Here is a 71,637-nt window from a genome sequence, read left to right on the forward strand (position 1 = left end):
ATCCATTCTGTGTTTTTTTCTTCTAGTTTTGACCTTCAGTTCCCTTGTTTCATTACTCTCTCCCATTCCTGTATTTCTTCCCTGTTTTCCTGACCATGAGAAAGTAATGGAATGCAAACTCAATGTAGCGATGACATTTTGGGCTTCAGCCTTTCCCCTTCAGGCTTTGTCTCATACACAGTTGTCCTCTGCTAGCATGGATGTATGATGTGTGGTATGACTCTTCTAATAAGGACATGGATGAGAGAATGAAGGAAGCTGGGGGCTGTAATTAAAGACCGAGGGGTCTTGCTGAATAAGTAGGGAAAGGAGGGGGCAAAATGGTGGCTATCTGCTGCAGGAACAATAAATCAACCTGCCCCGTTAGCCGCCCTTAACACTATGACTACACAGCATTCAGCCCCCCTCTTTGCAAAAGCAATTCCGTCATGTCTTGTTAGCTCATTCGTCTTCATCAGCACCAGTGGGAGGTTCAAACCCCTTCCTCATTCCCACCGCACCTTCCAGCACCCCACCCCTCCTCCCTCCCAATGCCAGGCACCATCGGTCAAAGAAAAACCAGCCCGCATCAGCACGGCCACGGGTGTCATACCATTCTCAGACACACAAACACACACACACAGCAACAGCTGAAGAGACAACAGTTAAACTTAGCTTGGCCGTGCAGATCCGTGTCCCGCAGTAATGTTATTAATGAACGCATGGTTAACACACACAGCACACTAATGGCATTCAGGGCCAATTAAGGGATGACTAATTAATGAGACATTTCCTATAAGGCTTATTGATATGTTAATTTGCAGTTATATAAATCACAGTCTTAATTGTACTGCCCTCAGCTAATAAGATTTTCATTACGTGTAATAATGAATTGTTAAGCCAGCTGAATTTGTTGATTTACCAAGGAACATTGTTTTTGAGAACACATAACAACATTACACAATGATAACAAAGTATTATTTAACTAAATGCTTTTACTTTTTGAAAAAATCTTAAGATACCAGTTCACTTTGCATATATTCATGCCTGGGTGGTTCCCACTTAAGAACATTGTTTTAGGTCATCTCACTTCTGAGCACTGTGAGACATGACACGTCCATGCAGCAAACCTAAATGAACTGAAACATTTTTGCTGCACTATGTCACAATGACTTGCACCTCAGTAGCTTTACTGTGTCAACTGAAGTTAGATTTGATGCAATTTTCTACTACTTGAAGGTTTTTGGGTTTATGGGGTTAATTGGTGTTTCTTTTTGATATTAGGTACCTAAATTGCTGGGAAAAAGTTTTTTTTAAATTGTTTTTTGTGTACTTCAGATCATCAAACAAATGGTAATAGTAGACAAAGATGACCTGAGTAAATACAGTGCAGTTTTTAAATTTCATTCTGTCTGAAAAATGTTACCACTGGGTCTGGGGACCCGGATTGCTTGCTGTGATTAATGGAATAATGAGTTCTGCTCTCTACCACAAAATCCTGAAGGAGAATGTCTGATCATCAGTTTATACGCTGAAGCTCATGAACACTTTTGCAGTAGGACAATGATACCAAACCCTGGCAAGTCCACCGCTGAATGGCTAATTTTCCACCTATTCATGTCTTGCAAATGAAAAATGTGATATAGTTTAAACTGCCAAATATTAGCCATAGCTTGATACCATTGAAATGCTACATACATAATGGGCCTAAAATTATGATTCGCTGTATATCTATATGCATGTGATTTTCAGAACACTAAAAAGCTGAGTTTCACTATTTCACAAATGCCTTATTTTTTATGAGCATTTTTAAAATTGTACTCAAGTAAAAGATCTCAGTGCTTCTTCATTTTACCTTCAGTCAGCGGTATCTGATAATTTATTTATATATATTGTGTAAAGTAAAAACTTTAAATCCAAACTAGATACTTTTAATATCTGAAGGTACAGATGATTTCTTGCCCTTGACCCACACTGTCTGATACAGTTCAGTCTACAGTCTTCACTTTGTTTGCTCTGATTATGACTAGAGATCCGACCTGGTTGCCATAAACAGAGCCGTTTGATCTGAACGCTGTGCCATTAGTGGTTTAGGTGCCAGTGGAGAATAATAATGCAGATAAACAATGGAAATGTCTGTTGCTCCCACACAAACAAAAAGAGGCGAGATGAGAAATCTTCAGAGCTCCAACAACAGCTTCAAAACCTTTAACCGTCTGGAAATTTCTGCCTTACTCAATAACACAACACAGGAGGCGCTTTTAAAATGAACAAAGCTACTGAGCTTAATTCCACCTCTCTGCCTGTTTAGTCATTAGTATATTGATTAAATACAACCAGTCCAGTAAAGCACTTCTTTGTCTTTTATCGCTGTACATTGGAGAGCAATGAAAAGAAAGGACAAAACTTTTATTTCGACAAAATTTTTCAAAATGTTAAATCTATAAAAGCTCCATGAATGAACCTCACATCAGCTTTTTAATCAATGAATTTGGACAACTTTGATATTAAGGACACACATTGCTGATGAGTATAAACACAAATACACACTAACAAACATAGCCGCTGTCTATCAATGCCTCTGCATGTCACAACGCAGCCCAGACATTTGATTGACAGCTGTCAGTCTGGCTGAAGAGAGTTGACTGAAGGGGTCAGCCATGGTACCAGGAGGCCGCCTGTGTCGTCAGGAAGCAACCGGGAAAGGGGGATGGAAATAGACAAGGTCTGCTGTGTTGTTCTGGGCTCTCCTCTGCCTCACCCCAGGGGGACAGGCTGGTGAGATGGTAAGAAAGAACGAGAATAACAAACCTCCAAAATGTGTGAAGCTGTTCAGAAAGGCAACACCAAACTATGTAGTCACATCATGCACATACCCTACATTAGAGAGCATGGCAAAAGCAAATTCACACTTAAATATGTCTAAAGTATTTGCCTATAGAGTTTGAGCTACAGAAGATGGGTGAAGAAGATGATAGGAAGAGACAAATAAATTAACTCAATGCACCTCACGTCCTCCTCCAGCCTGTTTGATACAAACGAGTAAAAGAAAGAAATGAAAGGAGACACGAGACGAGAGAAAAGCTAAATGGCTGGAGGGAAGCAAGAACCATGCAAGTTAAATAAGACTGTATATTTTTGGTCACTGTCTCAGTGGTGCTGAGAGGAAGAGAGAAAGGGCTTCTAAAGCAACAGAAGAGAGTGTCAAAAACAGACAGCCATATAGACAAAAGCAGGATGCTGAAAACATTCACCTTTTAGAGGTAAGGGGGAAAAAAGCAGGCAGATAGTCAGAGAAAAGACTGCTAGTGTTGACAGAGGCTATTAACAGTCAGATGGTACACTGAAAGACTAAAAGGAGAAATGGAAGGATCAGGCTGTATTCACAATGAAGATGGAAAACGACAAAAGAGAGCAAAGTGCAGAGAAAGGCAAGGAAATGTAACAGAGGAGAAGCTGTCAGCGGTCTGTGGTCCATGCTAACCTAAACCTTCTAACACAGCTGCTGGTCACATGCACGCAAACACACACACACACTCACACGTATTGATACCCACACACAGAAACACGCAGAGATTCATTCCTCTTGCAGACTGTCTGATCCTCTCTCCTCGGGGAGGTGTTAGTTTGGAAGAATCCAAGGGGCTTCGTTTGGACACCAAAGTGAGGGGAGCAATAATTCTCTCTCTCACTCCTTGTACTTGGCAAAGACACACCCATCGAGGCGAAGTACACACACATGCTCACACAAACCCACACACGCTGAGCAAAGGTAAGCATGGAACAGTCTGCACTTTTACTGTGGTGGTCGCCTCTCATATAAGATCAGATTTTTGTGCTCATCACTGTAACCTGAGTAAACCACCAACATGAAGAGGAAAGCTATAGACAGCTGACAAAATAACACAATTCCAGACTGATTTTTCTTTCAAACACTCACCTTTCTGATCTAAAATTGGATTCATTTGTTAAATGTATACAGCATAAATAAAGTTAGGCTTTGGCTCACAACACAGAACTGTGAACTAAACATATTTTGGAACTTTTATAATGTGTAAAATTTAACTAAAGATGGCAAATATATACATCCCATGTAACGTGTGAAGGCCCATTTGATAGTTATGTCTGCTTGTCCCTTCTTACCTTCTAGGTTCTGGCGCTTTTAATTTAAACTAACAAGTACAGCTTCAAGAGGAGTGAAAACAATGAGTGTGGAATGCTGCACGGCTCTCTCATGCTGAAAGGTCACCATACTGATGGGATGAGCAAGACCAACAAACAACTTTAGTAGTCACAACTAAACAATATTGTAAAACACTGTAAAATTAACAGTACAATGCCTGATGGATGAAGGCATGGAGAGAACCAGTAGTGATGTAACCTGCTGGTTTTACTGACACACTGATTGCACTTTGATTAGTTTTATTTTGTAGGAAAAAAAGTTGCAGCTCTACAAATCAACCCAGTAATGAAATCTATCACCAGCTCTAACATTAATTTATTGTTAAATAATTTCACATAATATGTCATCAGTAGGACAGAGGGCTACACATGAGCCTGAAATTTGAGCCCAGTGTTTTCTACTCTTATTTTATTTCTTATTTTATTCCCGGTACTGCCATTATGTGAGTTGAAATTGACTTTTTATGAGGAAAAAAACTTTTTTGTGTTGCAAGGAGACAAGTTACTAATATGAAGCCATTTACAGTGTGACACTCACAACTTGCTGTGTTTGATTTCAGACAAAATTATCCTAAAGAAATTCACACATGTCAACATGTATTGAGAACTTTTGGGCAATTATTAAACAAAGTAGAGAAAGTACAGAAATCTCAAAAAAGATGGTTAAAAATATTTATATTCCAGTTAATGTTAGAGACATACTAGATTATTAGACAATGCGTATTCTATATTTCTCACTAATTTCCCCCTATCTCAGTTATTGTGCTGAAGTTTGCGGGAATACATATGCGAGTAATATAAAACCTCTATACTTGTTACAGAAGAAAGTGGTATGAATGGTTCATAATGTTAAATATAGAGAACATACAAATAATCTGTTTATAAAATTGTTGAAATTAGAAGATTTAGTGACATTACAAACATAATTAATCATGTTCAAGGCAAAAAATAATACATTACCTCCAAAGTTCGAAGTTTATTTGTATTGTGTTCAGGTAGTGGGGACTGTAAAAGGAAAGTTTATTTTAAGCATCAGTTTGCCAGGATCACACAAAGGCAGCCATCTATTGGTATTGTATACTGTTGATTATGTTGTTTTGTTGTTACATTTTGCATTGATAAGTGTAGATAAATGTTAGAGTGCTTTTGGGGTTGTAGGTGCCCACTTGTAAATTTATTTGGAATTCAGATAGGGGTCAGGTGCTAATAAGAATTTATTCTTCGTCCTGCTCCTTTTCACTCATGGGTGCAGTGTTATATTAATGGGAACGAGGGTTTGTCAGTAAGAAATGAAATACTGTTGAACCATGTGTGAAACAAATAAATGAAATGAAATGAAAGTATGTATTACAGTAGTTTATTCTTTTTAAAATTCAAATATTGGAAAAGTACGGCAAACAAATTTGTTTTTGATAGAAGTAAACCAGTTAGAATGTGTGTGTGTGTGTGTGTGTGTGTGTGTGTGTGTGTGTGTGTGTGTGTGTCTGCGTGTGAGAGAGTGAGACCAGATCAATATCAAACAGTGCTGTGACACCATATTCATCCTAGGGGCCTATCAGAGAGAATGTCAACACCCTCTGGTGAGATGACCTCACCAAACACACACACACACACACACACACACACACACACACACACACACACACACACACACACACACACACACACACACACACACACACACACACTCTGTGTCACCTTTTTCCCCCAATTCATTATTAACAAGCTTGCTGGGCCTCATTAGCAGAAGGCCACACAATGCTGCTTCCACAAACAAAACAAAACGCTCCCCAACAATAATTGCCTTCTTCCTCAATGTCTCCGCCTCCAAGTCTCCTTCTTCAGCTGACACCTGCTGTGGAGAAGTTTAACAGGAAACAAATCGACAGACCCAAACTGGCTAGAGCTGCCTCTCTACGACCACCCATTCCTTCTTCTCAATTTTAGTGATTTCTATTTTATTTAATCTGGAATTTCAAAGAATCTAGAGTTCATCGTATAACTCTTGTTCTCTGTTACACCTCCTCCAGTTTGGCTCTCTTTTAATCTCAGTGTGCATAACACTGTAAGCTTGAGAGTTTATGTTTTTGTCTGTAACACCTCTGCTGAAAAACATGTTTAAAAGCAGCAAAATGTAAAAACAAAAGAAAACATAAAGGAGGAAAGTGGAAAAGAGGAGCGCGAGAAAGACAGCAGGAGAAACAACAAAAATAGGTAAAATAGACAGAAGGAATGCTCCACTGCTTGGCTGACACATATGGGGTCTCTGCAGACTGAAAGGATGCTAGGAGAGGAAGGGAGATGGAGAAAGAGAGTTGTGTGGTGTGGTGAGCAGCATCCATCCCTCCTCCCTCACTCCGCCTCCCTCTACCCCCACAGCAAAACTGTATGCTTGGCTTCTCCTGGTTTCTTTAGCATTCCTCCCCATCCTCTCCCAAAGCCTGGGAGAGGACCGAAGCAGACAGCAGGGCTTGTCATAGTCGCAGGCCTAGGTCCAAGCAGTGTGTGTGTGTGTGTGTGTGTGTGTGTTTTAACATGTGTATGTGCACTTCATTTATAACGTTTGGCCGCTTTTTTCTCTGCATGTCGACATGCTGGCACAACTAAACCATAACTGATCAACCTAAATGAATAAATCTTAACTTGGAAAAAAACCCCCACAAATAAAGAAAAGAAAACGTACATAAATCAGTCCCAGTCGACAAATATGTAATTATGTGCATTTTCTTTAAAATGTGATAATGTTCAGATGTGTCTGTGTTGACATATAGATTAAATTGGATAAATATATATGCATAAAGTCAGTTTATGAGGAAATATTTAAATGAACTTATCTGTCAATTTTAGAAACCAATTTCCCTTTAACCATATCAAGCTGACACAGCTGAACATCACCACTAGCAAACTTGGAAACTATTCAACTCAAAATGCGGAAAGAGTAACAACACCATTGTCTTCAAGAGAGTAATGTGTTCCTCTTTATCAGAAATATAATCATCCATCACTCTCTGACACACACTTAACACATGCAATTTTTTTTAACATGTTTTTATACATTGAACATATATTGTAGTTTTTGATAACTTCACATTATTTCTTGCTCTTACTAGGCAATTTTGTAACCATCCTCTGTATGAACTATTCCTTTGCTTGTTTGCAACAATTACTGATTTAATGCAAATTTGTTATTTCTTTAAATTATTTAACCATTTTAAGACCAAAAGTTTAATAAAATTAAATTAAATTAAATTAGATGAAATGTATTATTTTTTTCATGATATCAGCAGTATATTTCCTAAAAGATGACAAGAAACAACATAAAGAACATGATAACAAATGTTACTTGCAACTGAAAAACAAAACAAAAGAAAATGTCTGGTTTTCGAAAACTGTATTCCATGGTAACCACATGTGAATAAAGTAGGTGGAGAAGGAAGAGATTAAGAAAACAGAAAGTATCACTAGTGGGAAAGATTATTAGAGGATGCAACAGGCCTGGATTTTTTTAAAAATAAAACATGGCATGTTGTGTATGTCGGTGAATCTTAAGCCAACAGCAGACTTCTTTCGTCATGGATGTGGTTCCCAGTTGGTGCAGCTGTGGGAGAGCGACGGCAGGTAAGCAGCAAACTGCAGGGTGGAAAACTAAAGAAAACTTAGAAGTGCCAAACATTGAACCGAGGCTCTCTTTAGAAGCATGTTAATCTCTGTAGACACACATGTTTAGATAGAAGTAGAAATACAATATTGTACAACCTGCTACAGTGTGGTTTGGTTTCCAGAGTTTTCTTGTTCATAGTAAGTAGGGTTTTTATTACCCTAAAATTATTAGAATCACTTTGAATGAAAGGTGGTACCCTTTTTTGTATTGTTCAGCATTTTCTAAAACTAGCATTGCATTTAATTCGTTCAGAGTGAACTACATCTTGCTAGCTAGTTTGCCTGAACTAGCATTAGCTGGCGGCTGTAGCCACCTAGCTGCACACTGTTAAGTAAGTAAGTAAGTAAGTAAGTAAGTAAAATGTATTTATATAGCGCTTTTCACAGATAAAAATCACAAAGTGCTTCACAATACAGAGAATGAAAATGAAAAAGAATGAAAATACAACAAATAACAATGTAAAACAATAAAATACAACATAAAAACAACAAATTAGTTAAAAGCTTGTATACTGAAAATGTCTTCAGCTGCTGTTTAAAAGAATCAATGGAGTCAGTAACAGGATAAAAACAGTGGAAGACAATTCCACAACCGTGGTGCCACTGCTTGAAAGGCCCGATCACCATGAGTTTTAAATCGAGTGCGTGCGGCCACCAGCAGACTCTGGCTTGATGACCTTAGAGCTCGGGACGATTAACGCGGTTTCAGCAGGTCAGGTATAAACTGGGGAGCTTGACCATTTAGGGCCCTAAAGGTTAAAACTAAAATTTTAAAATGAAACCTAAACCGTGCAGGCAACCAGTGAAGGGAGGCCAAAACTGGAGTGATATGTGATCTTCTGTTGGTGCCTAATAGACGAATGGAAAATGATTCGTCTATTATAAGCTTTAGCTATTTCTACTTCTCTCATTAGCTTTTGCAAATATTGGCCCAGTCTCCCCTTGTCCTTTGTTGAGTCATCCCACATAGCTGTGTCCCTGGAGCCCTGCAGTCCAAGTTTTTTTTTCTTTCATTTTTTGGATTGCGTTTTTGCAGTTTGTTTCTTGGACATTCGCCTTTGTTCATGCCCTGCTTTATCAGCATCAGACTGTCCTGCGTTTGGGGCCTCACGTAAATCCACCACTATGTTTATTGCTCAGTGTGTGTGCTCACCTCTACACTGCATGTGGATATGTGGTCTGTATGAATGAATTGGAGATCTGAGCTTGTGGAAACATGGACAACCTCCCCCCCCCCGAAGTCTCATGGAAGCTTAAAAACTGAAATCACTGCCTTTGGCTGCACACATGCACATATTCCCCCCTGTAAACTCTTTTCTGCAACGTCTATAAATTATTCACCAAGCCTCGATTGACAGGACAGAGATCCTAATGAGAAAAATGTTGCAGGGAGACACTCAGCCGTGTCATTGCGTCCACATGAGCATGTGTAAAGCGTAAATAGGCACCATGTCTTTGCATATGTAGAGGGTGTGTGTTAAAATGTGCACAGAGAAATTAATTAGCACTGGACCTGCTGGACAGGAGAAATGATTAAAACTCTGTGTAATCAAGGCAGGGCGGGAACGAAGAAATTCACCCATTTCTTCCACACTTCCTCAGATTTACTGATACATAGCAGTGAGCAAACACATATTCTACCTTCTTCTTTTACCTTATATGTGTGCTAAGTTACATTTTTCCCCGTGTCAAGAATGCGTCGGGGTGCAGTATCTTTCATAGGAGAGTCACAGGAAAAAAGGTATACATTTATCTATATCTAGCAGATATTTGATGTGTATAGTGGCGCTGTCGTAAAAATACACCTGTTTTCTAAAGCGTTAAACTTTTTTCGTTTGTATTCCAACCTCTTGGCTGCTAGCAGTCTTTCAATGGGACATAGGAAAGCAAACAGACAGAAGAGCAGATGACACAGATACCTTGAAGTTTCTATCTCCCCTACCTGTCGAATTTCTCCTTCTCCTCCCAACAACCCCCACAACACCTCTCCCTGTCTCTCTCCCTCTCTGTTACCTTGGAGTCTGGCCGTCATGCTCCTGTGGCTCCACTCTAAAGGTTACGCTGTGTACCCACCGTCACTGCCTGTCACTCCCCCACCACCAGCAGCTACACACACACATACACAAACACACTCCATCAGTCCCAAGTCCTGTCAAAGAAATACTGTCCGTAGAATCACCAACATATCTACAGTTTGCCTTTGCAGAGAGAACATGGTGGCAAATAGCAATCTCCTCCAAACAGCTCCTAACAGCACTGCTGATGAAGTAAGTGTGTTTGTTAACATGTGTGACAGTCACACACACACAGAAAGGCAGAAGAAATGTACATGTAAAAAAGCGATTGTCGGTGTTTGTGTGGAGTCGCTTCACCGTGGCATGTGGAATTGAAATGCTGCTCACTCAGAATTCAACAGGGTCCTCTGTCTCTCACAAAGATGAATCCTCTGCAAAATGAGAGCATGTAAGATGAGCGCAGAATACTCTGCATAGTTGCAACACTGGTGACACGATATAGTTTTAACAAAATGCCTGGAAGTTCACTGTAAAATTTAAGAAATGCATGACTTTGTTAAAGCCTCTCTGTAATCTTACATGTAGAGTCGTAATCACGGTGTCAAGTGTAGACGACCTGCATTTCTCTCTTATATTCCTAGATGTTCAGAAATTCCTCCACAGTTGGTGACGTAGTTGCTGCAGGAAAGGAATTTAACTACAAAATGACACTGGCACTTGGTAACTTTACTTTTATGCAAGAATATAATATATAGTGGCAACCATTTGAGTGGAGTCCACTATTGCAAATCACGCTTCACGCAGACTAAGAGCGCCAACATGGTTTCTTCAGGCGAGCAGTGCACAGCCTACAAGCAGCTTTGTCAAAAGTCATCTACATCAGTGGTCCCCAACCCCGGAGCCACGGACCAGTACCAGTCCGTGAGTCGTTTAGTACTGGAAAATTTATGGTTTTCATGGTTTTTATTGTTGTGTTTTTAAATATTTTTATTGTTAACTCAGTTTCCCTGGGTCTTTTCCCGTGTGTTATGAATAAATCCGCTTTTTTTTTTATACCAGTCGATTTTTATTTTGTTGTATTTATCCGCGAAACCTTAAAGGCCTCGCCGTGAAAATATTGTCGGACATAAACTGGTCCGTGGCGCAAAAAAGGTTGGGAACCGCTGATCTACACATTTTTATTCGTTTACTGCCACCAGGGGGCAGCATCATGAACAAGCAGTCTGTGAGCTGTGCTTGCTTGAGCTGTTATAGCATAGGAAGGTCTACATTGAAACAAAGTGTTAAAAACAATAAAAAGTAACTAAATAAACCAGGTAAAAGAGTCCAGTAAAGCCACTAACTATGCTTCTCTTGCTTTACTTTTTGATATTTGATGTGTTTTCACATTTCTCCTGTTTTCCAACCAATCCCCATTCAGCCTGTGCATAGTGTCATCTACGTTGAGCTATGTGCAGTTGTATTGTTGAAGGGCTGCAAAGAAGCATGATTTCATAGGTTGAAAATCCTTCTCTGTAGTCTCCGCGAAGGAACTTTATGGTACGCAAATGGACCCAACCGCTGTGCAACAAATGAAGCATGACTTCAAACCATTGCAAGAACTTGCATTGGTTTGAATTGCATTTTTGATTTACTGCTGCAGAAAGAAACGCATTGACAATTCTGACTCAAATATTAACATCTTGTCTGTTAACTGCTTCAAAGAATAGTAGCTACATGTATATCACTTCTACATCTGAATGCATATGATATAAATGCACACAAAGAACATATGTACACTAGAATGGAGCTGTTTTAATTTGCTATTAGCCATTTAATGACACTTTGAACTTTCAGTGTAATTATGCTGACCTCACACACCTGGCACACACACACTTTGAAGAGCTAAAATAGAAATCGCACATGCAGCTGCTTGGTGTGGTGTCTCAGTGAAGTTCTCTGTTGTTTAAAGAATACACATTGTTTATTCATATATATCTGTCTCTCCTAACTTTTCCTCTCATCATTCTACCCCCCTTCTGTCTCTCCTTCATTCCTCCTCTCTGTGGGCCATCCGTGGAGCGTTCAACCGCTCTGGCGACATGCATCGCTGAGTTCTCAACATCTTGTCTCGTCACGGCAATTACACACACACACACACTCGCACACTTACACACATTTAACATACTCAGTACACTCGAAACACATTTCAAAGAGTCTTTTATTTTGAGCGCTGCAATATATTCTTGAAAGTCATAAGATAAAAAAATAACATGTTTCGGGTGACTTATAATGAGAAAAACTGCTTGTATCTCAATTGGATCCGCCGTTTTGATTCAAGAAAAGACAACTGCACACTGCCTCACACGCTAACGGGACGTATAGTGAAATTCAGGAGTGAAAGATGGAGGGAGTGAGCAGGTGGTCTGAGAGGTCAGGGCAGGGATCAGTCACTGACCCTCTCCACACTACTGCAAAAGGATAAGGGTTAATTAACAGCAGACTTTAATCGCCTCTGATGAATGATTCATAGCTTTCTAGTCTATAACCAGTATTTAAAACACATGGACAGAGGCAGAGCCAGCATGAATTATTCAGGTCCAATGGTAGCCCACCCAACCCCACATTTCACTCACACTGAGCGCAGACAGAGCTGAATTTCAGTCTGTGGGCATCTAGCTAGCCTGATAAAGAGTTTACAATCAATGCACCACAGATTTGCACTAAATAATCTGACAAAATCTGAGAAAAGGGTTAAAGTGATAATTATAAGGCAATCTCCTAAAATGAAGTTATTTTTCAAAAAAAGAGGCAGCATAAGAAACAAAGAGAAATTTTGGAAGATGGCTGCAGAACAAAGATAGATGAACAAAAGTGGGGGAGGCTGAGATTTACTGTCTCGGCTGTGAATGCAGCAAATAAGTCGTCACCAGCTAAGCAGCTTTGATATATTCTTAAAATCCATGGCTGTCTTGTCTTTGCTCTTTCAATATGCCATTCAACCCCTACCCCTTCATCTACTCCTGCAATAAACTGGTACACAGGAAGCTATAGGTATAGTTATAACCAAAGAAGAGTTTGAGAGTTTCATTTCAGTAAAATTATTAACCTGCATTCCCAACCTGTCACACATTTTGTGGTAAGGAGCATTTTACAGCCTAAAACTTTACATTATGCCATTTTTTTTAAACAAACAATAGGCCAAATATATATGTGTGAAAACGAAATACACTTTCACTATTTCCACTGGAATTAAGATGGTAAGTAGCACCAATTGCACTTGATTAACTGATCAACATCAAGCATGTCTATGGAAGCTTTGTGAGTTTGCTGGTTTTGTGCATTATGTGTAGGTACAGTATTTGTTAACACAATGCCATGAAGGGACGATATAAGCAGTTATCTTAGAAAAGCAACTGTTGCTGCTTCTCTAAGGTCTGTGGAGGGTTAAACAATTTTGGCAGCGAGAAAGATTACTCACAAGTGCAAAACGTTCAAGACAGATGCCGATCTTTCCCCGAGTGAACGTTCCAGCAAATTCACCCCAAAGTCAGACTGTGCAGTGTTCAGAGAAACTACAAAAATCCAAGAGCTACATCTCAGAGGCTACATTCCTCAGTTAGCATGTTAAATGTTAAAGTTCATAACTATACAAACAGAAAAAGACTGGAAAGTATGGCTTGTTTGGAAGGTAGAAAGTAGTGATGTGCGATACCACTGATTTCCTTTCCGATCTGACACCAAATTCAAATTCAAATTCAAATTCAAATTTTATTTGTCACGTACACAGTCATACACAGTACGATATGTAGTGAAATGCTTGGACAACTGCTCGTGACCTAAAGAAAACAAAAAAGGAAAAGGCTATGAATAAGATAGGAAATAAATATGAAAAATTAAAAAGGGTAAATTTAACTAGGAAGGAATAAAATATAAATTAAGGTTAAAAATGAAATAACTGTACAACACAAATTAGAATGAAGGGTAAAATTCAGGGTGGTATCGACGATACTGATCCGATACAATACTTTGTACAAAAACGTATTTTATTTATTGTATCTCAAATTATAACGTCATAATGATTACAGGACATCAGATTACTTGTTCTTATCACTTAACAATGCAGAGTTCATCAAATAGATATAAAAAACCTGAAGTTGTGCGCTATTTGAACACCTTGCCCGCCTGCAGCACTAAAGGACTCCGTGAGAGACGTCTGTCTCGCCCTAGCAGAACATGTCCCTGTCCTCCTCTTCAGTTCGCCTCAACATACGCTCGTCATATTCTGTGATATGATTTACTCTGAGGTGTTTGACGAGGTTAGTGGTGTTGCCACAACACCTCACTTTCTTGCCACATGTATCGCAAACCACGTTTGTGGATGTAAAATATGGCCGCGCATAACTCCAGTTACGCTCAGCCATTGTTGTGAGTGCGCACGCCAAGGAGCTGACACATTTATACAGCTGTATTTCGCACATGACTATGAAAGGCGGAAGAGGAAGTAGTTCCTTCCAATGTAGACAATCGGAATGAAATAGGTTCTTCCCACTGTGTTCCTGTTAATGATAAACTACACATTTACGCTAAATTACTAAAATATCGATATTTTAATGTGAGAATCGATTCTAGAACATAAATGACTGGTATCGGAGGAATCGATATTTCAGTATTGATCTGCACATCACTAGTAGAAAGCTGTATCTCTTTAAAAAATAATATTGGCAGCACGGCTTGGACTTGCAAAATTGCATCAGAACTAACCATAAGACTTCTGGAGCAATGTCCCTTGGAGTGACAAGACCAGAGTGGGGATGTTTTTCAAAAACCAAGCATTATATTGGAATAAATGCCTCATACCAACTGTCAAACACAGTGATGGACGTGTGATGATTTGGGCACCTCGTGCTCATTGATTGAACTCCTCTTTAAACCCAAGTATTGAAGAGTCAAATGTGAGCCCATCTGTCTGACAGCTAAAGGTTGACCAAAACTGGGTCATGCAACAGGACAATGGACCTAAACACAGCGGCAAATCTACAACAGAATGGCTGAAAAAGAAAACAAACAAATGTACTGTTTATAAGGTTGGGGAAACCTGCAGTCAGCTGAGACTGAAGAAGTCATTTGGATGAGTCACAAAATGTTTCTCCCACTGAAAACGCTACGTCCAGATGAACAGAATCAGCCTTTGGGGATTTATTTACCTGGATGATTGAGCATGCATCAAGACAAAAGAAACAAGGGGTTGCAGTGGTCCACTCAAAGTCCACACCTCGACATGTGTGAAATGTTGTGACCTTAAGAGAGCTGTGCATTATGATGAACTGAAACAAAAAGTGGATGAACTGAAGTGGATGATGTGAGAAAAATAAGAAAACAAACAATAATCCTAATAAATAACATGTTCGAAGAGGAGTAGGAAGAGGCATTAGCTGTTTTTAATCCTACCCCTAATAATAATCACTTTTACTTCCTCTTTATACCCTTTTTGCCACATATATTAATTAATGACTGTGAACAACAACTGTGAAATATCCTAAAGTATTATTTATTGTGGCCACAGTTTTTTTAATGGTCAATTAGGGGTTTCTTTTTGTGAGAATATTTTAAAATTAAGAAATATACTTCAACTAAATCTTTCTTTATTCTTCTCTGTGTGATTTAAAGTTGAACCTCGACTCAGTGGACTAAGTAGACTATGTGGTTCTTTAATCATCTTTAATAATCTGTAAAAGAACTGCAACTCTAAACCTTTTTACTCTGCATATGTTAGTCCTGTTCTTTGTGAGTTCAACTCAAATGGAAATGTTTACTTTGAAATCTGAACACTACTTTTCTTTCTGCGCATAGCTTTACGGCTGTCTTGTTAGTTCAGTTTTATTATTCAAGTTCAAGCCAAGCTCAATCAAACATATCTTTAAACAATCCAAGGCCTCATGACCACATGCTGCATTTTTATTACTTAATATGGGAAGGAAAAGAACGTAAAACACAATATTTTGCTTAACAAGCTGCTGCCGTATGCCCTGGAGGTACTTACTAACAAAGAGTCTGTAAAGTGAAAAAGCTGTGCATATGAAACAGAAGAACCGATGCTGCGTCTGAACCACACATATGCTAAAGTTGATGACTTAGAGGGGGCAGGTATACAAGCAGCTTCTTAATCAGGTGTCCAGAATGAGCAGAAAACACATAGACACTGATTAAGAAAGAGGAGAGGCATAATAGAATAAAAACACTTTTAAACTGTGAAGATAGGGGTTAATGCTGCAGAGGGAGGAAGGCTTCTCTGGACTTTGTACATTAATTTAGAGCTAAGATTAGACTAGAGAGGCTAGTTGCCCTTCTAGACACGATATGTGCTAATGGGGACACAAATGTACTCGTGTCTTTTTCTTTTCTTTTCTCACAATGATTTCTTTTTATGTCACATCTCATTTCTCCTTTTTGGCTTTTGGCTTTATTCTCCTGTGCCCCCACATCCTTGTTTGTCAGGATTACAGTGTCTTCGTGGGGTTTTTTTCTTTCTCAAAAGCCAAGTGTGTATTCAGAAATGAAGCAGTGACATCTGTTTGTCCGGGTTCTTAATTCAGTGTGTCAATCAGTCCATTAAAAATGCCTCACTAAAGCCTTGTCTACAGTAAAATGCACCATTAGACAGCTAATAAAAATATGTGAAGACTCATTAGCATCAACTGAAAAGATCAATAACCCATTGTGAACTCTAGGAGGCATTCACTCCCAAAGTTTCGACATGAAAAAAGTACAATTAGGCTCCTCTTCTTTTTAAGAAAATCTGAATCCCCAAAGCCGCAGCAGTGCCCATTTGCTGCACAAGTTTTTCTCTCCATCTGACAGAGAAAAATGAAGAGTTTTGGTTTACCTACCCAGCCAAGCAGAGCCTAAATGAAATGTCATTATAACCACAAGATAAAAACAAATGAGGCCAGCGGTACTGTGGTGTGAGGAGAGATCAAGAACAAGAGAGTGCTGGAGGTAAAGCTTGAAATGAGGGAGAACGGGTGAGACTGTGTAGGAGGAAAATAGAAATAGTGTGGGGTGGAGGGTAATGGTGGTGGTGGTGAGGGGGGATTTGTTACAGTAATTGTGTCCAGAGCACTTGTTTACCCAGGAGCGAAGACAGGTAGAGGCATTAGATGAAGGACACAGATGGATACATCACTGTGAGAGAGACAGATTATGGGATGGATGGCTTTTCAGTTAGACTGCACATTTACACCAAAAGAGGAAAGACGGATGACCATTTAGTCTTAGTGTACGGTGCTGATTCTTATTTAGACTTTTAATAGTCTACATAAAATAATGTCCAGCCTAATGAAATGTACAGATTCAGATATTGTTGGAATAAAGGCATGCAGTGTCCCAAACATAAAATCCACAATTGAGCAAAGCAGCAAGAATCCAGGAAAGACCATGTGTGGAAACAAAGAGAGGGGGAATGGTACAATACCAAAAACAAAAAAACAAAAACTGACACAAGAGGCTATAAATACACAGAAGGTAACGAGGGTGCTGAAAATAGGAAAGAAACTAAACACAGCTGAAAACAATCAAGATAATGAGGCATATAACTAGAAATAAAACTAGACAACTAACTAACAAAGTACATCAGGAAGCGAAACATAACTAAAACTAACTCACTGAAAAAAGAGGGGGAGCAACAAAAGAGTCTGTGCAGGGGCATGAAGGTGGGAAGAGAAACAACGTATAAAGTATAACAGGAAGTGATTCAAGACGAAAAGTGATGCACTGAGCACAGGTGAGCTTTAAAGAAGGAAAAACATAAGATGATAAATGAAGGAAACCAGTAAATTTAATGAATGCAAATCCAAACATCAAACAAATTAAACAAATGTAAACTAAAGAGTTAAAGAAAGGAGATAAAGAACTAAATTAGGATTTTAAAAAAAAACTACAGACATAAACATAGAGGAATATTAAATCAAATACAAGAAACCTGAAAGTAACTAGTACTCAAAAAGAAGCAATACTCTTGTTGAAGTATAAATGATACCAAATGTAAAGAATGAAACTCTGCAATAGTCAAAACCCTTGTGACAATATTTAGTTTGATTTTGTCTGCGTTTAGATCTGGTAGCAGTGAATTAACCAATCAGTTCACTTCAGTTTTAAATTCATATTTTATGTGAAATTAATTCTTAATTCCATAATTAATCTTTTGAAATTCTACCTCCAGGATCAATTTTAATGTTCCCAGACAGTTTTAAAATGTAAACCATGTAAAAAGAGCCCACATTTGCAGTTAATGTGGGTGATGACCCCTTCCAGTTTCCCTGTTTACCTCTTACTTTCCCCTGTTTTTGTGTTGGAGTTGTTACCTAAAAGGATGTGCTATAACCCTCTCTTCTCTCCAGCAGGCACATGCTTCCTCTTGGTTTTGTTTGCTTTTTGTTTAACCTCACTTCTTGCAGACATCTCCGCTTTACTTGCGATATCACAATATGATATAGCCATTCAACTTTTTAGTAAGTCTAATTTAATTCAGCTTTAGGTTATTTAACCTCCATTATCTGTGTGGTCTCCTTGTTTTTGGGGAATTTTTGACAATGTCTCAAACCTATAGAGGGCAAAAATAAAAGCTCAACAATATCCCATAAAAGAATCATTACACTGTAGCATTAAATAAATCCAAATGTAAAAAGTTACCTTGGTTTTAATAATTGGTGCCCATGCTCTTATTCTTAAGCGGTGATTGTAATGTAAACCATAACAACCCCCCTGGGCAACCGTGCCTCAGGCGGTTGGGAAGCGCACCTGTAACCGGAAGGTAGCCGGTTCGATCCCTGGGCTCTCTGTCCTGGTCGTTGTGTCCTGCAAGACACTTCACCTACTGGTGAAGCCAGAGGGCGATGGTGCGATATGGCAGCCTCGCTTCTGTCAGTCTGCCCCAGGGCAGCGGTGGCTACAACTGTAGCTTGCCTCCACCAGTGTGTGAGAGTGAATGACTAGTGGAATTGTAAAAGCGCTTTGGGTTCCTTGAAAAGTGCAATATAAATGCAATCCATTATTATTATAACACCCAAAATCCATCCATCCATGCATCCATCTTCTTTATAAATAACACAGACAAATATATGTAACATCATTTAAACATCATTTAAAAAAAAAAAAAGTGAAATGTTCTGAATGTTGTGAAATATCTGTGAGTAGAAGTGAGCAGATCGATGCAAATACCGAACCAACACTGGTATACTAGCCTGATGGGATCAAAAACCTCTAAATTCGGTATGCAGCCCCCTGAATTATGTTAAATAAATGAAAAATTAAATAACATGAAATAAAATAAAATGTTATATTCCAGGTCTCCAAATAACAACAAAAAGAAAAGTCTCAAAATACATGAAAAGCTGAAAAGTGTGTTTTATTGTGTCAACTCGTTATTTTGGAAAGTAAAAATCACAGTGATTTAATGGTCAATAAAACGTGTTTAAAATTTACAAATCGATGATGATTGATGTCATAAATCACGACACACGCTCTCTCCTACATAAGCTGAAAGTATCGGCAATATAAAATTTGCACTTTTGCATAAAACTATCAGTAAGTGAAATGATACAAACCTGTGCCACAGGGGTACGACTCTCAGTGCTCTGAAAATCAAAGAATGATCCTGGAAACATGTCGGATTTATTTATGCACCAATTCAGGATCATGTGACACACACACACAAAAACCCCATTAAAACACATAAAAACACAATGAAGCAATAGGTTTAATCCTCTTTTTCTCCCTAATTTAATGTAATTTTATATAAATTTCACTTGGATATATTGGATTAAAACAAATCCAGCTGATCCTGTGAGGTCGTCTTTATAATCTATGTTTCAGCGTAGATGAAAATGTTCTTTTGTGGCAATTCAATTTAGAAACACAACATGAAAATGAACCAACATGAAAATCTGATGTTTTACTGTACATGTAATCACAGAAAGCCTCTGGAGCGAAATTATGTGTGCATTGAGCGTGTGAGTGTGTGTGTGTGTGTGGCTGTGTCTATTAGAGAGCATTGTCCAGTATATCAGACAGCCCTGTCATGTTCATGTCGCGGCAGCAGGGTATAGGAGGTGTTCTTGTCTCTGAGTGATGCGATGGCATGAACAGCATGGTTTAAGAGCTAAAAGAAGGTCATCGATGTCTCGCTTCACTATCTCTCCCTCCTTTTCTCTCCTCTCTCTGTTGCCCCTGTCATCCCTACTGGATGATCCCTCGTGCTCTCTTCCAACCCGGCTGTCTTTCTGTCCTTCGTCACGGGTTGCTGTGTTCCATTTTTTTCGTTCTTTTTTTACAGTATTGCATCCTGCTCCTTGTTTAACTCCACTGCTCTGAACTGATTTTATTTTTGCTACATTCACGGTCCATGGAGGGAAGTATTTGCAAACTGAAAAAGTAAGAATTGTGAGGTACCTTGAGTGCAGCGCAAGACAAGGGCCCCAGACCGGACCAGGTTTGTCACCATATCCCTGAGAAGAATAAGACGTGCATGGAACCGCCAGATCCATGTCACTAAGAGAGGCTGTGACCTGCTTACACAGTTGCTAAATCATTTCAGCATTTCAGAGTGTGGTTTACATGGCAGTTTGGTTGGTTTAAATGAATGTCTGACTGTTTTCAGCACTACTATCTAAGGTGACTGAAAGCTGCATCAGCTTTCACAGCTCTCACAGATAAATTCCACTATATCACCTCTGGTCATCTTAGTACACAGATCTCCATCTTTATACCGTGACTGCAACTATGCAGCAGAGGATTGGGTGTGCATTTGGCTTATCTGAAATAACATGGGAAGCCAATGTACTGAAATGAATGTGACCTTACAAATGTTTGTAAACTCGGGCACAGCAAACCACTCTCACTTTCACAGCACCTCTGTTTTACTTAATACTTTACCTAATATTTCAAAGTTGCTGAGCGGGACACACCAGTGTGTTTTTATGTATTTAGTGATGTGAAGTAATTGGCTTTTGTGGACTTCTCATCCGCTTTCAATACAATTATCCCGCAGACACTAGTTGACAAATTACTGACCCTGGGACTGAGCTCCTCTCTTTGTAACTGGGTCCTGGACTTCCTGACCAACAGACTGCAGTCTGTGAGGATCCACAACTTCTCCTCATCTTCCATAGTCCTCAGCACGGGCTCCCCTCAGGGCTGTGTGCTAAGTCCCCTCCTGTTCACGCTGCTTACATATGACTGCTCACCCAACCTCCCGGGCTGTCATATTGTAAAGTTTGCGGACGACACAGCTGTGGTTGGTTGCATCACAAACAATGATGAGAGCGGCTACAGGAAGGAGGTGGAACACTTGGAGGACTGATGCAGGCAAAACAATGAGAAGAAGACTAAGGAGATGATTGTGGACTTCAGGAGGGGAAGACACACACACACCCCTGCACGTTGGAGGATCTGCAGTCGTACCCGGATAGCAGCCTCACCTGGAAAAACAACACTTCCAGCCTGATCAGGAAGGCTCACCAGAGGCTCTACTTCCTGAGGAGGTTGAAGCGTGCAGGAATGGAGAGCTCAGTCCTCATCTCCTTTTACAGATGTGTGGTGGAGAGTGTTCTGTGCTCTGGCATCAACGTGTGGCACGGAAACTGCACTGCGGCAGAGAGGAAAGCGCTACAGAGGGTGGTGAAGGCTGCACAGAGAGTTGTCGGAGGCAGCCTCCCAACCGTCACAGACATATACACCTCCAGATGCAGGAAGACTTCTCAGTGCATAAATGGATAAGAACTGTTATTGTAGCACCTTAACCACTACTTGACATTTACTGACACTGTCACTTTATCAATGCTGGTCATCATGCCCTTTGCTGCTAAAGTATTTATTTACACCTATATATATTTATACCCATACTCCATACTGGTACTCAGGTTATTGCACGCTAGTTATAGTATTATTTATTGTATTGTCTTATTACTTGTCATTTCTGTTTGTTAAAAAAAACAAACAAACAAACTTAACTATTTAACTTAAAAAAAAAACAAAAAAAAAATTCTGTTTCTTCATTATTTTTGTTTCTTTTCATATTTCGGGACCGTGTGTACATAATTTCGTTCCACCTCATGTTAACATGTGATGCGAATGACAAATAAAGCTCCTTGAATCCTTGAATCTTTGAATCCTTTTTAGCTCCCAATAACAACACTTGTGTCACCCCTGGTTTGCCCAATGTCTATATACATTCCTTGGCCACTTTGTTAGATACACCTGATTTTGCAAGTGTCCCACGTCAGAGGAGAATAGCCAGGCTTCTTCCTGCTGATCAGGCAACAGTAACTCAAGTAACCACTCATAATAACCAAGCAGAAGCTGCTCCTCTGAAAGCACAACATGCTAAACGTTGAAGCAGATGGGCTGTAGCACTAGAAGACCACACAGGATGCCAACTAAAAGCAGGAAACCGGGGCTATATTTCACAAAGGGCTCACTAAAATGAGACAATAGAACATTTGGAAAGTGTCGCTCATCTGCTGACTGTTGATTTCTGCTGCAAGCTTCAAATTATATTTCATAAACAACATAAAAACATCGATTTACCCTGCCCTTAATAATTCAGTGGTAGCACACTTTGGACCCACTAATATGAGCTGAGCATTGTTTAACTCCCACAGCCTAGCTGAGAATTGTTGCCGATTACGTCCATCCCTTTATGATCACAATGTACAATCTTCTGATGGTTGTTTCCAGCAGTATAATGCACCATGAAAAGCTCAGATCATCTCAGGTTTTCTTACACACCAATGAGTTCTCTGCATTTAAATGGCCTCCACAGGCACCAGATCTTATATATAACCTGTAGGGTGCACTCAGAAAAATTATGGTTCTTAAATGGTTCTTCAGATGGCTTCATGGTTCTTTAAAGAACCATCATACGTCAAAGAACCTTTTTATTTTGTGGATGGTTCTTCAGCTATTACAAATGGTTCTTTAAAGAACAAAAGGTTCTTCATCCTTAGCTATCTAAGTTTGATGGTGTAAATGGCATAAATATTTATTCACTATAATGAGGCTGTGAATTATACTGTGTGTTTTCTTTGTGTGCATGTGTGTGCGAAGGGAGAGGGCGGGTTACCTGGCAATTACCCTTTAAGAGAAGATGGTAGGAAACTGAATATTCAAATAAAAGTCAGAAATATTTCCTTAAAAATATACTGGTGGCAGGGGTGGGGGCCAAAGCCTAAAGACCCTAACCCCCCCCCCCCCCACACACACACACACACACACACAGACACACACCCCTAACCCCGCAAACACATTATGAATATGGTGAGTTAACAAGCAGTAGACACAATACACACATTCAAGTACTGTACTTTAGTTTTAAATTTTAATAAAGCATTACTATTTTCTACTCCAAGGCATTACTTTTGAGATTATTATATATTTTTGAAAATATAGCATAATGATAATACTAGTTATTGTAAACTTTACAAACCACCCAGCAGTATGTAAAGTCAAATTATAAAATACAAGTAAATAACAATTGCAGAACAGAATGTCAGTGTAATGAACATACACTTCGTTTTGACAAAGCGCACTGCTTAGGTAAATGATCTGAGTAGTTGTTCATCACTGAGCAATTTGTTAATATGTGTTTCGAGCCAAATAAATGACAGGGAGAGAGAGAGTGACGTCAGAACACGTCATACTATAATCTCCCGGGAGCGGACGGAGGGGGTCAGTCGTTGGGATGCGCATGCGCAGACAGAGTGCGCGAGCGGCGGGCCTTGACCTTTCGGGGGGGAAAAAAACACTTTCTCACGGACGGTGACAGCGAAACGGATAACAGTCTTCAGTACCTTCTGGACTTTGAAGCTGTGGATTCTGGGACTGTTGGAAGAGGTAAAACATTTTCATTAAAACCTTATTACTGTTTTGTTTTTGTTACTCGTCATTATAGCTTGCTGTTAATGTTGTGCTAACAGTAGCGATTAGCTAGATACGTTAGCCGTTGACGTCAGCGCAATTTAGTATCCAACTGTTTTCTTAACAAAACCACTGTTATAATGAAGTGAAGGTGCTCCCAGCTAATTTGAACCTTTGGCTTCTAAAATATGTGGTTCAATTGCGTGCTGCGTACATAACCTAATGTCAGCTAGACCGAAATTAAAATTAATATGTTGTTAAAGTCACTAAAATGGCGCCTGAAGCCTGTTGTGGCGTGAGCTCTGTGTCTGCTCTAGAAACTCTGAAATTCTGTAGATCTGAGCCGTACATTAAATACTCACATGAACCTGTACTTTGAATTCTGTATGAGCTGTATAAAATACAGCTATGCATAAGAGTTTTGAATGAATAATTAGATTAGATATTGTCTAATTGTCTAATCTAATTATATAGAAATGAATAGAAATGTGACATGAGAAGGTGTGTCTTTGACTGTTCCTGTATAACTTATTTTCGGACTAGTTGACAAGTTATGCTCCGGTCATTTGATGTTTCCAAGATAGATGTTCTTTTGTAATATAGTTAATTTTTTTGTATATTCCATTTACCCACCATCATACATCATACATACAAGCTAAGAAGAGGTCGTTATACTAACAAGAGGTATTAACGGTATTAACAGAAAAGCTCTACAACGCATTGTGAGAACAGCTGAGAGGATAGTTGGTGTACCACTCCCCTCCCTGCAAGACATTTACACCACTCGCCTCACCCGCAAAGCCATCACAATTGTCAACGATGCAACCCACCCCGCGCACTGTCTGTTCAGCCTCCTGCCCTCTGGAAAGAGATACAGAAGTCTCCACTCCCGCACTACCAGGCTCACCCCCCGACTCCCAGCCAGCAGAATCACCAGATTGGCAGAAGTATAGGAAGACAGATTGGACTCTACTCCCCCTCACCCACGCACACTCTCCAACAAAGAAACACTCTCTGAACCAAGAACTGAAAACATTCCTGACTTGCATTGCAATTGCACACACCTGCAACTATATATATATTTTTAGTATTTCTTTTAGCACTATTTATATTATTATATTACTATTTATTACTTTATTGTTAGGGCTGTTTTTGTTGTGCATCTGCACCTTATTGTTGTCAATGTCTACGCATGGGACAGTGTGAAACGTAATTTCAATTCCTTTGTATGGCAAGTACATTTGAAGAAATTGACAAATAAAAAGTATTCTATTCTATTCTAACGGGCAGGGATAGCTCAGTAGGTAGAGTGGTGGCCCCATGATCGGAAGGTCGGGGGTTCAACTCCACTGAACGGCTACCCTGAGGTACCCCTGAGCAAGGTACCGTCCCTACACACTGCTCCCCGGGCGCTGCATTGATGGCTGCCCACTGCTTCACTGGGTGAATGGGTTAAATGCAGAGGAACTATTTCCCTATGGGGACTAACACATACACATTATACACATTATACATTATTATAACGCTGGGCCAAAGTTCAGCACATGGTTAAAGTTTGTAATCCAGCCAGGGTGTAAATATCACTCAGCTGAAGCAGGCAGCATCAACACATAAATCTACTCTACCCGGCTTAAATCACAAGAGCACCTCTGACCAAAAAGCTGTAGATTTTTCTTGTTTGCACAAATTAATCCAGATTCACATTAATTGTGTTCACAGCTCCAACAAAATGAGGAAGAGAAGGGGGAGAAACACAATTAGGTTGAATTACAATTGGATGGAAGGCGAGGACAAGGAGAAGGAAGCTTTGGATGAGGAGGAAGAGAAGCAGCAGGAGCATCTTTAGGGCTCCCTATGATGTCATTGAGGTTTGTTTCATTAATATGGTCCTCTCACAAAGAAAGATGACTTGTTTTAGTTCACCTACTTCCTGTATTAAATAGTGATGTGCAAAATGTTGTGAAAAACCACAGAGCAGGTACGTATAGTGCATCTGCAGGTAAATGAACATCAAATCTCTAAGACAGACGGAAATCTGTATATTTATCACCCTTATGATAAAACCCATGTCAGCCATTGGTTTATGGACTTTGTATTTTGAAGCCTCAACATTTGCTTTATTGCTGTTGCTATGTTGGGACCATATTAGGATGAGGGATCAGAATCTGGAGTCATGCACACTATTGTTTCATTTAGTGTGTATCCATAAGATTCGTACAGCAGATCCAAGTTGTGCCTTGAAAACAGGAAAGTCGTCTGCATAGAGGAGAACTGTAATAGCAGGCTTGTACAAAGTGAGGCTTTGTGCACTCGTTTTACTTCTGTCACCCTGTTTTGATGCAGATTTCACTTGAAATCAGGCAAGAACTGGACTTAGTTTTTACAATGTGTTCTTGTGAATTGATTGTGTATCGCATATGTTTGATTGATTTGACTTTCTGCAAGACAACAGTCGTCCACTGGCCAAAAAAGTTTTCCAAATACCTCCACGTGATCTAGCCTGGATTTAGAAAAGAATAGCAAAAAAAATCTGCACCTCCTGCTTCAGATGCAATTTGTGTTTCTGTGTTCAGAGGCAGCGGTGAGAGGGGAGACCTCAGCTCATCCAGCTGGAGAGCCTGACCAGGAGGAGTCGAACATTAACTCAGCTCTTCCAGGGCACCCTGCAGACTCGGCTACTGGCAACAGCAAGGGATGACGTGAACGCCAAACTGGAGTCCATCACAGGTCAACTGCAGGTATGCGAGTCAGACCTTCTGAGGAGGGTTTCACTTTTCTCTCTTCTTTATAATTGACTCTTTTCTCTCTCTTTCAGCTCCTTGTCTCAGAGTGGGAGGGATTTGAAGCACAAAGGGAGGAGCTTGTCGTTTGGTTGGCTGATATGGATGTCCGCCTGAGTGACTGGAAACACCAGGAAACACCAGTGAAAAACTGAAACAACTGCAGGTGTGGGCTTGTTTTGATATGACATATATTTGATATGATACATACGTCAGAGACATTATCCTAAACTGGACTAACAAAGGACCATGAGTACAACATGAAAAGTACATTACATAGCGTAAGGCTGAAGTTCATTGATCATTTTAATCATAAACTTGTTGTTGAAATGTTTTTACTGAACATGCAAACATCTGCTGATGAAAATGTGTTGATTTATTGGTCTGTTATGAAGCTATTGCTATTTCTAATGTGTTTTATCACTTTCTGATGTTTTATTAATTAAACAATACATGTATTATTTGTTGTGTTATCTGTAGCTATAGTATTTATATATATTTATTTATAGTATAGCAAATATATTTAATTATTACTGTTTAAAACACTAATATGTGACATGTATTAGTAGTGATGTTGTGCTGAGGGCTAAAATGCCTTTTTGTCTTTTGGTAACTACAAAATGACAATAAACCATTAATATATGTCTATGCTGTGCTCGTATTTATTTTACCCTACTCAAATTCAATTTATGATGCATTTTATTTTGAAAGATTTAAAATGGTTTTTTAAAGAACCACTGAAAAAAGGTTCTTTAAAATGGTTCTTTTAAAGAACCATTTGAAGGACCTTTTTAAAAATGGTTCTTTAAAGAACCATTTTTTAAAAGGTTCTTTGAAAAACCATTAAAGGTGCCCCAAAGAACCATTTCTTGATGGTTCTTTGGGGAACCTTTAATGGTTCTTTAATGAACCACTGAAAGAAATGGTTCTTCAAAGAACCATTGTTTGAAAGGTTCTTTGTGGCACCAAAAAAGGTTCTTCTATGGCATCAGTCTAAAGAACCACTTTTGGTTCCAGTTGGCACCTTTATTTTTCTGAGTGTGGGTGTAAATATTGTATGTGTACTAAAACAAACTAACAAATAAATGCAATTAAACTTTTAATCAAATTCTTAAGTTACCACATCATATTTTAAATGACACTGAAATGTGTTGCTGTGCAGCACTTCACACACTGTCAGCTTATTTTGCTGAATGTTGCCACTCTTCACGAGGCTAGCACCAGCAGTTTTCTTTCCTTAAACGTCCTTTGCAGAATGTGTTTATGAATGGCTTTGTTTCAGTACTATTTATTTATTTTTGATCAAAATAGTACAAAACTATGCTGCCTTCGTCTGTCATAGTTTCCACTTATTGCTTCCCATCTTGGAGAGAGAGAGGTCACACCCTTATCTAGTAGCAGGGGACTGCGATGCATCTCCAATCCAACAAATTACTGGTGTTGTATTCAGAAATAAAACATAAATATTTAGTTGAACCAACTAGCAGTTCTAGTGCTGACAAGAGCAACATGGCAGTATCTGATGCTGTTTGATGAAAACAGGTTGGAACAACAAGCTTTGGGCTACATGCTAATACTTCTTGGAAACATTTCCCCAGTAGCAATGTTTTTATGTGGAGTGTTATTTTAGCACATTAGCATGCCGCATTCAGATCTCAGTGTTTCTCCTTTATTTCACTGGCATCTCTTTGCAGTAGTGTAAAAAACACAAGTGTGAAACCTGCTAACACATACTGTGCTCACATGTCAGCACATCACCAGCGTCGTCTCTCTAATTGTGATCAGCCTAATCAATGGAGGAAGTAATCCCTGCCATAAAGCTAAGAAAATATCACAGTTTTAGTGATGATTCCCCTAATTGTTGTTTCATTCATTTTGTATTTGAATAAAGAAATAGAAAAAAAGAGGTATAAACTAAGAATTTAAGGTTTCAGACAGACATTTTTTCTTTTAACTCATGAAATCAGAAACCCCTAACACATCTAGGCTTTTGTTCATATAAAATGCCAGCGTTTTATTTAACTAACAGCATTTACAGTACTGCTTCACATCTGTTCCAGGCTTGTGTGTCTGTGTTTCATGACTCGGGTGTAGTTTCACTCTGTGTTTCTCACACAGATATCCTGGTGGGAGCAGCAGGTTGTTGGGACAGACAAGAGCGTTAATTAATGTTCAGTGTAGGGGGGAGGATTTGACACAGTTGCTCAGTAGGGATTTAGTAGTTACAGTCGATTCAAGTAATGAACTTGGCTCTTATAGTATTCTTATCTCCTTTTTCTATCCACAGAGAAAGTCACCGGACTCACTGGAAGTGCACCAATTCACCACAACATTGAAATCACTGAGGTAAAGTGACCATCTGGTTAAAATGCAGCAATCTGCAGGGAGTTTGTGGCTGTTCCTCTGGCATGAACCAAGCACAACCCTCCCCATTGGCAGCAGCTTTTTTGAGCACACACCCCATCCACACAGCAAAAACACCATTCAAATAACTGCCAGATGCCTCTCCAATTGAACATTCATGGGACTCACCAGAACATGATTGATCCACAAGATCCAAAGACACTTAAGAACACCCCCAGAAGATCCCAGTCAATGCCCACATGGGTTGTGACTGCTCAATGTGTAATGCAGCAGCTGTACAGTTACAGAGAGACAGAGTACAGCAGTTACATCACATTGTTAGCCATGCTTTCGAATCCAATATAATCTATTAAAAGAAAAACTTTTTTACACTTTTGACACTAATGCATCTCAAAATGTTAAAAGCTAACCTTTAACTGAGCTGATCATTAGTTTTATCAAATGTCCATAGGTTGTGTTATAAAAATGTCTAATTACCAAGAAGCAATATAGGGATATGAATTGGAGTGATAAATCATTATTTACTGATGTAAGAGGGCTTACTTAACCTTGGAGTGCTGGCAGAATTAAAATGTGGATTTCAGGGGAAAACTCACTCTGTATGCTTGACCATGCTATGGAAGGAGAGCAAGGGAGGGGAAAAAAGGAGCGCATGAACTTACGCTGGAAATGCAAGTAGTAACGGTAAGAAAGGGAACAGGTGCCAAAAGAAGAAGAGAGAAGATGCTTTTAAAAAAATAATGATTTAAGCAATGAATGTTGTGATGATAATCTACGGAGAAGTAAGTCAGGAAGAGACCGAGGGATGAGATTTAAGCCGAAGATTGTAGGAATGACACAGAGGGAGCAAAATGTGCTTCGGGCAGGAGGAGGAGAGGTAGAGAGGGGAAAGGATAGAAGGATGGGGGTGGGGGGTTGGAGAGCAAGACAGATGACAAATTGTGATTAATAGATGGGGTCCGGGGCAGCAGTGTGGAGCGCAACTCATTAATAGAGAGAATTAGAGAGGCTGTGCAACTCAATCTGCACACTGTCACTTGCAATCAAGGACCATAATCAGATTTGCACACAGAGGTAGATGCACCGGCGTGTGGTTCGTGCACGTACACATATTTTTAGGATACTTATGTTCCTTGCTGGAGTCACTATCCTACCACTAAACTGGCCACTTAAGGGTACAAGTAAACAGGATTGTCTTTTTTTTTTTAAACTTTTTAGTAGGATTCACAAAGCAAACATTTCAACAGTATAATGCTGAAAACTGTGCAGAAATGTAAATATTCATGTCCTGTATCCTGACACACCTAAATTACTAGATCTTGTAATTCCTCAAACAGTGACAAAGGCCTCTGGAAGATTTGTGGTTGTTATTCATTTACAGTTTTTTCACTTCAATTCAGTTTTATTCAGAAAGCATCAATTCAGAACAATAACAGTTCTCATTGTGTTTACATTGCTTAAATCCATTGTAAAGTAAAGACCCTACAATATTTGAGGGAGAATCCAGACCCTATGAGAACTATTGGATACAGGAAGAGATCTCCTTCAGGGATCTTCTAACTTGCTCATCTATAAAGGTAAATGGATTGGTTCTTATATAGTGCTTTTCTACTCGAGCACTCAAAGCACTTTATACAACATGTCTCATTCACACATCACTTTTTAAAATTTAGCATTGAGTGCATTGGGAGCAGCTCAGTGTTTAGTATCTTGCCCAAGGATACTTTGGCATGCAGACTGACTGCTCCAGTCTGCATGATTAGTAGATGACCTGGTCTACACCCTGAGCCACAGCCATATTGATTCAGTATAATTGTAATACATTAACGCAGTACATTAGATATATATACATACAGGCTTTTGAGGAACATATGGTGATATCCAGATTACATTTTTTGGTGTAAGTATCAAGGCTCACTGTGTAGCGAGCAGAACTCAAAGATCAGGACTTAGAAGAAAGCTTATAAAAAGAACATAGGTGAGGAAGAAATAATCAGACAGACAGACTCTTACTGGAGACCACATAAGGAAGACCACAACAAAGAACACAAGCAAACTTTTTAAATACACAAGTTTAAATACACAAGAGGAGAGCAGAGTGGAGACACCTGGGGAACACACAGCTGAATTGAATCTAGATGATGAGAAAAGGGAAAGCAAAACTGAATGTAACGCACATGAGATGAGAGACTATCAAAATAAAACAGGAAGTAACAGAACATGAAAACAGAAATGTAGAACTGATGAAAGACTGAAAGGGAACCAAACACAGAGACAAGACTGGCTTCATCACAAGGTGTGGGGAACAGACGGGAGCCAAGATAAAAGAACTAAGAGACAGAATACAAACAGACTAAAACCTAGATAACAAAACCAAGGAGACCCGAGAATACAAATACTAAACACCCAAAAAACTTAAAACCCTGGGTCAAAGGCCCAGAAACCATTACAGAAGGCCTTGCTTATTTCAGCAAGACAATGCCAAACCACGTTCTCCTTGAATACAACAACATGAAAGAGTCCAAACCCTGCCGTCCGATATAAACATTTTTCTCTTCATGAAATGACAATTACAATAAAAGATGACCATAACTGTTGAGTTGTCAGGGTCCTGGGACTGGGCGACCCAGGATCCCTGAGCAGTCATGTATTATATTATTATTATTATTATTGTTGTGTATTTTGGTGTTGCTCCCCCTTCCCTGTGCTTGTGTATATGTGTGTGTGGGTGGCTGAGCACTTGTTTATAGGCGGCGTCAGGCCTGGAGGGTGTGGCCCTGCAAGGGGACTGGCCACACCCGAAGCCACACACCTGCTGCTGATCAGGCCTCGTCGGGGGAGCTACTTAAGAGAGTCTTGGAGCTCCCACCGACGCGGGATCATTGCTTGGGACTCCACGTTAGTTACCCAGTTTAGGTTTTGGTCGTGTAGTGTATGCCTGCCATTGTTCAGTGTCCTGACTGCTGCCGCTATTGTTTCCCGCAGGAGGAGCGTGGAAGGCTTAAGGAGCAGCGAGCACCGGGAGTGCAGACACGGGAGCAGAGAGCACTTGGAGGACACGACACGGGAGTCTGGGGAGAAACACGGGGATTTATTGTTGTTTGATATCACCCTCTGTAAATAAACACTGTCTATACGTAGAGCACCGCGCCTGGGTCCTCCTTCCCCACTCCCTCCATGGTGTGCCATGCCGCACCGTGACATGAGTAGCTAAAGTCCAACAGCAACAAAGGATGGCAAACCTTCAGAATTGCAGATCTGGTCTTCTCAGTCACCAAACAACAAAAGAAGTGATCCATCACACGCCCGTGATTTCAGTGTTAACTTTTAAAATGCCTTCATTTGAATGCAATGATTTTGACAATCATTTGCAATCTGTTTTCAAACTTTTACTGTGCCCCAGCTTTTTTTTTTTTTTTGAAAACATGGTTGTAAAAACACAACAGAGATGCTGAACAACTGCATGTTACTGCCAGTGTGATGCTTTGACCCTTACATTTCCATTAGCCCCGCTGTCTCTACATTCTCCCTCCTCTTACTCTCGCTCTCTTGCTCACTGCCTGACCTGCGAGATTGTAGGTCAGGTTAAGCCCTTTCCTCCGCTACTTACTTGGCTCATATGTGTGTCTCACAGCGTTGATAGCACCTCCACCTTGAATGAGCCAGTTAATGCCATGGTAACCTCTCTGATCACATGGTGACTCTCTGCTCATGCCCTGATTGCTTTTACTGATTCTTCTAAACAGACAGAGTGACTGTCCTGTTGGTAAATTACCTCTGTCCAGGCTTATCTATCTCACTGTGCGACTTCCTGGAAGACCAGAAAGTATCAACCGGAATGAGTCATTCCAACACACTGAGCCTGTTTTATTTACTTATTTATTTAATTTTGAAATCCAGAGGAAAAGCCAACTGGTCTGCACAGGCATGGGTTCAAATTGTCATGATTGGAAACTTCACAGAAGCACAGCTTTCCCACCACCTCTGGGAATGGTGATATTAGAGCAATGTAGATGTCACAATCTGTTCCTATGTGTATATACTCTAATAAAAATTAGATTTTTCTAAAGGCCCACCCATATATAAAACAGTTGCACACAAATGTTTTGTGCAGATACATGTGCATGCATATCTGCATGCATGTGTACAAATGTACAATGTATATATTTGATTTTTCTTTTAATTGATAATGCAAGTGGTGAAAATCTATCTAAAAATCATTAAATTGTTTGAATCTTTCCAAATGTGCCTCTTGTGTGGACAAAAGTGTTATCTATCATCGGGTTTTGGGTTAAACAGCAATTAAAAGTAAGTTGCTTGATGAATTGTGTGATTATAATTTTCATATGTGGTAGCAATTTATTTACCAAAGTTCTTACCATTTACTTATTTCATGGATGGTTGGGTGGATCTGTGATAGAAGATGTCTTGTGTTGCTCTGCCTAAGCTTACTTTCATTTTTTTTCTGTTTTACACATTGTTACAAAGGTATATAACGCTTAATTCTGCCAGAGGTTTCTTGCTGTGAAAAGGGAGTTTTTCTTTCCCACTGTCGCCAGGTGCTTGCTCATAGGGGATTGTTTGTTTCTTTCTAATATTGTGGTCTTACAATCTAAAGCAAGGGTCCCCAATCTCAGTCCACGAGGGCCGGTGTCCCTGCAGGTTTTAGATGTGTCCTTGATCCATCACAGATGATTTAAATGGATAAATTACCTTCTCTACATGCCTTGAAGTTCTCCAAAGGCCTGGTAATGAACTAATCATGTGATTGAGGTGTGCTGACCCAGGGTGAGATCTAAAACCTGCAGGGACACCGGCCCTCGTGGCCTGAGATTGGGGACCCCTGATCTAAAGCACCTGTAGGGGACTGTGAATTGGTGCTGTATAAATAAAATTGAAAAAAAAAATTGACATTTAAACAATTTTTCTCCTCAAATGATAAAATGCCTTGATTACATGAAGCTACCATGTACCAGCTTTCTCAGTTTAAGTTATTCATGGGTTTGAATCAGTGGCCCAATGTAATAACAAAAATATGTCCAACCTAAAACTATTTCCTATTACGGTCTGGTCTTCTGGCCTTAAATAGAGCTCATATCTTTTCTGTGCTTCAGACTTTTGAAGATCAGAAACTAAAACTCTGTATTACAGAGTCAAGGCTAAGAAAGATGTGATGCAGGACCGGGTTAAAGAACAACTTTGAAGTAATATTTTATGAGCCAAAATCCTGTACCATAAAACAGAAAATGACATTCATGTTATTCCTGTAAACTCTTTGGTTTTAATCAAACAGAGGATGGTGCAGTGCAGACAAGACCATGAATTCATGTATCGTAAGGAAATCGAGTCAGGTGGCTTTATACAAAACATTCTTTCAAAGTTTTCTTTCCTTCTTTGCAATATTAACTTAAATTCACTGAGCTATTTTAGTGTTTAATCAGCGTGTCAGAGCCCACATTTAAATTACATGTGGATGTATTCACACATGTGTGCCTGCAGGTGTTCACACTTGCCATAAAGGCTCATGAGTAGCCCAGCAAGGTCTACTTATATAGATGTAGAAATAATTAAAGACTGTAAATTATCATCACCCCAAAATACAGAAACTTCTTCAGCCTCTATACTTCTGATTTACCAGTTTTATAAAATGCAGAGACCACAGTTTCCCACTTTCTGACAAGCAGTACTTATTTTCTATCTCTAAATGCAAATGTGACCAGAGGCTTGGCATCTGCCTGAGGGCTCAGTCAGCTGACAGTATGCATCCCGGGGAGTGATCTATTGATCCATATTCAATATCTGCTACACTCTCCAGCTCAGTAAAGTTGGGAGATGAATTAATGAGGAGCAGAACTGACAGTGCATACAAGTACACTACACTCAGAAAAATAAAGGTGCCAACTGGAACCAAAAGTGGTTCTTTAGACTGATGCCATAGAAGAACCTTTTTTGGTGCCACAAAGAACCTTTCAAACAATGGTTCTTTGAAGAACCATTTCTTTCAGTGGTTCATTGAAGAACCTTTAATGGTTTTTCAAAGAACCTTTTTAAAAATGGTTCTTTAAAGAACCATTTTTAAAAAGGTCCTTCAAATGGTTCTTTAAAAGAACCATTTTAAAGAACCTTTTTTGAGTGGTTCTTTAAAAAACCATTTTAAATCTTTCAAAATAAAATGCATCATAAATTGAATTTGAGTAGGGTAAAATAAATACGAGCACAGCATAGACATATATTAATGGTTTATTGTCATTTTGTAGTTACCAAAAGACAAAAAGGCATTTTAGCCCTCAGCACAACATCACTACTAATACATGTCACATATTAGTGTTTTAAACAGTAATAATTAAATATATTTGCTATACTATAAATAAATATATATAAATACTATAGCTACAGATAACACAACAAATAATACATGTATTGTTTAATTAATAAAACATCAGAAAGTGATAAAACACATTAGAAATAGCAATAGCTTCATAACAGACCAATAAATCAACACATTTTCATCAGCAGATGTTTGCATGTTCAGTAAAAATATTTCAACAAGTTTATGATTAAAATGATCAATGAACTTTAGCATTACACCATGTAATGTACGTTTCATGTTGTACTCATGGTCCTTTGTTAGTCCAGTTTAGGACAATGTCTCTGATGTATGTTTCATATCAAACATATGTCATATCAAAACAAGCCCACACCTGCAGTTGTTTCAGTTTTTCACTGGTGTTTCCAGTCACTCAGGCGGACATCCATATCAGCCAACCAAACGACAAGCTCCTCCCTTTGTGCTTCAAATCCCTCCCACTCTGAGACAAGGAGCTGAAAGAGAGAGAAAAGAGTCAATTATAAAGAAGAGAGAAAAGTGAAACCCTCCTCAGAAGGTCTGACTCGCATACCTGCAGTTGACCTGTGATGGACTCCAGTTTGGCGTTCACGTCATCCCTCGCCGATGCCAGCAGCCGAGTCTGCAGGGTGACCTGGAAGAGCTGAGTTAATGTTCGACTCCTCCTGGTCAGGCTCTCCAGCTGGATGAGCCGAGGTCTCCCCTCTCGCCGCTGCCTCTGAACACAGAAACACAAATTGCATCTGAAGCAGGAGGTGCAGATTTTTTGCTATTCTTTTCTAAATCCAGGCTAGATCACGTGGAGGTATTTGGAAAACTTTTTTGGCCAGTGGACGACTGTTGTCTTGCAGAAAGTCAAATCAAACATATGCGATACACAATCAATTCACAAGAACACATTATAAAAAATAAGTCCAGTTCTTGCCTGATTTCAAGTGAAATCTGCATCAAAACAGGGTGACAGAAGTAAAACGAGTGCACAAAGCCTCACTTTGTACAAGCCTGCTATTACAGTTCTCCTCTATGCAGACGACTTTCCTGTTTTCAAGGCACAACTTGGATCTGCTGTACGAATCTTATGGATACACACTAAATGAAACAATAGTGTGCATGACTCCAGATTCTGATCCCTCATCCTAATATGGTCCCAACATAGCAACAGCAATAAAGCAAATGTTGAGGCTTCAAAATACAAAGTCCATAAACCAATGGCTGACGTGGGTTTTATCATAAGGGTGATAAATATACAGATTTCAGTCTGTCTTAGAGATTTGATGTTCATTTACCTGCAGATGCACTATACGTACCTGCTCTATGGTTTTTCACAACATTTTGCACATCACTATTTAATACAGGAAGTACGTGAACTAAAACAAGTCATCTTTCTTTGTGAGAGGACCATATTAATGAAACAAACCTCAATGACATCATAGGGATCCCTAAAGATGCTCCTGCTGCTTCTCTTCCTCCTCATCCTAAGCTTCCTTCTCCTTGTCCTCGCCTTCCATCCAATTGTAATTCAACCTAATTGTGTTTCTCCCCCTCCTCTTCCTCATTTTGTTGGAGCTGTGAACACAATTAATGTGAATCTGGATTAATTTGTGCAAACAAGAAAAATCTACAGCTTTTTGGTCAGAGGTGCTCTTGTGATTTAAGCCGGGTAGAGTAGATTTATGTGTTGATGCTACCTGCTTCAGCTCTGGCTGCTGAGTGATATTTACACCCTGGCTGGATTACAAACTTTAACCATGTGCTGAACTTTGGCCCAGCGTTGATACCTCTTGTTAGTATAACGACCTCTTCTTAGCTTGTATGTATGATTTATGATGGTGGATAAATGAAATATACAAAAAAAATGAACTATATTACAAAAGAACATCTATCTTGGAAACATCAAATGACCGGAGCATAACTTGTCAACTAGTCCGAAACTAAGTTATGCAGGAACAGTCAAAGACACACCTTCTCATGTCACATTTCTATATAATTAGATTAGACAATAAAGAGTTATCTAATCTAATTATTCATTCAAAACTCTTATGCATAGCTGTATTTTATACAGCTCATACAGAATTCAAAGTACAGGTTCATGTGAGTATTTAATGTACGGCTCAGATCTACAGAATTTCAGAGTTTCTAGAGCAGACACAGAGCTCACAACAGGCTTCAGGCGCCATTTTAGTGACTTTAACAATATATTACATTTTAATAATTTCGGTCTAGCTGACATTAGGTTATGTACGCAGCACGCAATTGAACCACATATTTTAGAAGCCAAAGGTTCAAATTAGCTGGGAGCAGCTTCACTTAATTATAACAGTGGTTTTGTTAGGAAAACAGTTGGATACTAAATTGCGCTGACCTCAACGGCTAACGTATCTAGCTAATCGCTACTGTTAGCACAACATTAACAGCAAGCTACAATGACGAGTAACAAAAACAAAACAGTAATAAGGTTTTAATGAAAATGTTTTACCTCTTCCAACAGTCCCAGAATCCACAGCTTCAAAGTCCAGCAGGTACTGAAGACTGTTATCCGTTTCGCTGTCACCGTCCGTGAGTTTTTTTCCCGAAAGGTCAAGGCCCGCCGCTCGCACACTCTGTCTGCGCATGCGCATCCCAACGACTGACCCCCTCCGTCCGCTCCCGGGAGGTTATAGTATGACGTGTTCTGACGTCACTCTCTCTCTCCCTGTCATTTATTTGGCTCGAAACACATATCAACAAATTGCTCAGTGATGAACAACTACTCAGATCATTTACCTAAGCAGTGCGCTTTGTCAAAACGAAGTGTGTTCATTACACTGACATTCTGTTCTGCAATTGTTATTTACTTGTATTTTATAATTTGACTTTACATACTGCTGGGTGGTTTGTAAAGTTTACAATAACTAGTATTATCATTATACTATATTTTCAAAAATATATAATAATCTCAAAAGTAATGCCTTGGAGTAGAAAATAGTAATGCTTTATTAAAATTTAAAACTAAAGTACAGTACTTGAATGTGTGTATTGTGTCTACTGTTTACAAATATTTCTAACTTTTATTTGAATATTCAGTTTCCTACCATCTTCTCTTAAAGGGTAATTGCCAGGTATCCCGCCCTCCCCCTTTGCACACACATGCACACAAAGAAAACACACAGTATAATTCACAGCCTCATTATAGTGAATAAATATTTATGCTATTTACACCATCAAACTTAGATTGCTAAGGATGAAGAACCTTTTGTTCTTTAAAGAACCATTTGTAATAGCTGAAGAACCATCCACAAAATAAAAAGGTTCTTTGACGTATGATGGTTCTTTAAAGAACCATGAAGACATCTGAAGAACCATTTAAGAACCATAATTTTTCTGAGTGTAGGACTGGGAGTGCCTAAATGGCTTTACTTGGCTGTGTTATGTGTAAATACCCCCAAACCAACATTTTTGATACGCAAGTGTAGAAATAATGATGAGCTGCATAACGGATGTATTTCAGATGTCAGGTGTATTTCTCATGCAGCTGAATGAGAGCTGACACAAGGATAGACCATGTCAGCAGGGAATCCCAGAATATTTAGAGTTTAAATATTCTGTCCAATCTGAGAATTAATTAACCGATGAAAACTGTAAAATAAAGCAGAGAAGAATGGAAAGAAAGTGACCAGGACGAGATGGAGGAGGTGGGGGAGTTGTCAGCAGTGATACATCTTTCATCTCTAACAAGGTCTGAAAGCTACAAAAACACAGACATTGACAACAGACCCCGAGAACACCACTCTCCTCCTTTCATTTTATCTTTTCACTTCGCCTGCCTGCCTGTTGTGTTTCAGTCTCACATCTGTAGCCCACGTTTTTGTACTTAGACTTTAGTCTTTTCACACCTGCTGTTCTCCGTAAACACAACTCCACAAGTGTCTATACCTCTTAACGCCACCTGAAAATCTGTAAGGTTACAGTCAGGCAGAAAAAAGAAAGACTATCACAGAATATCCAACAAATATGCTTTAAATCTACCAAGTAATATTGTAAAACCTTTGATTAAACCGTTAAACAGATGTAGTCATTTGATTTGTGAAAAGGTCACATGCTGGATAGGACGATGCTGGGTGTGTGTTTGTGTGTGTGGCTGGAGGTGTTAAGGAGGGAGGATGAGGGGGGGACGCAGTAGCGGGCAGATGCTGAAGAGAGAGAGAAGCAGGATATGGGAAAAAACAACAAGTGAGTGAACTGTTGCTCTGAAAATAAAGTCGCCGTGCGCCGGATTAATTCACGGCGAAAGTCTGCAAAAGTAAGCAGTCAGAATATGTAGTTTTCTCTTTGAAGGTGCGATCGACCACTTCGGCATCGCTTCCACTGCTCCCGCTGCCTTGAGCGTTTTTCTTTTCTTTTCTTTTCTTTTCTTTTCTTTTCTTTTCTTTTCTTTTCTTTTCTTTTCTTTTCTTTTCTTTTTTAATTAAATGTTTTTTTTTTTCTTTTCGGGCGGACGGTGCGGTCCCGCCAGCACGCAGGACTCCAGGATGACATGTTGTAAGTTGGTAGTATTACTATGACTCTGTTTCCGCCGAGCAGAGTTTGGACCGCAGCGCAACTTCAGCCGAAGCGCCAGTAGACGCGCCTCAGTCTTTCGCTCGGGTCCTGGACCAGCTTTCCTGCGGCGTTTCTGTCTGAACCCGTGGGATGAAAACCCACTGAAGACCGGGGTTTAAAAAAAAAAAAGGAGCAAAGAAAGAAGACATCTGGGTGAGCTGATTATTGCAGTGTACTTTTATTTTTGCACTAGTTTATAAAAAACTTTCGGAATCGTTTTTACCCACCCTGGCCATATTGAAGCTTGGTCACTTCAATTTTAATTTAAATGAAAATACTAAAATAATTCATGCATTTATGCTGTTAGGTGAGCAAAGAGCTTGTGAACAATGCAGCAGGCCTGGAATAATATCAACATGTAGCTTTTGTGTCTGTTGTGTTAAACTAGTGTTAACCTGTTTGCTTTTATGAATAATACAAAATGTTTTAACATGAATTTTGAGGACCTGGACGTGATTAATACAAAAACAATCCACCTGTGTGGGTCACACTAGTTCCATTTTTTTATAATTGTCAAGTACACCTTTAAATATGAAATTACTGCAATATGAAATGTTTCTTAAATGCCTTCCATATTTAACATTTAAATTATAAATATGTGTTATAAGGAGATCACATTTTCTTAGTCCTGTTATGATTAGGCTATATGTGTGTGTTCTTTTTCTTTTAGAGTGCAATGGATTCGCTGATTTTCTGTGATATATATATATATACCGGTATATATTTTTGCTTTACCTTTACCTCTAGAAAACTTAGATTCTTAGCCATTCTTATGAGCTGCAACAAATCTGTTGTTTGAGTGGAGGAATGGGTTTTTACGATAAATATAATGGAGCACCAGCAGTAAGGGAGATAGAAAAAAAGACCAGAAATTTAGCAGTTTCCTTGTTCTTCTCTTTTCATTCCTGGACAGACAAGTAAAGCGCCCTTCCCTCTATGTGGTGGGTGAGATGAACTCCAGTGGGAATACTGTAGACCCCACCTGACAGCTCTCTGCCTGAGCAACTGAAGGATTTTCACTGGAGCTTCTACAACCACAGAAGTGGATTCGTATAAAAAGCAGCTTGCCTAAAATCCAGCATCTCAGCGGTTTCACTCATTTTGAACCAAGTAATTTAGAATAGTTGTGTTATATGATGTATACCTTTAAAGATGATAAAATCCTGAAGACATAATGATCTGGGGGAAAGTGAAAAATAAAAAGGATACACGTGTACTGAAAGCCAAGTAATGGAAAACCCTAGATTCCAGTCTCCCCCTGACTTTTGATTTTTTTCTCCTCCTGTGTGATGCGTCAGTCTTTCCCAGTCCTTGAATAGCACTTTCTTTTGTGCGTCCCGCACAATCACATATTTCCCTGCTCCACCTTCTCAATTCAGTGGTTGCTTTCTACCCAGAGTTCAGCCTGGCCGGCACAACCATTCCAGCTAAAGGGGAGGAGGACTTCCTCACACTGGCAGCCTCACGGCTCAGCCGAAAGAAACGTGTCATTGGGGCTGGAGTCGGCGTGGCCATGGTTCTGGTCCTGCTGGTAGCCATTCCCCTATTGGTCCACACCACCAAGGGGGGAGGGTCCGGAGGAGGAGGCATGCACTATGAGATGCTGGGTAGCTGCAAGATGGTGTGTGACACTTTCACCCCCCCACAGGGAGAGCTGACAGCTGTCTCCCCTCAGCCCCCGGACTTCTCAAACCGCAGGGGCAAACAGGGGTTCAGAGGAAGCCCTGGACTTCCTGGTCCTCCAGGTCCTAAAGGCCCCCCTGGAGAGCCCGGTAAGCCCGGCCCACCTGGCCCACCAGGGCCTGGACCTGGTGGTTACGGCCCTTCCTTCTACAGCCCCAAAATTGCCTTCTACGCCGGCCTCCGGAAGCAACACGAAGGGAGTGAAATACTCAAATTTGACGATGTGGTGACCAATGTAGGGAACTACTATGAGCCGAGTACCGGCAAGTTCACCTGCCCTCTGCCAGGTATCTACTACTTCACCTACCATGTCCTGATGAGAGGAGGTGATGGGACGAGCATGTGGGCAGACCTGAAGAAAAATGGACAGGTGAGTGCGAGTTTAGGTGGGTTTGTGCTGCAGTGTTTCTGAACTGGACTGACCTCCCCTTGCAATCAAACCAACACACAAACATTAGTAAGAATCTTTTGCATCAGTGAGTTCAAATACAAGAGCAGTAAATATAAAAGTATATAACTAAATAACATGCTTAGATCAGAACTTCAGGTAACAGATGCAATTCACTAATTTAAGAAACATTTTGTCATATAGTTTAAATGCAGGAAGATGCTGTGTTATTTACTATTGAAGTGGACTTCATTGTGCTATGCAGGTGGTGACTGCCACTCAGATTTTGAACATGGTTAAAAAGAAATCCCCAAAAAGTGAATTCCAAACAATACTCCACTGAGAAAATCACAGTGAAGTTTTAGACAAATCAAATATAGAGAGAGATAATTAAGCTGAAATACACTAAAAATGTAAGAGACTTCAAGGACGCAAAAAAGAAGAGGAAAGGAGGTGGGAGTAAGAAATGGTTTAGAAGAAATTGTAGTTATTTGCACAACTTGCATGTGGAAAAAGAGAGAAAAAGAGGGAGAGAGAATGACAGCCAAGCGATCAAGAGGATAACAATCCTCTGCGTCTCGGTGGAGCAAAGCCAAAATGCAACAGCTGGCTACTGTCCTCTGAGAAACTCTGACTTTAACACTAATAAATAAACAAGTACAAAATGCCTGGAAAAAGCCTTGAATGCTTCCATCTGGAGAGCAGTGACAAGCTTGAAGTACTAAGCCCTCGCTCTGTTGAGGCGCTCTGATTCTGCCATGTGTGCTACAGAACAGAAGAGTGATGTCCTGGGGATTACTGGAGAAGAAGAAGAAGAAGGGGGGGGGGGGGGGGGAAGCATGCTTTGCATTGTTGCAAAGGTTTAATGGTAACACAGTTTGTCCACACAGATTACACGGTACATGAACTGACAACAATATGCTACTGAGCAGAGCATCACTGTGCTGGGCTGCTGTTCATTGGTACGCTTTATTAAATCTACATCTAAATCAGCAGGCTAAGAAGGATTTACCAGAAGAACACGGGCTAGTTTTTAATTTGAGAATCGCCACTGTGGAAACAGACAGATGCAGATTTAACATAAGGGTTAAATCTTATTCTTACTTCAATCAAACATTGCACATACGAATTATGTGTCTTAACTATTAGGACAAAATGATTTCTAGTTTTCATCAATACTGAAGCACCGACATCCCTGTAGGCCTCGTCAGCAGCCCTTGCCCAGTCTACTGTAAGTTCTTGTGGCAGATTGCTGTTGCTTTTTTATGACCTGAAGCTACCCCCAGGTCAACCACTGGGAGTCACTTGTCCAGCAGCAAGAAAACACATCTGACCTTGCTAGCTTTTCCACTATTGGCCGAAATTTAGCAGCAGCAACATCACGGAGGATGCTACAAGGAAACAAACCCAGGGTTACTGCAGTGGTGGACTAAAGCTATATTTACAAGTTGCCCATGTTCCCCAATGTCAGCTTCTTTTTTGGTAAGTGGGTTGTGTCACAAAGCTCTGAGACGTAGTGCAAAGTAGTTCAAGAAATAAAAAATTGGCGCACAAAAAAGTTTTTTTTACTGGAAATGTGCTTGTTGTAGCCTAACATTCTCTTTTTCTTACTGATTTTGAATGAAATATGTGGCATCCCCTGATTTTCTATTGCAGTGTGTGTTGCAGATCTGAGGACAGATAATAGTCATAAATTAGTGCCACAGCGAGTTTGATTATTTATTATTATGCCTACATTTTATATTTTATTGTGACAAATTGATCATCACAGCCTGTGAAAGATTGATGCACTTTGAAAAAAAAAAACTTATCCCAGCCCTGGAAACAGCATAGTATATCTTCCAAATGATTGTTTGCAGGAAAAAAGCACCTAATATTTAAAGTTGAAATGTTGGAAAACAATATTTGGTTCATTGGCTTGCACAACGACTGATATTGCTAACCAGTTATCATACTTTCCACCAAAACGACATAGTCTGCCCATATAATAAAAACAGTAAGTTAAAATGAATGTCTTATCTTATCTTATCTTACTTGCTGATGCTGTGTAAACGTACATTTGAGCTAACCATTACTTTCAAATTCAGACCTGTTTAGTCTGTTTCATGCTGCTTCCAGACATGTAGTATATTGAATATACATTATGTGACTGATCGAGTCCATAAAGAAAGCTTTTCCCAGTATTATTGATTTGACAGCATGTACCTAAGGTGCAGAGTAAAAAGGACAGATAGCTTAATGCCAGATATAATTGGGGGGGACCTGGTTTGTTGCAGCGTGCCTTCACAGACATTGTCATTCCTGTCTTTTCCTGCTATTAAATCTTTCATAGTTTTTAGATGAGATCTTCTCCCCTTCACCTGTGCCCCTCCTTTAGTCATGTGCTCGCGCACATACACACACATACACACGTGCACCTTGCACTTTTCCTGTCCACACTAGCTATTGACTCCTTCCCCATTAATTATCTTTTCCAACAACTAAATTATTAAACCCAATTCAGTGCTGATCTTGCCCTTTTCATTGCACCCGCCTTCCTTTTTTTTCTATTCTTCTGCTAATAGACAGGTGCTCATGAACCTTGGTGAAGCTGCTAGGTCAATGAGAAAACTTTAATACAGAAATTCTCTCTTGAGAGATAACCAAGACACTACTACACTACACTACACTACAACTATTGTGAATTTGTTGTTCTTCAAGGAAGATTTAATTCTGTTTCTTATAAGACATCAGTATTATTATATGAGAAATAAATGATCAATTAAAATATTCACAAAAAGAAGAAATATCCTTGTTTGTTTTAGATGAAAAGATAGATACCAATCTCTTTCCTGTACGCTCTTTCCTGAAACACAGATTTTCATATCACAAATTACTCTACCCAAAACTACAAATCTTAAGAGCACATTTCAAGGTCAGGCCAGTTTCAGCCAAATGGGTGATTTTCAACAGTTTTCTGTTGGCTAAGTGCTTTTAAAAACCAATGAAAACTAAAAGAACAGCATTTAAAGCCAATTCAGGGTAAAATAAGTAAAATATGGCAACAAAATAAACAAGGACACTATTAGATAAAATACAGACGCTCTTTCATACACTGAATGGAAGCATGACCAACAAAGGGTGTTTACTGCTACTGTGGACCATGTTAGTATGTCTCCAGATAGATAGAAGAAAGAATACGTGTGCGAATGAGCAGAAGACAGGTGGAAAGGTGAACCCTGGAGTAGAGATAGTAAGGGGAAGATGAGTACCTATGGTCAACCATCCAAAGCAATGTACAGTGCATAGGAGAGGTGAGGAAGAGAGTGCAGCCAGGGTGGAGATGCTCGGAGATGAGTGTCAGGGCTGATTTGTGACTGAAGGATGGCAGCAAGAGTGAAAGGGGAGGTTTAGAAAATGGTAATGAGATGTGCTTTGATGTATGGTTTTGAGATTGTGCAACTGACAGGAGGCCATCTGGAGGTGGCAGAGCTGAGGATCCTAAGATTTTCAATGGGAGTGACCACGATGGAAGGAGTAGAAATAAGTACATCAGAGGGAGGGGACGAGGGGTGGAGAGAAAGTTCGAGGTTGCTGCAGATGCTTTGTGTAATGTTGAACTTAATTCCTGTTACTGAACAAGAATGGTTTAATAATCAGTTACTAGCAGCTCATGTGTTTATTAACCAAATCTTTAGTTAAACTTGAACTGGATCCAGACCTTTGAATCCATTCAATCCACTGAACTGATTCATTACCTAATCAGACTGTAAGTAAAAGATGGAGGTATTTGAAGTAAAAAGTGAGGCGCGAGGGGTAGCTCGGGCTGAGAAACTAACAGACATTGCACATCCACACGGTAGCGACTTGTACTACACTACAAGGTGTCCAATTCATAAATCATACACTGGTTTGTCACCTGTTGTTCTCTAAATGGGACCAGTATTTTCATGCTATAGTTAAAAAGACCTGAAACTAGAGATGAGATGATCATTGATCATAAACTCATTAAGAAAGTGTTTACTGAGGTTATAATTCAAATAAACAGTAGTGTATTGACTTCTATACAGCCTGACATGTTTTTTAGCCTGAAAATCTGTCCCCCCCTCGTCAGTTAAAAAGAACATAAGGTTAAGACTTTTTATTTAAGCTTTACTTTCCAGAGGCTACTTTCTTTAAACCAGCATTATTACTGAGTAATGAGTCAAAAAAGTGACTGAAGTGTTTTTACTTTGCTCGGCTCTATTTTTAAAGCCCATCAAAACCCATTTGTGGGTAAGGCCATGTATCACTGATGAATATACTTATCCATTTTTATTAAAGTGTGCTTCAGCTATAACCCCCTAACTTCAGCTATAATGAAGCTATAACATCATTAGGATCAGGCGTCCTATAGACACTCTGCACTTGCAATTTGTCTCTAGTCATTGTTTACAGAGCACAATACATTTGGCTAAAGTAGACATTTATACATTTTATTCAGATGTTTTGCAGATTTTTGTTTTTACTCTGTGCTAATTGAACACTTTTAAAAAAAAACAGATAAAATCTGATCTCACTGGCAGCTGGGTCCAGCTGCATCCTTGCTGTACTGAAGGGGGAAAAAAGCATTTCCTTTAAAGTCTGCCTTTAACATATTTCACAGCATGAGGTGACTTGTGTGCGTGCGTGTGTGTATGTGTGCACGCACTGGGCCTACGACAATCGTCAGACTTACGGGCACAGTGTTGATCCACTTCTTGTCAAAGGGAGCAGAGAACAAGACACATCCTGGGGAGAGATCACTGCAGAGCGAGACAGAACAGACGAGCGGGCTGACAGAGAGACAGAGATGGATGGATATTCGCAGGAGAATGGACAGAGGTTCTCTAAATTAAGACATGAGCTGAAGACTAACCACAAAGCAATGCAGTCAGCCAGACAGTATATGACAAAAAAATATCAGACGTGCGGCCGGTTCTTCATCTCAAACAATGGCTAATGAATTATGTAGCTGATAAGCTTACGCCACGTTTGCAGAGATTAAGCACTCAGTGCAAAGAATCTTCTTCCCTCGCTGCGTCCCATAACTCATCAAGAGATTGGTGTTGAGGTAGATGACCTTTTCAATGGATATATAATTCACCACCAATATGTTCTTTGCCCTTTCAGTGATGAGCATGGAGTGGGAGTATGAATATTTATAGCTGGTCCAATATGGTGGAATTAGGGTTGGTCAGTTGGTCAGTCTGTGGTTCTGATTGCATCTGTGTAGTTGTTGCGTTTCACTTTCTCAGACAACCTCGCTTTGGTAGTGCCACTGGTTGTATCTATGAGGCTGGTGGACAAACTGGGCCCTTATAAAGCTGAAGTGTGAGGCTGAGAAACTGATTAAAAGTTGTCCCTAACCTTTGGATTAAAAGATTAATGTTTCATTTCAGTTTCAAGCTTTTAAAGAAAGGTCTTGATTTAAAAAAACAAAACAATAAAAGCGAGGTTTTTCCTTATGCGTAAAGCACCAAAGATATTTTTGCAAATGCTTTTCAGTTTGAATCTCATAAACATCGCATGCCCCCAATACTTTTTTTAATTATTATTTTTTTAAATGTTCTTGAAACGCCCAGCTAAAGTGTGTCTATAATGAGGTCTGTGAGCTAACTTGTTAATTAAATAACACAGTTAAAAGTCATGATTATGACAAGCTTGGACTCAATTAGGAGAAAGATGAATTCGCCTCCAGTAGGTAGGTGTGATGCGGCTGCTGTGAGAAGAGGAAGCTGCTAATTACAGTGAGCCAGACAAGGTGTCAATATGAGGCTCATGTAGGACTTCATTAAGCACTTTTAATTTAATTTTATTTTGGCACACTGGCATGCTGTTTTCTTCCTCCTCCAACAGTTGTGCATGTCTTGATAGAATCATTAATAAACATTTTCTCCTGTGTTTTGAATTGCATTAGTGTCACAACGGCCCGACATTTTAATGGGGAACATTTTTCGATAAAGGATGAAAGTCCATCTTTTCAGACAGATTTCTTGTAGAGCAAACTTAAAGAATTTGTCCTATATACCCTGCAGCTTTTCTTGCTTTTTTTCTCTTCTTCTTGTCTTGTCTTCTATGTATTTATGCACTTGTCGGTGTGCACGGCCATTATTTAACTATATGTTTCTTGTTGTAATGGCCGAGGCCATTATATTCCAAAGACTAAAAGGACATGGCTGGTTGTTACTGTGTTTGGCCGCGCCTTTGTTGTGCTTTCCTTTTGCCTCCCATTATATCATTATTCCTCCTCATCAAGGAAACTGTATTTTGTCTCTTTCATAAGCAGCAGGGTGCTACAGTGTTTCTGCTTTCATAACTAACAGGGACAATTCTGAAATGTCGCTGGGTTATTATCATTTTTAGAGGTTAGAGCAGAATTATCAGAATGGGCTAATCTGTGATCCAGGGTTTGCATGGTGAATTAGTGTTTAGTTGTTTTCTATTTCTGAGTATAAGAGAGTTTTTTCCAGTTAATGCAAGATAGTAAACACTGGTTTTAAAAACAGAAAAAACATCAGCTCCCTCAGCTCTGGCATTAAATAATGCCAGAGCTGAGGGAGCTGATGTGCTTCAGGTAGACCATCAAGAGAACACATTTATATCCAATTAAGCTATCCCCTCTACTGTCAAAGGTTTCAGTCTAGAGCCAATTAGAGACTTTCTAATCAACATCTTGACACCTTGGGTCCTGAGTGTCATGGCGAAATATTAGCATTTTGTATGCCAATTAGTGTCTGAGTCTGCAGTGCAGGAGAGGGGTTACGCGTCGACCTGCATAATAGAAACAATAAACCTCAGGCTGGTACACATGGGTGGAGGTTGAGAGAAAACAGACGCTTTTATGAAAAAAAAAAGGCCAATTCAATTGCCCTTCTTCTCTCTCCCTGTTCACCTTTAGAGGTCCCTCAGGTAAGTTTAAGAGACCCTGTCTCAATCGCTCGCTCTGCTCTGAGAGGTCTGTACATCACAGTGAATGAATCCTGTCAGTTTTATTACCAAAGGATCAAGGCACCACTGCGAAACAAAACAAAACCGAGAAAAAAATAACACACTACATGGACAGCGCACCTCCCAAACCTCATTTATAGCCCCCCTTCTCCTCTAAAACAGGCATGCTTGATCAGTTTGTTATCCAACATCCTCCCTCTCCATCACTCAAGGCCTCCCTCAACTTTGGCTTCCTTTACTCGCATCCTGTGCTCGGACTACTAAAGCGCACGCAGCTGCTTACTCGTCTGTGCGACCTAATCCAAATTTCTGCTCTCACACCCACCTTTTCATTACGCATACTTCTCTTCTCTTTGCCCCATGCCCTCCTTGCATCAATTTTCTCAGACATTTTATCAACGCCTCTATAAAAATGGTGAATGCGTTATGGCTAAATAAATGTGAAATACATGTGTCAGCCCTTAAAAAAATGTCACATGAATGAGTGGCACACAGCTGAAAATGTAGATTTTATTGAGCATTTAGGACTGTCGGTGAATTATTTCCATGCTGTCAGTTTCCTCACTCTCTCTCCTCCTACCACCGCTCTCTGGCTCTCTTTCCACATTTAATGTGGCCCCAATGAAAAGTGTAGGCAGTGTAATCTTCTCTATTGTCCCTTGGGTCTTCCTTCTTCCCAACAGCAGCAGATCACGTCAGAACAGTGTTGGGCCAACAGACAGAAATTCACTCCCTTGTCGCTATCAATCTCCGCCGCTGTTGACAATAATCCTGATCTGCCTTTGCTTCTTGTTTTCACTCCCAAAGCCCCAGTGCCTCCTGCCCACTTTAGGAAAACAAGGTTTCACTGTGATTGTTACTGACAGCTGAACCTGCAGACTCATCTGTGCCGGTTTCAGTGTCACAACACAATACGATCTTAGTATGGCCCGATGGGGGAAAAATAAAGCCCTTTTAGTGGTGGAATAAAAATTCAATATTCACATAATGAGGAGGGAAAATAACAATTCAATTAATGCAGCACATATCTACAAAGCTTGGACAGGGCAATATAAGCATGTGGCTATGGACTGTATGGAGACCAGTGGGTTAGATGAAGTGTTTTCTTCATACTTAGTTGTTATATTGGGAATACATGCATGTGGTTTGGCATTGCATGATTAAAAAAGCCAGGAAAAACATCATCTGCAACATAAGTTGTTTGAAAGATGCACAAATTACCTGTTCCGTGTGGATTAATGCACCCCAATACCATCACTGATGCTGGCTTTTAATCTATAACGAGCTGGGCGATCCTTCTCCTGTTTAGAATTTCACATTTTGAATGTTCAGTTTTTAAATTCACATCAATTTGATTTATTCCTACTTTTCTTTTCCAATGATTTACAGTCAGTGATGACACAGCATTAGTGAAATAGCAGTGACACACAAAGGTAGCCCAGGTAAAGTTTTTCCTGAAAATTTTAAGTAAATGTAGAACAGAAGTGAAAAACACCAACTAAAGTAATTTAAGACTGAAACTTTTCAAGAAATGCACGATATCGTCACATAAATTGAAATTGAACAATTTATTTCCCCCTGGGATGTTGTATCTGATGTTGAGCATTTTAACCAGCTCATAGCTCTTCTTTACAACCACGTAACCACATTGCTACTTTCCAGCCTGCTTTTCCTGTAATATAGAGCACAACTAGCAAGTACTCCAACAATCCTTGATGAAGTCATTTGTTTACTTTTGGGTAAAACATGATCAGCTCCTACTAACTCTGTTTTTAGGTATTTATTCATCACTGGATGCTAACACGTGACTCTTGCTGTCAGACATGTTTGGGTTTATGTTCATTGATTTTTCTAGGGAACATAAATGCATTGCATTGCTATATCATTAATATGGAGAAATCACACTTCTTTTAAATTGTGTAAATTATTGTGGATGTCATGATATGGCACAGACCCAGTTTTTCACTACATAATCCTGCATTTCTAATGCAGTGCCAGTTAACCTTGTTCTTTGCATACAGAGATTTCTCTGAATTGTCTGAATGTTTTAATGATGCAACATAAGAAAAAACCATTAAGAAATGCTTTTCTTTAATTGGTGAGCTGTTGTATTTGTCGACATTTCCTCACCATTTTTCTTCTAAAAGTGTCTTTGGGGTATTTTACTGAACCCCATTCATGTCTCCAATAAGTCTAATAAGTTGGTGTTTTACAGGCATTACAAAACTTTATCTTTTGTTTCCCTGTTGGGGACAGATGCAACTTTAGTGCCTGAAAGATTTTGTTCCTGACACAAAAATAAATGTTTTAAATAATTTTTTTGTTTAAATTAAGTAGAAATTCTAAAATTAAAAATTAAAACTTATATATGGAGAGTGAGAATTTATTTTTAATGTGGAAGAATAAACATTCAATAAACTCCAGTTTTTAAAAAAAGTATTTTTTTTGCAATTCAGGTTTTACAAGTCACAGAGTAAAATAGGTCACACATTTCATCGTGTGATGTCAGAGTTCAACTTACACGCAGATACATTTGTTCGTTTGTTGTTATGAATGTAACATATAATTCGTGAAGCAGCTTATGTTCATCCATGAATTACTTCTACTGTCAATCGTATTAATATTGATAATATTTAAAAGGTCACACTCTTGTAAATATGTAGATAAAATGTACAAAGATGCAACTTGTCCACTAGTTTACTGTATATAGGAGGGGAAAGGGAGCCATGAATTAATCATAAACGTAGCACATTAAATGTCAGCATCTCCACTGTCTGAGTAGAGGCTAAGTAAACCTACGTGCCTCATAAAGAAGTCAACCATAAAAAGCCATAAATAACAGTGTGTCCTTTTGGTTAGCAAATATAATTAGCTGGTGTTCATTTAAAAGGCCATTCAATGAGGTGGTGTGAATATCACTGCTGCAACTTTTGTTGTGACCCTTAAATGCTGATTCAGGTAAACATTATTTTATTTCAAGCATGGTTTAGGTTTGCTTACGATAATATTGTCAATGTACATGCAGAGGTAAACTCACTTTAGCTGTAATTTTACGCAGCAAAACAGTTTCCCCACTCCTGTTTGATGTGCTATTGGTCTGTCACTACCCTAAAAACAGTTCAGAGGGCTAGACGCTCCTACAGGGTCTAGACTTCAGGAGCAGGCCGCACCTTTTCCAGCACATCCCCTGCTCCTCCATTGAACATGTAGGTACATTTACATTTTCTCCGATCAGCCCTCCGGCCATAACAAGGTAAAGGTGCTTCAGTCTTTACTCATTGATCCAGTGGTGAAAAACTGAAGAAAACTGACCTTCACATGCACAGTTTTTATGAGACAATCCTTATTCCCTCCATTTTTGAGTGGTCATAATGTTTTCTGCTCACTGGTGTACTATACAGCAATCCTCACAGCAGCCGGCCAGCCTCTACCTCAGCTGACAGTATACTGTCAGGGGAATCTTGCTGTTCAACCATGTAGACAGATGTTGGATGTACAAGATGTAACAATCCCTCTACTGTAATATTTCTCCTAAACCTACTTGTTCTCCTCAGGGGAGACATTCAGTCCCTTCAGAGCAAAGCAGCCTAGCACTGTAAAGTAACAAAATGTCTTCCATTGTTCTTGTTCTTTCCTTAGCTGTTCACCTGAGATTCGCAAAACAAAAAAGGAGGAGATGTGAGGTTATCAAGATGCACAAAGAGGGCAGGGTGGCTTGTGAATGTGCCATATTGTATCCTGACCTCATGCTAGTATTTGGTGGGCCCGTTTGACCACTCTAGCCTATCTTGTGCTCCCACTTATTGTGATTGTATGGAGTTATTGAGGAGTTGGACCTATTAGGCGAGGAGCTGCCATAGCTGTCTGCCTACCAATTACTAGCCAGCAGCTATGTACAGCCTGCCCCGAGGTAAAGAGGGGTAGGGGATGTTGTAAGAGGTTGTGGGGGAAGGATATAAGTGGGGTTGGGGATGCTGGGTAGGGGTTCTCAGGAGACCTGCCACAGCAGCACGTCGTTAATCAATCCGATTTAGACTGGACAGGGACACACTTAGACGCTGCCCCCACCAACACTGCCATGGCAGGGGAGAGAAAGCGTGTGCGTGACCTGCATCTTATTCCAGTATGCGGACACAAAAAGATGGATAGATGGGTCCAGAATGAAGAGAAAGGAATGGGGTGGCAAATGAGAGAGGGATGATGGAAGGGGCGTGAGGTGTGGAGGGAGAGACAACAATTAATGGAGTGATGTGAGTTGAATTAAAACAAAGGAAAGATATTGATTCATTTCTGTCCTAAGGAGGGGAGTAAAAATGTTCACCTTCTTTATGTGAAAGAAAACCCCACAGAGAGAAATGTATTTGATAAAATTGATGAAAGGGGCAAAATAAAAATGTTGGATGGAGGAGGAGAAAGGGGGAAGTTTAGTCTGATTTGATTTGTCTTTGTGATCACAAGAGATCAGTGAAGTTTGATGACTGGCGGAGATGATGGACCATATCCTTAGTCAGACTCACAGGAGGAGACAAGGATAGAGTTAGGGCGTCCTATTTGCATTCATTAATATGTATGCACATGTGCACTTTATTTTCCACTATTAAATGGATTGCCTGCTTGAATAGTTTGTTACCCAGCCAGTGATAGTGCAATTTATTATAAGGAGATTTGCTTACCGAGTGCGAAAACAACTCAGATTTTACCGAGAGCGGATGAAATAACAGGCACATTTAACAACCTCATAAATAAAGACGCTCCTTTGTCACCAGAAAAGCTGCTCAACTAAATCCTGGGATACTGGATTGGTCTTCGAGAATTAGGTACACAACATTAAGTCTGGTAATTGTGCTCCCTTCTGCAACATGTATGGGATCATTGCCATCGTGTAATATAAGGGCAGTGCTAAGTGGTTGCATATTAGTATGCATGTAAATATGTATCGTTAGATGTAATGACTTCTTCCTAAATGACTGGTCATATCATTACAGACAGAGCATCATGTGGATTGCATTTCCTTCTCCAATCACAAAGCTGTCCAGATGTTGATAGAAGAGTAAATAATGCCTCATCTGAGCAGATTTACTTTTTAAAATTGTGCAAGGCTCCATGGTTTGCAGCCTTCACACCGGATAATGTGTTAGCTCTGTATACCAGCAGTTAGTGGGTGGCAGAGTTTTGTCTTACAGGAGTGTTGATAAGATTGTTTAGTGATTCTGAGGCTGCAGTGTGCTGACGTTCAAATGTCCTTGGCTATGCCTTTTATTCATATCTGACGCCAAACAGGGACGACATTCTTCTTTTGAATGTTTTCATCAAAACATCGGACATTTTCATCATCTCGCTTGTCTTGAAATGATGGTTTTATCGCGTTTCCTTGAGTTAGTGTCTTAAAGCCGAGTGATAATTACTTTCAGTGCATTCAATTCGATTATATTTTATTTTTATAGTCCCAAATCAAGTAAGGTAAACACCCTAAAATAATAGAGTGAAAACCCAAACAATGAAGCCACCCCCTATGAGCAAGCACTTGGTGACAGTGGGAAGGAAAAACTCCCAACAGGAAGAAACCTTCAGCAGAACCGGGCTCAGAGACAAGAAGCTATCTATTGCATTAGGGCGAAGGTAAAGATAACGGGTGAGAGAGATGGGACAAAAATTTAAAGTTACAGCTCCTGTCATGCACCTTTAAGCCTCATGCAATACATATTTTGGTAAACTCTCAACACTGTCATCACTGATGACTCTGGGTTATTTATTTTGTTTGCTTGTTTTTTTAGCAGTACCAAGCAGCATTAGGGATTGATGAGTTGAGCTTTTAGCAAATAATAGTTTTAGTGGGTAGTGGAGATAGCTACTGGATGTGTAAATAGACAAGTTCACCACGTCCACTTGAAAGGTCACAATAAGCCAATGTGGTATTCACAGTTTGTCTACGACCCCTTTCTTGTGATGAGAGCAGCACTGTCCTCTGACACAAACTGTCAATGCATGACAAGCAAAGCCAAAAAAAAGGTAAATAAAACTGAAAGCTGTTTTCAGTTAATGATGCTGACATGGATGAGCAATAGCAAACACATATAGCAGTGATCAGAATGTGTGAACCTTCATTGTGTTTTCTGTGTTTGTGTGAAAAAATGAACTGATGTGTTCCTTGACACCTTTCTGCTAATCTCCCATCAAACTGTCCTCAGCAACAGGTGGATCAGGTGTGACAGCAACAATCCTCTGGAAAAAAAAAAAAAAAATTGATGGTGACTAAAAAAGCTGGTGGTCTGAGACGGAAGTGTGAGGCCAAAGATCACTGCACATCTCATTTATCTACCCAGTGGACAGGAAGGCATCAGCACTGATTACATTACACCACGATCACAGAGTGAAACAGGAAATAAAACAGCAGTAGTGAACAAACTGGTTGTAGGTGAGATAATGTGGTGAAAAAGATAAAAGTGTTAAAGGGAAAATGTAAAAAAAAATAGAGGAATTTCAGTTATTATCAACAACGAATTTAAATATAAATAAAAATAAATGCGTTCTTAACATGTTGGATTAGATAACTGGACTGTATAACACATTTTTGACTAGTGTGAAGTCCATAGTTCTGTCATGCTGACTAGTTAATTAACATGTAGATGGCAGTGGTGAACATGTCTCCTCTGCAGGTGATAATTAGTGTTTGAAGGCTATAAGAGGAGACCTCCAATTAAAAAGAGAGATTTGTAGAAACTTGTAGGTGAGACTGGATACTGAAGATGAAATATTAAAAAATAGCCATTGAAAATCACATTTGGTGTCTATAAGTAGGTTTATGATTATATACATAAAAGCTGTTAGAAAAACAGAAAATATTTTTAACAGTAATTTTTTTATTTACACAAATGTTCAGGTAATGGATGTGCAGCATAGTTACATTTTAGCTAATACTGATCTTTAATTTCTCTGAAAAAAGCAGGTTGTGTCAGCATGAAAGAAGAGTTGCTGTTTCCTGCCTTGTTGAGAGTGCGTGCAGACCATTGTCGCCCACGAAAACATGATTCAGCCTCACCGCAGACAACAATATGTCTGCAAAACACACTCGTGACATCAAACGTCTGCTTTCCACGTGGCATTTCCTTCTTTAATGGTCTTTTTTCAATCTTGGCCGCCTATCAATTCCTTACTTGTGCTTTTTCGCAGGTGAGGGCCAGTGCAATCGCTCAAGACGCAGATCAGAACTACGACTATGCCTCCAACAGTGTTATCCTGCACCTGGACGTGGGGGATGAAGTGTGCGTGCAGCTGGACGGGGGCAAAGTTCACGGGGGAAACACCAACAAATACAGCACTTTCTCCGGCTTCCTCATCTACCCTGACTGACAATGTCCTCACATTCCTATACTCCCCCTCTGTAATCAAGCAAAAAGTTTCATCTCCTTTCTTCATCTAACACTGCCATAATGTAATTTGTCATTTAACTGCCCTTCAGTAAATGAAACATTGTAATAATATGACCACAGCTAATAGATAGAGCTTGAATAGAATTTGTGTAAAAATGAGTATAATATTGTACATATTACCAGATAACATTTACTCAATATAATACACTTGTGTGATCACTATTATGTGCCATGTACAGTATGTGTAAGCATGGCTAAAACACAATTTAAATGCATCTTTTTCATATGCACACGTTTGCCTGTACACACGTGAGTATCCACGCGTTAAGTGAAATTTACTGGAATGATATCTGAATGTAGATTGTCAACCGAAGTGTGCGGCCTTTCGCCTTTACCGTGAGATGGATTTTCAATACGGCCGTAGACGTCAAACAAGAAAAGTCATGAATATATTGATCAGAGCTTATATTAGAGCCAACTTTATGGTCATAAACCGGTGTGTTGTATGTCTGTGTTGATGCCGCATACACGCCTGTGCTTGCCCTTTATTTTGTGCTGAGGTGTAAAAGCATCATGTTACTAATGGTATGACTTGCACAGTCTCTGCAAGAGGGAGGAGGAGGAGGGCTTTTGAGATGTTGATAACAGACCTTTAACAAACCCAATATGTCAATACTGAGATTTAGCTTCGAGATTTATCCTGACACCACCTCATCATATCCTGCTAATGAGCTGAGGCTTCTTCTACAGCCTCACCTGTTGGGCGACACACAAATCTTTCCTCTTTAAATAGTGATAGTTTGGGAAAGATTTTTCCATATGAAGATCATGGGATGCAGTCGAATAGCTGAAGTAGTTAGTTTGACATGCTATCTGCCCACCTTAAATGTTGAGATTGATGGATTGTGTTAAAAGCCGGCTGTCATAGTGAGGTTTAGAATTGATATTATTTCTTTTTAGAGAGTCTCACATGAAGGCTTCCATAATGTTCTACCCACTTCTTCAGTCATGGCCACTAAATTCGATAGATTGTGTTTTTTCTATCTGCAGAAATGTTTCTTTTCGTGGCATGGCTCTGCCGAGAAATCAGTGTCTCCACCCTTCAACTCACATATGTGGAAAGCGTAAAGCAGGGAGAGCAGCAGGAAGACCCTCATACAGAACAGAGCAGGCATCAGTAACAACAGATAGGACACTGATGCATGACGGGATGAGAGGTGGGTGGCAAAGCGGCTTGCAGATGAGCAAGCTAAAGCAGCTTTTACAACACTATCAGTTGATGCTGACCGGCACCGAGATCAGCTGATGTGTCAGGACTGCAGCTGAGCTTGACTTCATGGCCTGCCTGAGCCAATGCTCTGCTGAAATTGTGCAATGGATTTAAAAAAAGAGAGAGCCTCCCTACCTCCTCACAGCAGGCCAATCACAAGAGTGAAGCGGTTGTAAATGTGTGATTGCAAGAAAAACAGTTTCCCAGTCTAGTTCCCAAAATGTGAAGCTTTTTTCTTTTTAATTTTAATGTGAATGTATCCATGTGAAAAATCTCTTGATGTTACTGCCATGTGCCATACCTATAGGTTCTCTGTGCCTTATACTATCAATTTATTTTTATTTTTTATGCATGAGATGGTTTTCCCTTGTTAAGCTAAGTGAAAAAGATGGTCCACGTCATGCAAATCGAAATCAGACACACTACTTATAAGAGGGATTGTCTTTACAATGTTAGTGCATACTCACTTAATGAAATGCACAGGTTTATGTTGCAAATAGTGACTACGAATCTTTGTGTGTAACTGGATGTTACTGACCCTTGTAAATAAAAGGCCACAAAACTAAGACCAAGATGAATTCTGTATGGTGGGAATCAATAACAGAAGCATGACACGGTGTAATTGAAACTCTGCATCCACAAAAATTGTAATATTTCAATGGATCCGAATTTTCACGTTTAATTTTTTAACATTTTTTAATAATATACCTTGAACGTAAAACTCTTTTTAACACATTTGTTAGAGTTTAGTGCCGTGCAAGTAGAGGGCTTCACTTTAAAACGTGTGAAGGAGACGGTATTATTGAGGTAGCATGACCATACCCAGATATTTGGATGTGGATTATTCTTACTCTTATTAGTCTTGTGGTGAAATTGAAAAAAAAAAAAACCATCTTAATGTCGTATATTGTACACAGACATCCCCCATGTGTGGCTTCATTTAACCTCTGCGCCACAATGCATCCTACTGTGTGTGTTTTCTGGCGCTGCTACCTCTGTTCCCGAGCATTGCTCTTACTGTTCTTTGCGAGCTGAGACCATGAAATACAATTTAAAAAAAAGAAGATTCAGGATGATTTTACTGTCAGGCGGAACCAGTGCTTTCTTTATTGCTTTTATTCTGTCTTCTTTCCACAGGAAAACAAAGAAGCTGTTGCAGACCTGTTATGATAAAGTGTCTTTGAAGTTTTCAGGGTGTTTTTTATATGTTAAAAAAAAAAAATCCTTTTTTTTTTTGCAGCACTGAGGTCTAACACATTCTTCAGGTTCAGTTATTTGCTCACATAATATTGCAACAGTTGCCTTGAGATGCACAACTCTCTCAAAATCCTGAACAACAATGTGTGTGTGTGTGTGTCCCTGCTTGACTGCATTATATGCAGAGGCTTTCTGTCTTGCACTTTTTGTATATAAATATGAAAAAGAAGAACAGCAAATCTATCTATCTATCTATATATATATATATATATATTGTATATTTAAAAATATACAACCCTAACTCCAAAAAACTTGATATGCTCCTTTCTCAAGGCACAAAATAGAGAGAGGAGAATCTTTAAAACAAGCAAACTGGTTTCCTAATGCTTACTGGTATTTGCATCAATAATAATAATCTGTCTACACCTGTGTTTAAAATACAGCTTTGCAACTTTTTAAAATTACCTGTAAAACTAACTACACCTATGAGCACTATTTAACTTTCTCTGTTTAGCAAATCTGCCCAGTGAAAAATATTAACTCATATTAGCAAAAGGCTGGAAAAGTAGGTGGTAATTAAAAAAAGTTAATTAGATTGGAGTAATAAAACTTATTAGTTCATCTGTTACATGATTGGGTATAAAAAGAACATTTTATAGTGGCACAGTTTCTCAGAAGAAAAAATAGGCAAATGTTCATCAATCTGCAACAAAAACCCAAAACGGTATCTACAAACTGCTGAACAATTTTAGGACAATGGTCCTAAACATAAAAGTTTGAAGACTGAATATCTCTTCAATATCATCTACATTGCATAATGTCAAAAAATTCAGAGAATCTGGAGAAATCTCTGTGTGCAATCTGTGTGAAATCACTGGCCCTGTGGCAGCACTGCATTACAGTTTTTCTCAGTCGCTTTGGTGCATTTCTCACAACAGAATTGAACTCTCCACCACTACTAAGGCACTTCTCAAAACAATTAGTGCAAACTGCAAAACATGGTGGATAACTTGCAAAAGTGAGTCACTCCATCAAAAAGAAAAGTCAGGTGTCCAAAATAAGTTGTCAATGCATCAACAACAAATCCCTTGAGCAAAACAGACAATACATTCATCAAAAGCAAGTACTGATACCAAACAAAGTGTCAGGGCTGTCACAATTACAAGTCATTAGACCAGCACCTTTGGTCACAAAATCACATGGTCTGAACATGTTCCCATTGTGACGGATGTCTTTGTAGGTGCTTCCCAATGACATGTCAAGTCCGGACCGCATGCATGGCATGTTGAAAACCATAAATTGTAAAGGACAATCAAGACACTCCATATGCACTCTTGATAATATTTAATTGAAACTGTTCACAGCATTGTGCAAACTGGGGAAATACAGTAAATCAAACATTTTACAGCAAACAAACTCACCTAGACAGTAAACCTCACTGCAGTAGTTACGACTCAAAAAAAACAAACTGAAAAACAGACACTGCTGCATATCAATCATTGATATCTAGACGCTCCCGTCTGTCTGCCCACATATTTGCATCAACATCACAGCGTATGTCAGCTCTATCGATGCATCGGGGAAAGTATCTTCTGGAGTGTCGAATCCACCCTCTGCAGGACTCTGCTGTGATGTCATCACAAGCTGCATCCATAGCTGCTAGCAGGGTCATTTGGGTATGTGGATGCCTGTCATATACCTTCCACCTCCAGGAAGAGAAAAACTCCTCAATTGGATTCAGGAATGGACTGTAAGGAGGAAGAAACTCCATAAGCATCCTGTCGTGTGCTGCAAACCACTGCCTGACTACAGCAGAGTGATGGAAGCTTACATTATCCCAAACCACTACATACATTGTCCGATTGTCACCAGGATCATCCCTTCCATTTTGTGGGATCAGGTCCCTATGAAGAGCATCCAGAAAAGCCAACAGGTGTTGTGAATTGTATGCACCAATACGAGGAATATGGGTGTGAACACCATTCTCTGAGATTGCGGCACACATTGTAATATTCCCTCCTCGTTGGCCTGGGACATCAATGGTGGCTCTTTCACCAATGTGATTCCGTCCACGCCGTCTGCCTTTTGCGAGATTGAATCCCGCTTCGTCAAGATATACAAACATGTGCAGGGGTTCCCTGGCCTCCAACTCCAGGATATGCTTTACAAAGGATGAGAATCAGACAGGTCTGTAATGGTGCATTTGGCAGAACAGATTGTACAGTTGGAATTGTACATAGGATTACAGTAACATGCATAAATGTAGGTTGAGTACATGGCCTAAACTGTTACAGTGAACAGAGGTACATATGCGAACATGTGTTACCTGTACATACTGGTGACGGAGCTCCTTCACTCGATCACTGTTCCGTTCAAATGGCACTCTGTACAATTGCTTCATGGACATTTCATTCCGTCTGAGGACTCTGTCTATGGTGGAAATTGATATTGACTGAATATTTCCGAAGATGGTGTCATCGTTTACGACAGTTCTTTGTATTTCTCTCAGTCTCAAAGCGTTGTTTGCAGCCACCATTGCACAAATTCTTTCCTCTTGCTGCGGAGTCATAAGTCGACCTCTTCCACCTCCTCTAGGTTGTCTGGCAGTCCTTTTTGAGATGCAGATGGGAAAACACACACATGTAAGCGCAAACATGCTTACAGTGATTGTCACAGGACTATCATTCAAAACTCCTTTCTTTACAGCATTACTGTATTGTACCACAGCACACTATGCCACACCTGGGCCAAGTCTGCGCTTCAGTTACAGTACGTCTATGTGTAAGGATCTGTAAGGTCATGTCCTAATGCAAGTCTCCTGTATGACTATGAAAGTGCAGAGCAAATTAGTTTGTGCTGCATACTGTAACTAGATTACGGTGTGCTCACCTGTTTTCCCGACGAAATGTCTGGATGATAGAACTTACAGTAGTTCTCCCAACATTTGGCTGCACCCTTCGACCAGCCTCGGCCATTGTGAGGCCATGGTTTATCACATGATCCACAAGTGTTGCCCTGATTTCGTCAGGAACGTGTCTATGTGGTTGGCCTCTTCTCACCCGGTTTTGTCCTCGTCCTCCACCGATCCTCACTCCTCTTCCACGAGGCTGACGTTCCATGTTCTGCTGTTTTGTAGATTCAGTATGCACCTCATGCCAATCCTGTCTGTTGGTTTACATTGCAGTATATATGTACTTGTGGAGTGGGGGATGCTGTGCCGCGGTTCACCTGTGACTGGGTAGGAGAGGCTTTTCATTGGTTGCAAGTAGGAGTGACACACACCAATTTTCATTAGTGTGAGATAAGGTTCACCTGAGACATGTAGTTTATGGAGATTTTCATGGGAACTCCTCCAAAATAGGGTTTTCAAAATGGGTGTATGAATCGTTTGACAAGCTGTTCAGCAATTTTGAGTGCACTGACACAAGCAATGCAATGAAGACTATTAGTTGTAAGGACAATGACTATTCAGCCGGTACAAGTATGAATAATTGTGACATTCATGATGAAAGAAAGGAGATAGTGATGAATAGGAAGTCAAACGTGACCATTCTTTAGATATTTGTACTCACTCAACTGCTTCATGTCCAAAGGCATTTGCCTTTGGACGCAGTGAACGTGAAACCGCCACAGGGTTGTGCCAAAACGACTACATGTTGTGGTGGTTGAACTAACTGTTGTGCAATGTTTAATTCTGTTGTGAGAAATGCACCAAAGCGACTGAGAAAAACTGTAAATACAGGCATAGAAATCACTGCACAAGCTGAGGAACAGTTCCAGAAATCATTTTCTGTGAACACAGTTTGCTGTGCCATACACAAATGCAGATTAAAGCTTCAACAGGATCCTCAAACACCACCATCATCTCTGAGATCTGGACTGAGACAAAGTGGAGAACTGGTCTGTGTACAGACAAATCTCTTTGGAAAACATGGAGAACAGGTCTTGTCTAAAGAAGAGAGGGACCATTCTGCATCTTTGATGGTACGGGATGCATCATTTTCTATTGAATTGGCAGCTGGCACAACTGGAATGGCCCAAAAATGCAGAAATGTATATATAGGTTTTAGAACAACATGTGCTCCCACCAGGGTGGGAAGGCCTATAATATTTCAGCAAGACAATTCTAAACTACATCTAATAAGTTCTCTGTGTTCTATTGTGAATAAATTATGGGTTTATGAGCTTTGCAAATTATCGTGCAAATGTGGAAAATTAAATTTAACTGAATTTACATTTCTGGCAATGTGCAAATTGGTCAGGATAATAAGCACTGTAAAGGTGGAATTGCAACACGTTGTATGTGTGCAAAAACATTGATTTTACTGTAAACTACATGTATTTGTGGACATTTTTAGCTGTGCGTTTCTCTTTGCAGGATTTTAGTGGCAGTAAATCCCCAAAACAAAACATACACAAAAATAAGTTATTCCAAATTTAGTGAGTTGGTTAAGCAGGAGCATGTCAGCCACAGGCATCCATAGCCACACAATGTTGACAAATGGGCGCATATTTGATATTCTGATCTATTTTGTTCTGTTAAAAAAAAAAGCCATATCTTTAACAGGCAGTATTTACGTAGACATGTTTCTTTTTACAATATTCTGATTTTTTTAAAGTGTTGCTTTGACCTGAATGCTAACTTTAACATCCAAACAGGCTTAGAATGCTAACATGTTGATGTTTTGAAGGTTTTTCCATCCATGTTAGCATGCTAACATTTTTTGTACTAAGCACAAAATTCAACTATTGATCAAAAATAATATAAATAAGAAAAATGCGCTGTGGTTTGTACATGGTTGCTTTTGCACTGCCTACAAACATCCAGTGTAGACAGAGGAGCCTGCATATAAAATTGAATTGCATAAAACAATGCCTGGTGAATACCTTTGTTTCAGGTTTATGATCAAAAAGCTTGATGCCTAAAATTCTTCATGAGTGAGCTGAACGTACTAGTGTTGCAAATAGTTATTGAAATGTCAAAGATTTGTCTTAATTGCTGCTACAGCAACCTGCTTGAAGAGAGCTTTCCCATTATCAGACTTGTTTCTTCACCTGCTGCTGCTTCTGGCCCTTTCCGAAGCCACCCACTGAAAGTGAAACATTGAAACATGAAAGAGTCTCACCTCCCTGGAATAAAAACAAGGAGATGGATCTTTAATTAAAGGTGAGCGCTTATACTATTCAGAACGAGGAGGTTCTTGCTGAATGTGGACAGTAGGTAAGGGGAATGCTGCACGGGGGGTTGTTGGGCATGTATCTCAGCAGTGTCTCCCTCCCTCTGAGTCCCAGCACTCCCTCCTTGCAGATTCCAGCGTTAAGTTAATTGGACAGGGAGAGGAGAGGGCTGAGGAGGGAAGCGTTCAGCCCCATTAGCAATCCCCCTGTGGAAGGCTGAGCCGAGAGGATCACAGACTCACAAATAGGAGGATTAAAATAATCAATAGGCTTCACTCTCTCTCCCTCAGCACAGGCAGCCCTGTGTACAACACTCACACACACAAACACGCACCATTACAAAGATATGCACACACACGCACACGCTCCTGAGCAAATACAAACACACCAAGAGTCTGAGGAATATTAGTTCAAGGAGCGCTACTCTGCCCAGTGGTGTCTGTGGACTTTCACAAATTAGTCTGGGTCAGGCAACATTCACACACATGCACACACACACACACACACCTATTCTTTGTTAATGAAGGTTAATTCAGCCTCTGACTAAACGAGGACCAGTTTAAAGGTCAGGAACATGAAAACAGTCTGACATATCTATATTTTGCTCAGTTATTTCTGAACTTTAATGGCTGCTGAATTTGCTCCCACATAAAAGACTTTTGTATACACACACACACACACACACACACACACACACACACACACACACACACACACACACACACACACATATATATATATATATATATACAACAAGTAGGCATGCTACAAACTTTACTCGAGTCATTTAGACAGCCGTTAGCACATGATTCTCCTTATGGGGACCTGATATGTTTAATATGCTGCTGAGAATATAGCCCAGAAGAAGCGGATAGTATAGCTTTTATTTTGGAAAGAGCCATTTCTCTGTAATAAACTCTCTTTTCCAAAGATTTCTCGATCAGATAGATTTATTTTTATTATTATTAGTTTGTTGTTTCAGCAACATTAAATTTAAAAACTGTACTTTTGAGTTGAAATCTATATTTATAATTTTAATAAATGACAAATTAAAAAGGCATGAACATTTTTTTGTATCGAAAAAATATCAAACCGTGACACCAAAGTATCGAACCGAACCGAACCGTGAATTTTGTGTATCGTTGCACCCCTAATATGTATATATCTATCTATCTATCTATACACACACACACACACACACACACATATATATATATATATATACATACTGAATATGCTGTGATTAAAAGTCTTGTATCCATACAACATTAAACTTGTGACATGTGTGCAATTTTTAGTTCTTTTACTGCAGCAATTTAACTGAACCCATATTTACATATGTATTTTTGATTTAAAACAAGTACTTTATAAGAAGACATAAAAGGTGACCAGAAAATATCAAAGTGTTCAACATAATAGGGAATAGCAGAAAAAAATATCTACTCTGGCACTTAGCTGAACCAAATCTGGAATCTAATTTGAACTTTCAAATTCTGATAATGCTCACCACCTTTTCCCCACATGACCTTTTTAAATGAAGCACTGCACAAAATACTGCTCAGTTTTACCACACAGTGAGTTTATATGAGATTGTTCATTTGAGTAGTTTTTGGAGGATTGAAAGAAAAAACTTAAAGTCCTACTAAACACACATAAAGATGAAAAAGGGACAACAAACAGACAAAGTTAAAATAATTTTATTTTTATAGATAATTGAAAATCCATTGAGAGATCCTAACCCCCAAGTTAAGATAACACCTCCAAACGCATTTCCTGTAGTTATCGCCAGGCTGAGGAGGGGAATTGATTTAATTTGTCCACAATCACATAACACATGATATACATCATTTCTTTAGGGACTATTAAAGAATTCTGATTCTGATGACACTGAAAACTAGAGGTTAAATAGAGACCGGACACCTGCTGGAAACATGTAAGTGCTTTCATGATTTAAGTTAAAATCATTGACTTAGTGCATAAAACACATATCCGATTCATGTGAATTACCATCAAATAGATTTACTCACTTTTTGTTGCACTGAATCAGAAATTGTCGTTTTCCATTTTTATTTTTCACAGTTCAATAAAAGATTTAAAAAAAAAAAAAACCACTTGCCTGCCTTCTTTCTTGAGTGTCTCGTGAGCACTCTTACTGGCATCCTGTTGCAGGGGGTTATTTAACTGCTAAGGAGGCCAATCACTGCCATATCATTTTTCCCCCACACACATTTACAGGTAAGTGCTTTATTTTAGACTCACCCTGTAGCCCATTCAGGGCCTTGGCATAATGAGCCTCCTCATCCCTTCTAGAGTGGATGCATAAGGTGAATTTTACAAACAGGCACAGGCATCAAACTAACTATTAATACTGGTTATTAAATAAGATTTTTATTAATACTCTGCAAGCTCCTGTACATTTTACATACGCCTGGGGATTTGTTCATTAGTGTGTTCCACATTTGTTGAGCTTTTACTCACACACAAAAAAACATAGACTGGCTTCAGTATAACTTAAAGATCTGCTGAAGTTTGCTTTTGATGACCTAAGGATCCACCTGACTCTCTTATGTAAGACTCCCTTCAAACACTGACAGCCGAATTGCGAAATGATCCATTACCGGACATTTTTTTTTAAAGTCTCCTTATTAATTGGTCTCAATTTAATTGCTGACTGTCTGTCTGTGTGTTCTGAGAGGGTAGCATAAACATTTTTATAATAGTATTGTTGAAGGACAAAAAACATTATCTACACCGCTGCGCCCCCTGTTGTACTTTGGTTGTCACTACAGTCTCTGTGCTGTCCGGGAGCTGCAGTTTCGCGCTGTGGTCGCTGGGCGGCAGGCAACTTCGACTAGTTGTCTGCAGGCAAAGATGGCGGTGCGGAAGAAAGACGGCGGCCCGAATGTAAAATATTTCGAAGCGTCTGATACCGTTTCTCAGTTTGATAATGTCCGTGTCTGGCTGGGAAAGAATTACAAAAAGGTACCGACCGCATGTTTTGCTATCCTACAGAGAGACCTTCCATTTTTCACGTTGAAATATGGCCACTTACCTATTGGGCAGAGGCAGTGACAAAGAGAGGAGGGAGGGTGCTGCTGAGCGTCCAGCTGTTTGATTCACTCGAGCCGGGATACAAAAGGATGCTGAGCCAACAGCTGCATCAGATGCAGCCACTAACGGCAGCTTCTCTGAGCACTGTTGTAGTTAAACCGATCTAAAACAAGCACACAGTCTGACCTCAGAGGATGGATTTTTGTTGAAGGGTGACTTTAGCCGGCCAGCCCGCTAGCTAGCTAGTAAGCTAATAGGCTAACGGTGAGGCAGCTCGGATCCAGATGTTGGCTCTGTGGCGCGCCGCGCTGACTGAAGCAATGTCCGGTGTTGAATAACACTGAGCGCTGCGCTGGTGTTTAAACACAATAATCGAATAAAAAAAAAACACTTTTAGTAAACAGTGATAAAAATGAAAGGTTAGCGATATTTGTGACTCCATCCCCTCCCCATTTACCAATCCGTGTCGCAGTTTTCACGGAAATTTCCTTCCTTTGAGATATCTGATAAAGGCATCCAGCAGCACAGTTGAGTTTATTTTCATGTGTTTGCGCACAGTACATCCAGGCCGAGCCCCCCACCAACAAATCTCTGTCCAGCCTGGTGGTCCAGCTGCTCCAGTTCCAGGAGGAGGTGTTCGGTCGACATGTCAGTAACCCTCCGCTCACCAAGCTGCCGGTACGTGTCTTAAACATCTGTATATCTGTTACATTCAAAAATAGATACCTAATTTAAACTGCTGTTATTCTGAATGTGTTGAGTTGTATCCCTGCAGATGAAATGCTTCTTGGACTTTAAGTCAGGAGGGGCTCTCTGCCACATCCTGGCTGCAGCCTACAAGTTCAAAAGTGACCAAGGATGGTAAGACTTTCTTTCTAGCTGAGTTTAGACGTCTGGGCTAGTGGCTGTTAAGTTACGGTGCTCAGTTGGATATTGGCTATGTTGCCGTTTCGTGTGTAACTCCAGTCTAAACTCCTGGTAGGCGCAGGTTTGACTTCCAGAATCCGTCGAGGATGGACCGAAATGTGGAGATGTTCATGACGATTGAGAAGTCCTTAGTGCAGGTGAGTTTTGCAGCAGTGCTTTTATGGTTGTCAATGGACAGTAGAAAATTTCAGGCCATATTTTGATTAATTTATCTAACAGGAGTAAATTTTTGATGGTTTTTCCTACTGCAGGCATTAAATTTAAATGATAGCAAAGTGAACACCGTGTCCTTTGGTTACGCTAAATTTCAAAAGAGTCTGGGAATCAAGCTGCCTGATCATTACACATAGATGTACTGAAAGACATCCACAGAAATCCTACTTAATCAGTCCTGCGGTTTTCCAAGATCATCTAGATTTCTTCATCTGCTGTGGCATGGTGATTTCTACTTTTAATCAAGTACTGGGCAATTAATATTCCAAAGAGGGCACATGAGAAACTGGGACTGTTATGGAAGACTGCACCAATAAGCTTATAGCAAAACTATTGGGCAGAACTGAGTTTAGATTATTGTATTGTTTTGTGATTCTTCTTGATTATTTGAATCAGTGCTCGCAAATGTAGTCGTGTAAGTTATGTATCTGCTCCAATTCTTCCAGAACAACTGTCTGACTAGGCCCGTCATCTACCTGAGTCCTGACATAGAGCCAAAGCTGCTGGGGAAACTGAAAGACATCATCAAAAGACATCAGGTGTGTTTTAAAAGGAGCCTTTCAGGCAGATCATTTACTACAGACAGATTTAATTTACATTCAAATGGTTCTACTCATGTTTTCTTGTGTTGCAGGGCTCAGTAACCGAAGACAAGGCCTCCAGCTCCCACGTTGTTGTGCCTATTCCTGCCAGTCTGGAGGAAGGTGAGGTTTTGTCTCGGTAGGCACTGTTACAAGTTTTACTGCACGAGTCAGATTTGCGCTAACATCGTCCGATCTTCTTGGTCCAGAGGAGTGGGTTCGTCCTGTGATGAAGAGAGACAAGCAAGTGCTGCTTCACTGGGGATATTTTCCTGACAGGTTTGTTCTGAGCATTGTGCAGCTCACTTTTATCTACTTGTCTTGTTTTCTCAATACATCTTTGGTTTTTAGAAGGTTAAGCTGACATTACCCCTCCTGCTGTGGTGTTACATGGCGAAACTTGTGCTTTTCCCACCTAATGCGAGCTTTAACCTCATTCCCTTCACTGTTTAGTTACGATACCTGGATCGCAGCCAGTGAAATTGAGGCTGCGGTAGAAGATCCTCCCTCCCCAGAAAAGCCCAGGAAGGTATTTGTTGTTGCTTTTTTTCTGTCTGTGTCAGTCTGTATGAATTTAAACAGCAGATTTTCTAATACTCCCTGAGTTTAATCAAGTATTTGACCGCTTTATTAATGCTACATGATACTTGCAGTATTTAAATTCAAGGATCTTTTTTTTTATTTGTCCACTGTGCAGCACTTAAATGTTACAGATACATCTGTATGTTTTTGGAAACCTTTTTGATTTCAGCTTGAATTTTAATTTGTCCTTGTTTTTTTCTGCAAAATGAAGTCTTTAATAACAGAGGTTAATATCATGAGTTTCAGTCTTTTATTATAACTTTTATTATAACTTTATTACAACTTTATTATAACTCAGTTTAGGTCTTCCTCCTTTCACCTCCTCCTCTACCATCCTGGTGGTTGACACGATTGCTGAAAATATTTCACTTCTGGGCAGATAATAATTGGTTTATTTATTTATCATTTATTTATTATTTATTTACAGGTCCATGCAAAGTGGATTTTAGATCTGGACCAGTATAACGAGTGGATGAACGAGGAGGACTATGAGGTTGGAGAGGGCTGTCCTAAGAGGAAGAGGATCTCCGCCAAGACCCTGACAGATGAGGTGACCACACCAGACGAGCGGAGGGACAAGAAACCTGGCAGCGCCAAGAAGAGGAAGCGCTCGCCATCACCCTCCCCAACCCCACCACCTCAGGAGAGCAAGAAGAAGAACACCAAAAAAGGGTTTGTTAAGAGTCATGTCCTGATGCATGATGATGTTCTTCGACTCCCTGTTGGAGAAAAAAAACAGAGGGTTATGAAAAATAATGCAATACACATATGTTCCCTTTGTGTGCGTGTCAACAGACCAACGACCCCGTACACCAAGTCTAAACGGGGTCAGAGGGAGGAGGAACAGGAGGACCTGTCCAAGGATTTGGATGAAGCTTCACCTGTTCCAGCATCTGAAGAGGGAAACCCAGCAAAGACAAGTATACAAGTCTACATATATTTTGAAAACACATCATATATATATATATATATACATTGACATATATATAGATATATATAGATATTAATGGGTCCTCTTTTAAAATAATAATCAAGCCAATTCTGTCTCCCTGCAGATAACACCAAGAAGGACTCTGATTCCACCCCAGTTAAAGGAGGGACAGATTTGGGTGAGCTTCACCTACACAATCATATTTAACCACCGCCAACCAGTTTAATAAATGCTTCACCAAAAATGGCAAAGGCTTGTTGTGTTCGGCTGTTATTCATCAATAATTTCCAGTAATAAAGCGCTGATTAATCTATTGACCCTTTCACGCACGCGTCTCTTTTGTGTGATTTAACAGATGAGCAAGAAGACGAGTCCATGGAAACAACAGGAAAGGTACTTTAACAATTAATAGTACATATGACAAAATCATGGCTGTAATTCTGTGTTGGTGAGCCCAACTGTATGTTTGTATGAACAACAGGAAGAGGAGGAAGGCTCCCCGAGTGTGAAGGGCGAGCCAGTGAAAGGCTCAGACCTCCACGAGGACAATGTGACTGAGCAAACCCATCACATCATCATTCCGAGCTACGCAGCCTGGTTTGACTATAACAGGTAAGAATAAAAATGCTTTTTTCCCATGTGAGAACAGAATGAGGAAAAGAAAAGTGAACTCGTTGAAATGAAAAGCAGCGCCACACGACGTAGTATTAGAACGTTTTAAGGGTCCATGAGTGAGGGAAATTTGTGTTGCATACTTGCATCTGGTTTTCTTCCAGTGTTCATGCCATTGAGCGCCGAGCCCTGCCAGAGTTTTTCAATGGGAAGAACAAATCCAAAACGCCTGAGATGTAAGTGTTTGATCAGTGCACAACACAGTGCTCAATCATTTAAATTTGTTTATCTGTCAGATATTTAAAAGCCTCGTTGTTTCAGTTATCTAGCATACAGGAACTTCATGATTGACACCTACAGACTGAATCCTCAGGAGTACCTGACCTCCACTGCCTGCCGTAGGAATCTGGCAGGAGATGTGTGTGCAATCATGAGGTAAGGGGAGGATAGGTGTTTCTAACCAGTGTTTGCAAAATCACTTACTGCCTGCGACAAATACGCCAGACATTTTCTCCCCCCACAGAGTCCACGCCTTTCTGGAGCAGTGGGGGTTGATCAACTACCAGGTGGACTCTGAGAGCCGGCCCACACCCATGGGTCCTCCTCCCACCTCGCACTTCCACGTCCTGGCAGACACTCCATCCAGCCTGGTGCCCCTGCAGCCCAAGACGTCTCAGGTTTGTATACACACACGCATGGACACGTGCGCACACATCTTCAACGTTGTTTTACATATGTTCCTTTTTGACCCTGTAGACCCCTGCCACCCAGCAGATGATGTCATTCCCTGACAAAGTGAAGGACAAGCCAGCAGATCTGCAAAACTTTGGGCTGCGGACCGACATGTACAGCAAGAAGACAAGCTCTGCAAAGGTACAAGTCCAGGAGGGTGGATAACAGAATGAATAG

The 71,637-nt window shown here is 39.8% G+C and overlaps 4 protein-coding genes and 1 long non-coding RNA gene across 8 annotated transcripts in view; 3 read left to right on the forward strand and 2 right to left on the reverse strand.

Moving 5' to 3' along the window:
• The first annotated feature begins 23,337 nt into the window (after positions 1 to 23,337).
• On the forward strand, positions 23,338 to 27,195 carry LOC146669828 (uncharacterized). 2 transcript variants are annotated; one of them, XR_014911860.1, is made up of 4 exons: positions 23,338 to 23,705; positions 24,433 to 25,597; positions 26,303 to 26,467; positions 26,545 to 27,195. It is a non-coding gene; the product is annotated as an uncharacterized LOC146669828 (long non-coding RNA). The 2 variants fall into 2 exon arrangements; XR_014911861.1 differs by having other exon boundaries at positions 25,449 to 25,597.
• Positions 27,196 to 35,593: 8,398 nt separating this feature from the next.
• LOC146669829 (uncharacterized) lies at positions 35,594 to 37,031 on the reverse strand. The gene is made up of 3 exons (XM_085407809.1): positions 36,637 to 37,031; positions 35,773 to 35,937; positions 35,594 to 35,695 (listed from the first exon to the last, which is right to left on the reverse strand). Exons 1-3 carry the CDS (start codon positions 36,691 to 36,693, stop codon positions 35,594 to 35,596), a joined length of 324 nt encoding a protein of 107 aa, XP_085263935.1. The 5' UTR covers positions 36,694 to 37,031.
• Positions 37,032 to 39,396: 2,365 nt separating this feature from the next.
• On the forward strand, positions 39,397 to 58,511 carry c1ql4b (complement component 1, q subcomponent-like 4b). Its single transcript, XM_085406453.1, has 3 exons — positions 39,397 to 39,950; positions 40,711 to 41,850; positions 55,987 to 58,511. The coding sequence occupies exons 2-3, from the start codon at positions 41,311 to 41,313 to the stop codon at positions 56,164 to 56,166; spliced, it is 720 nt and encodes a 239-aa protein (XP_085262579.1). The 5' UTR covers positions 39,397 to 39,950; positions 40,711 to 41,310; the 3' UTR covers positions 56,167 to 58,511.
• Positions 58,512 to 60,136: 1,625 nt separating this feature from the next.
• LOC146669831 (uncharacterized) lies at positions 60,137 to 62,058 on the reverse strand. Its single transcript, XM_085407919.1, has 3 exons — positions 61,543 to 62,058; positions 60,980 to 61,262; positions 60,137 to 60,814 (listed from the first exon to the last, which is right to left on the reverse strand). Exons 1-3 carry the CDS (start codon positions 61,770 to 61,772, stop codon positions 60,146 to 60,148), a joined length of 1,182 nt encoding a protein of 393 aa, XP_085264045.1. The 5' UTR covers positions 61,773 to 62,058; the 3' UTR covers positions 60,137 to 60,145.
• A 4,600-nt stretch (positions 62,059 to 66,658) lies between these two features.
• The window catches only part of smarcc2 (SWI/SNF related BAF chromatin remodeling complex subunit C2), a 10,348-nt gene continuing 5,369 nt past the window's right edge, over positions 66,659 to 71,637 (forward strand). For 2 of the 3 annotated variants that reach the window (XM_085406454.1, XM_085406456.1), the window contains exons 1-17: positions 66,661 to 66,813; positions 67,441 to 67,560; positions 67,658 to 67,743; positions 67,865 to 67,946; positions 68,469 to 68,561; positions 68,657 to 68,726; positions 68,813 to 68,882; positions 69,057 to 69,132; positions 69,613 to 69,857; positions 69,981 to 70,105; positions 70,241 to 70,294; positions 70,472 to 70,509; positions 70,598 to 70,728; positions 70,893 to 70,964; positions 71,050 to 71,163; positions 71,252 to 71,405; positions 71,485 to 71,601. In XM_085406454.1, the coding sequence (XP_085262580.1) occupies positions 66,703 to 66,813; positions 67,441 to 67,560; positions 67,658 to 67,743; positions 67,865 to 67,946; positions 68,469 to 68,561; positions 68,657 to 68,726; positions 68,813 to 68,882; positions 69,057 to 69,132; positions 69,613 to 69,857; positions 69,981 to 70,105; positions 70,241 to 70,294; positions 70,472 to 70,509; positions 70,598 to 70,728; positions 70,893 to 70,964; positions 71,050 to 71,163; positions 71,252 to 71,405; positions 71,485 to 71,601 (1,758 nt within the window). In that variant the 5' untranslated portion in view covers positions 66,661 to 66,702. Of the gene's footprint in view, positions 66,814 to 67,440; positions 67,561 to 67,657; positions 67,744 to 67,864; positions 67,947 to 68,468; positions 68,562 to 68,656; positions 68,727 to 68,812; positions 68,883 to 69,056; positions 69,133 to 69,612; positions 69,858 to 69,980; positions 70,106 to 70,240; positions 70,295 to 70,471; positions 70,510 to 70,597; positions 70,729 to 70,892; positions 70,965 to 71,049; positions 71,164 to 71,251; positions 71,406 to 71,484; positions 71,602 to 71,637 lie in introns of all 3 variants that reach the window. The other variant, XM_085406455.1, reaches the window with a different exon arrangement.

The sequence above is a fragment of the Rhamphochromis longiceps genome, linkage group LG5 (assembly GCF_057381845.1).
Source record: "Rhamphochromis longiceps isolate RC_006_pf linkage group LG5, R_longiceps_female_GT1.1, whole genome shotgun sequence".
NCBI lineage: Eukaryota > Metazoa > Chordata > Actinopteri > Cichliformes > Cichlidae > Rhamphochromis > Rhamphochromis longiceps.

Coding starts and splice junctions, on each gene's coding strand:
- LOC146669829 (XM_085407809.1), bottom strand. CDS start 36,693: ATGAGGAGGAAGAGAAGCAGCAGGAGCATCTTTAGGGATCCCTATGAT. Junction 35,938..36,636: donor ATCCCTATGATGTCATTGAG/GTTTGTTTCATT, acceptor TTCTGTGTTCAG/AGGCAGCGGCGAGAGGGGAG. Junction 35,696..35,772: donor CCATCACAGGTCAACTGCAG/GTATGCGAGTCA, acceptor TCTCTCTTTCAG/CTCCTTGTCTCAGAGTGGGA.
- c1ql4b (XM_085406453.1), top strand. CDS start 41,311: ATGGTTCTGGTCCTGCTGGTAGCCATTCCCCTATTGGTCCACACCACC. Junction 41,851..55,986: donor ACCTGAAGAAAAATGGACAG/GTGAGTGCGAGT, acceptor GCTTTTTCGCAG/GTGAGGGCCAGTGCAATCGC.
- LOC146669831 (XM_085407919.1), bottom strand. CDS start 61,772: ATGGAACGTCAGCCTCGTGGAAGAGGAGTGAGGATCGGTGGAGGACGA. Junction 61,263..61,542: donor ACATTTCGTCGGGAAAACAG/GTGAGCACACCG, acceptor CATCTCAAAAAG/GACTGCCAGACAACCTAGAG. Junction 60,815..60,979: donor TCCGTCACCAGTATGTACAG/GTAACACATGTT, acceptor TCCTTTGTAAAG/CATATCCTGGAGTTGGAGGC.